This window comes from Psittacula echo, assembly GCF_963264785.1.
Source record: "Psittacula echo genome assembly, chromosome: 7".
Taxonomy (NCBI): domain Eukaryota; kingdom Metazoa; phylum Chordata; class Aves; order Psittaciformes; family Psittacidae; genus Psittacula; species Psittacula echo.
The window spans coordinates 31,745,319-31,817,407 of record NC_137740.1 but is presented as its reverse complement, the minus strand read 5'-3'; the positions used below and the strand labels follow the sequence as shown (position 1 = coordinate 31,817,407).

Here is a 72,089-nt window from a genome sequence, read left to right as displayed (position 1 = left end):
TCTGAGGTGGACATAATGAAGAGGATGGTGGAGAAAAGGACTTGTCTTCCTGGAGAAACATTTCAAGTTTACCTTCAAAGGAAAAGATCCCATTGTGTTTTCCATACTCCATCACAGCTCTGTTGGCAGCTTCCTCACCTGGCTGCAGACTCAGTGGTGTGTCACACAGCTGTAATGTGACATTAGAGGACAAAAAAGGGTGCACATAAAACCTGTTCCAAGTCATAAATGCTCCAGAATGCTACAGGCTGACAAAAACGCGGGCTGAAAATAATACAGGGTTTAATTTGTAGTGTTCTACAAACTATTACAAACGGGCAGTGGCAAATAGCTTCCAATTTTGCCTCTACTTCAAGTCATTTCTTATCTGTCTTTGCCAAGATGACCATCTATCACATCTCTTTGCATGTGCCAGAAAAAAACAGGCATGTTGCATCTGATTATGCTGCTTTATCTCTACCAGTGTTTTAGGATCCCTTCCTATTTTGGGTAAGCTAATCTGATAAGATTATTTCTGAGCAAGTTGCCACAGCAGAGGGACTAAACTGCCTAGCAGAGGCCAAATCCAGTGTAATCAAATATGCTGCTTTTGTATTTCAGGCACTGATTTCAAAGGGTGCAAGTGCACCATTTCTCTGATGTCAGAGGCAAAGCAAAATTCAAACGCAGAAAAGTTTTAGAGGAGACAGGTACCCCATATTGTGCAAAAGGAGTACGGGAGCAGGGAGGAAAGCAATACCAAACCTTCTCCTAGCAGGACCAAAGCTGGATCCAAATTTGATCATCTCGCCTCAAAACCTGGAGCAGTTTAAACAGAGCCTTTTTAAACTGTCAACCTTCACACCCCATAGCTGTGGGTGGCAGGACCTCACTTCCTCCTGAGCCCTGCAGGTCTGGCATGGGGGCTTGCAGACAAGCTCCTGCTCTCTGCCTGCCCCTGCACCAGCAGCCTCCAGCCACAGCCACACAGGCACCAAGAAAATGACTGATTTCCACAAATACAACACCTTTAATTTAGTATTAAGGTTCTCCACAATAGAGGGCTGGAGAGGGTAGATAAACACCCTTGGATCAAGGGATCTGGAGAGCGGCTGCAGAGCAGGGCGAGACTCAACCTTGCAGTGTGCACTCAGGAACATGCTCTCACACATGGCTAAATTGCTTCAGTCGAGTGATTTGTTGTGTCATGTTTCAGCAACAGAAGTGACAACACTGTGGGAAACAACCTTTGATATTCAAACTGGAACCACAAGCATCAGAGCACTGAGGCTCTACTTCTTCGACATCAAAGCTGCTATGTCAGGAAGAGCAATGCAGTTGTGTGCTGAAACATCACACCTCTGTATTCCAAAACCCGGCACGGGATTCCCTGGTGCAAACTCTTCCTAAGGCCAACGCAGCTGTGTGTGCTCTACCATCTCAAGGTCCAGGTTGGGCACCGGCAGAAGCAGAACACATTTTAGGAGACCAGTGTTTCTGCTTGCTAAGTATCTAATATCTCTTGTAATGATGAACAAATAATGAAGCTTCCAGTCTGATGGACAAAGAAGGTCAGAGATGAAAAATTTAATTGCAGTTGATAGAAAAAGGACATTTTTTTATTTAAATGATAAAATCCACATTTCATTTCAAGTCTACTTTAAATATTTTAAAATCTAGTGCTTTTTTAAATTAAGTGATATTTTTAAACTGGGAAACTATCTCAAAACAGAGTCTAAGAATTTAATTTTGAAAGTACTGAAACAGTATTTGGTGATCTTTAAAACAATATAGTTTCAGAAGACCTCCTCCTAAATGCAGCCAAAACTATGACTCTGATTTAGGCCATTTTGGGGAAAAGTTTGAGTACTTTGAAGCAGAAAAATTCTACTAAGGCTCGTTGAGCCCTACTGCTGGAGATGTCAAATGGAGTTGTAGCTTGCAAAGACCTGCACATCCACCTGATCTGAGGCAGTTTTCACAAGGTGGCAGATCTATTTTTTCATGGACCAAGTGGGTAATTTTGCAGTAAATGATCCTTGGTTGGTCAATTTACTTTTGACTACAACTATTTTTTTGTCATCCGGATGTATATCCTGAGAGAAAGATACCTCCCCCCATGCTCCTAGTTATAAATAACAAGAAAAAATGTGAAGGGGAATATCATCTTATTCATAATTCAGCCCTTTCCCCTGCACAGCCGGATCTGACAACCTGCAGCTCCAGTCCCAGCACACTCCAGGGCCATGCAAATACTTTGGTTGGGTTAGCCATGGAGGCAATTAGGCTAAACCACATAGTTAAGACCAGAGTTTGGGCATCCCGAAACATTCTTCTACTTTCAAATTATTCAGCTGCAGCAATGAAGGCTTGTATCACTGATGATTCCCGGATAATCATATTAATGATTATCCGGGAATAATTTCAGCAAGGATTTGGCTCAGCAGCACGGCCTTCCTCTCTGTGGCATGACAGTGGTCTGCTGGAGCAGGCACAGACTGAACTGCTCAATGCTTTTAGAGGACTCAGAGGGAGGTGGCATACCCTGCAATGAAACTGCCAGAAGGGGCATTGAGCTTAGCATACCAAATATTTGCAAGGAAGAGGGGTTGCTGGACTGGCAGAGAAGAGCACTCAGGAAGTGTTAGTGACAACTTCTGCAGCCTGTTGCACGTCCTTCTCCTCCCTACAATTCTTCACAAAAAAAACCCCAACTTATATGGAAGTGTCAATAGCAGAAGTATGTCATCTAGTCTCTCTACAGGGATTGGAAAATTGGTATAAATTATCCTTTCTAGTAATTACTTGATCCTACCTAATACACAGTAGATGATGTTGACCTCAATAGATTAAATCTAAGTTTCTTAGTCTACATCATGTCTTTACAGTGTTTCCTAGCTTCCATTGCGGAGCTACTTTCCAGCTCTGTTACATCTTGGCTCACTTCCACTCTGGCTCCACAGCATCTCCTCTATGAGTCCTGCCAGCTGCACAGAGCAAACCTAAGCCATTCCACGTCACTCAGTGAAGCAGATGTTTCCTTCATACTCCCCAAAAATGTTGCAAATGCTCCAGAAAGGACAAAGAAGTGTTCAAGATGTCCACCACCCTGGAAGTCCAGGGAGATTTACATTCTCCTGCATGTACAATTTCAGAGACGTCAGGGCTATCGGACATGCCAGCCCAAACTAATGCCCACAGAAGACAGTAAACTGCAGTGTAAAGGAGGTAGCACTGTGGATGATCCCAAGCAAGTTCTAAGGGATACCAGTACTATGACATATATAAATTGATTTTTCAGACTGAGCTTAATGGCTGCTTGTCTCAAATAGCAAAATTAACATCCCATTAGGCTTGCTAAATAATTCATGGCAATACATTTGATGGAGTAGCAAGTTCCTACACTGAATCATCAGTTTCACATTATTGCACTGACAGTAACTAAGATTATGTCTTAAATGAAGGCATCTTTCATTGTTTCCGCCATCCACACCCAGATTCTTCTAGAGCTTGAGGCCTCGCCTTTCCTATTGCCCCAAGCTACATTTAAGGGATAAAAGGAATTGTTGCTGTGAAGATTTTAGTCTAAAGCAATTTAACCATACATAGAAGCTTGAATTACTGTTGAATTTGTTTCCATCAATGAAACACAATTTGAGCTCTGCAAATCTTTTGCAATGAAACAATGCAGAACCACTTCTTAGTCATGCAAATGAAATGAGAGTTAGATAAAAAGCATTCTGGGGACCATGAACTTTTTGCCAAAACTCAAAGCAAAGATTTCTGTTGTCAATCAAAAGACACAAACTTCCAAATTGTCTTTTGTATGTATGCATTGAAGGGAGAAGGGCAAACCAGAGAGAGTAAACATTTCCTGCAGTCTTTGGGATACCCAGCATATCAAGTATTGTGGGAGGGATGCAAATAGTTTCCAAAGAACCTACTGAACAGATGCATGGCATTACTACTACTTGCTTTTTATTAGACATGTATTTATACACAGAACACCTATAAACAGTGGCTGGGGCACATGTTGGTTTGGAAACCAGGAGTCTGAAACTGTGCCTCCTACTGGCTCCATCATTCTGTTTATTTGTGCAATTGTGTTTTACATCCTCCCCTGCAGAGGAGGTATCATTAAAGCCACCTGGAAATGCAAAGTGCCTTTCACCACACAGCCAGCTGATAGTGAAGCCACTAACCCCAGTCTTGCAGGATAATTTATTCCTTGAACTTGGTTTTACATCATCTCTCAAACCCACTTTAAATTCTGCCTCCGCTCCCCAGGGATGAGAAATTCCGTACATATGTGGAACCCCCTCTCTGGCCTTCCCTGGAAATACTGGGTGCTATGGCCAGCACTGCTGACCTTCAAATCAGAGCACCCACAACATTGCAAAGTCAGACTTTCAAGTTTTTGAAAAAATTTCAACCACATACACAAAATATTATGCCCAAAAGGGACAAGTGAAGAGGGAGAGCCACTCAGTATTTCCCTGTTTTAACTGAAACATTTTGTAAACAAGGTTTAACAGGCTTTAGGTAAAATTTGAGCTCTCTACAGTCCTAATCTTAGAGATTACTAGACATTCTCATATTGCTAAGGGATCAAAGATGAATAGCCATTTTGGCCTGTGCTTCCACAGCAGCTTTTACAACATTAGATATAATGACCAGGTGCTCAGCTGGTATAAACTGCTCCAACTTTATTTTCTCCACTAGCAATAAGCCGCTTCACATCATCCAAGGACTTCTTGCAAGGTCAGCATTAGATAAAGCTGATACACAGACCTCACTAAATTATATACATTTACTGAATTTTTTGTTTCTGCTGACATCACAGCTGCTAACCAACACATTAAGATATTGTCTCTGCAGCAAACACAGGAAGACTTTGCAGCTCTGGACTCACAGTCTCAGCTTGTGGGTGTCTCTATGAGACAGACTATGATGCTCAAGAGATATGCAACTAGCTGGTGGTAGCTCAGCAAGCAGCAGAATGCCCCAAAGTGAATGAACTTGCCATCCTGTGGACAGAAAATACAGTGTGTGGTTTATCTCTTAGATTCGGTTTAGTCCAGAGCTACAACTGGTTGTGAAGGCCAGAGAGGAAGTCCAGTTTAAAACCTTTTGAAAGATGCAAACAAACTATACAGGTGCTCTAAGAACAAAGTATTAGTTCCATCCACACTTCTCTGGTAATGCAGCCAGATAAACTGCAGTGGTGATATGTCCTGCAGTGAAAGTAGACAGCATCCATCGTAAGAGTCTGAACAGCAGAGGTTGAGAGACACGTTGCAGGAGCCTCTCTTGCATTATAAAAAAGTTAGTGAATGTGAGAGATTGGTGAAAGACAGGAAAAGTCTGGAGAACACTTGAACACAATGCCAAAACCTATGAGCCACTGAAAAGGTTTACTGTTTTGTAAGCTAAATGGCTATTCATGCCATGAAGACGGTGACAGCACTAACAAGATTTATCAGCAACATCCACTCTGGACTCAATGAAAAACTGCCCCAGTAAAAACCTGCCAGCTCTGCTGATGTATATTATCTTTATTAGAAAAACCTCTCTGATAACCAAATTCAGTAGGAATTTCAGCAGTTAATTTTTTCATATAAACTTCTGCATATGAATGCAGCACAGACAGATGCAAATGGGAGCTTTGGAAATACAGCATTGTATGAAACCAGGGCTACATTTATCAGTGGGTGTAGCAAGGAGAGAGGTTTAAACAGGGGGTTTCCGCAAAGCACATTTATAATGAGACGGCATACTACTAAATAGCTTGTGCTACCACTGGAGTTTGTATTTAGGCTCCACTTAGTTCCAGTAAGGTCGATGCAGTAGGGAAAGGCTGATGCCATTGCCCTCAGGTGCAGTAATTAGTGTTCTTCATTGTGCATTTTCCTTGACCAAAGCCTACACATGTTCAAATTAGACACAAAACAAAAGCAAGAAACTTTACTCCTGCAGAGTTAGCAGAGCAGGATCCAACACCCCTCCTGCTGAGCTTTTCCACTGAATCTGCTGGGTTAGGCAGGCTTAGCTGTAACAGTGAGCTCTGTCTCCCTGCCAAGTCCTGGTGAGCAAGGTTGGGAAACTGCAGTAACTGTCACTTCTAATTTTCTTTCCAATGTGACAGCACAGAGGTATGAAAGTGGCAGTTTCCACTGGCTGCTCTCCCAGGGCAGAGTGGCCACAGGCAGCACCTTTTGGACATGCCCAGCACACAAGAGTTCATATTCATATGCCTCCATATTCCCAGCCCACAGCTTCCCCAAAATTTGGCTTAGTGATTGCTGCTTTGCACAAACACTGGGCGAAGTCCAACCTGGAGCAAAGCAGGGCTGGAAAGCTGAAAAGCAGCAAAGAGATGACTCTTGCTAGCAGGAGGGATTCCCCAGCTGCATCTGTTCCAGCCAGCAAAGCTGCTCCTCAGGTTCAGATGCACATGACACACAGAGTAAAGCATCAGAGATGGCCATGGGGGACAAGGTGAGCAGCAGACCACCTCTAGGCACTCTCCACACCGGGAGGCTGTCTCATCCCCAGGCTATCTTTGGACACAGGGCATTTGTAGGCCATGGTAAGAGATTTAGGGAATACCATTCCAAGCAGTAGGAGTGTAAGCCTAGACATGAAGCACTGTGCAGCAACTGAGCAGCCCACTTTGGCTTTACACAGGCTGGTAGGCAGCTGATTCTCCCTCAAGCAGGGAGGTCCAAGAGAGCTCACTTTGTGACATGCAAAAGTGTGAAATGGTGGCTTCAGGCAGGAGCAGATGGCAGAGTCCAGGCAGGGATAGCTTTGAACTCTCCCACAAATCCCCCAGCTCCTACGATCTGACCTAACACTGGCATCATTCATAATCTCAGCACAGTGACGCACCTCTCTTGTTCTTTAACTTTGGTCTAAGGAGCCACAGAGCTGTTAAGGGAGGACAGCGTGGTGCCAGCAGGAGTGGAAGCTGATGAAATCCACAAGATCTCTTAGCACTTTCCTACTAAATCATGGCCTTTCTCTAGTGATGTAGTACAATTTACATAGGTTTTTTTAAAGACAGAAGGGGCTTATTACATGGAACCAGTTCAACCCCCTGCAATATAGGTGCCAGCATATTCCGGCTGGGATTTAAGCTGCCTCCATTGGAGAGGGGTCAGAGCCATCCTGGCAGTTCGTGCGGTCCTGGCAGCTGGGCACTGCTTGTTGCGCGTGACAAGGTGCTTGGAGCCTGGACAGCCCCATCCAGGCAGGGGAAGGGAATGTACTGGCAGCATGTATAACCCAGAGAAGGTGTGCTTCCAACTCCAACATGGCCTTGGAGAGGTGGAGGGAGGGGATCTGGTCCCCACATAGAGCTCTGTGCCCTAACTGGATCACTAGACTTCCTGCCTTTAAAAAAGCCAGTAGGAAATTGTACTTAAGAGTGAATCTCTGTGATCAAACCCATTGGTTTCCACAGCTGCTCATTCAGCAGCCTAATAACAGCAAAAATTAAGAGTTCATGCACAAGTCCAGTGGTATCCTCTGGCACAGCAAGATGAAGCTTTTAGCAGCAAGGTCACACAGAAATTCCCAAGTTTACCATGCAACATCATCCCATCCCTACACAGCCTTACAGGGCTCTCAGAAAAGGAAACAGCATCTCTTGTGCAAATCTGTGTGCTGAAATGCATTAATAAAGTTCTCTGCTCTCTCTCTGTATTGAAAGGACACACTACACCATACCTTAAAAAGTCAGGGAGTGCAACAGCCTCTGACTTCTGACAGCAAATTACTCCTTTAATTCTCACAGAGACATTCAGGCTGGTGCTGAAGGCCTAAAGTCTACACCTAATCCTGCTGCTGACCTAGAGATCTCATTAAATGCAGAGGGCTGCACAATGTTTATAAACCATGAACCGTCAGCCTGGCTGTTTCCTGGTCCCTACTGAGGCACACAGGTAAAGATTTCCCACCCCCAGCCTGTCCTTTCCCCCTAGGCAGGGCTGAGGTATGCTTACAACGCTTGCACACCCAAAGCAGCAACAAAGTGTGCTGAAAAATAATCAGTGTTTCATCACCTTTAACCTGTGAAGAAATCAGCTTAACCTGGGGATGTTATTAAGGCAAGCCTTACAATATAGATAAGTAACAACTTGGTTTTAGTGTCATATTTTTACTACTGGATGGCCAGTTTTGCTAAATTGCATATCTAATCCTCGCGAGAGCCGCAGATCAGCAACACTGGGATTACATTGTTATTGCAATGGACAGGTGAGAAAAGGTACCTTGCAGACCCTGGAGTCCCTCCCATGCAAGGTGAGGCAGAGATTCTCAGAGGTACCAAGTGACACAGGGCATTTAACTAAAACTCTGCTGGAATAAGGGCTGACAAGCCTGTTGTTCTAACAAAAAGTTTATCATGGTCTCTGTGGAAATGAGGTGTTCTTCCCTGCACCAAATGGCAAACATGAAGAGACAAGGCAAGTAGGTTGACTGGAATCTCAATTACATGACACAGGGACAGACAACAAGGGTGCTACTTTCAAATTTGCTACAATACTTCAAAACACTTAAGAGGCAGTTTCAAACAAAAAACTTAAATGCAAATCTCACTTCTTGCCAGCTAGAAAAGAATGACGAATTTCCCACAATGGCGTCTGACAGATTAGGCACACTACTGTTAATGCTGTGTGAGAAGTAGACATTAATTAATGCTGAATTGTAAAGAAATTCAGTAGTATCACACACTGCTCTCCTGCCACTGCAGCAACGAACTCATTATGAATAAAAAAATTAAAAACATATATCAGAAGGCAAAGTTAATGATCTTCCACTTATTATTATATGAGAGCAACACATACCATTAGACTAGAATGAAAGAGGAGGAACACATATTGGCTTTTGTTACAGAATAAGATCACAGCCTAAAGCACATCTTTTACTAAGAATGTTTATCAAGTGATTTCAAAAGATACGTGCTGTGACCCTGATCCAGACACTTAATATCTGCCACCCAGTAGGTTTTATGTCTACAAAATGGTAACAGCAGCACTTACCTTCTGAAAATTGAAAGTCAAGTTTAGGTATGGAGACCACTTTGTTGCTCTGTCCTTGCATGGTGGATGATACAACAGTTCAGGACATTCTTGAGACTCCTCCAGCTATAGCAAGGAGACAATGAAATCACATGTCAGGATAGCATGGGTGGGTATTTAGGAGTAGCCCTGGTGGAGGAGGACCTGAGTATAGTGGCTGACAGGAGGAGCAGAAGCCCAGCAAGGGGTGGTTATAGCCAATCAAGAAGAAAATTGGGCTCAAAGGAAGAGGTGAGACAAGACCAGCTGAAATGGATGAAGTAGACCAAGCAGCATAGGGCTAGTCAACCAAAACTGCATTTGTGCTGCCAAGAGCAGGTTGAGGCTTTTTGCATTACCAAAGATTTAAAAAACACCCAAAGGTCTAGGATTGTGTAATCATCCTAAAACACAAGTGCCAAAGCCACAGCTGCAGTAAATCAGCGATGCTCCAAGGACACCTGAGAGTGGCTCAGCTCCATGAGCAGACCTGGCCCAGGGACACCAGCTTTTCTCTTCAACATTTCCTTGTTCCCAAGACATCTGTCACCTTGCAAATTAACCCAGCCTGACACTCATCGTGCTGCATCTGCAGCTGCAGTGAACCTTTCCTGCAAGTTCCCATCTCAGATATTTACTTCAGTAGTTCTTGCTTTCATCTCTTCACTATTTTTACTACTTCCATTAGTCTTTTTGGCTTGAACTGAACAGTTTCCCTTCACATTATTTCCATCATCGCTTTGCCTGTTTCTGATACGCGTGTCAGTGATTCTGAAATTCCACAAAGCTTAGCTATATCTATGTTGTCTGGCAAATAATAGCAGTGTGCCTCCCTGTTAAAAAAAAAAAGAAACAAACAAACACAAACAACAAGCAATGAGAAGTTTATTAATGTAGCATCAGATGAATTTCTGGTTCATATAATTATGCATTGAATTTAAAGAGAGATGTCATGCAGGCAATCTTTAGAGTCATAATAGACAATGTGGAAGAAAGAACAAAGGAAAAATAATTTTAATAAAACATTATGCCCTAAGCAAGAAATATGCTTCATGTATCATACATGAGTAAAGATAGTTATTTGATGTAAAACAGAATTCTGACCTTGATGAAAAGTGTTCATTACCTAACGCTGCAACAAGCAAATTAATGGATTTTGGAATGGTGCAAATAACAGTAATAATCATTTTGGTTCCTGGCATTTGCTTGCTGACAGCCAGATTTAACAGCAAGTGTTTTGTATTATTATTTATAAAAGGGATTGCAAATAGAATTCCACATAACCTTAAAGACATTACAGAAATGTATGTCTAGTGCAAGGGTATATTACTCATGAGTAATCAAGGTTTTGTAAGGGCTGATAAGCCAAGCAGTGAAAGCTCAGAAACAAAATGCTGGCTGCCAGAAGAGCATATGCTTTATGCAAGGACATGTATGTATGTGGTACTATCAAGTATGCATCGTTCTGGCATTTGAATCTGTACATAGGAAGGCTGTGATTATGGTTACTATGGAAATTACTCATGCAGCTTCATATGCATTTTGCATATGATAAACTGTTTTGTGACAATTATTCTGCTGATATTATGGGAATTGCAGCACTCCTGGGAAGTGTTGAATTGCCAGGTTTGGACATCACACTCTTTGCAGAAAGTCTCTCCTTTGCTAAGCAATAAGGGTTGTCTCTAATTAACTCTTCCAGTAGGTCCCAGTTCCATTCCTGGCGCTTCTGAGCTGGACTGGAGCTGCCCAGAGCCCCAGAGCCCTGCTTTCCAGTGTGGCACTACCTCAAAATACCAGCAGCAAATTTGCACTTCAACAGCTGATGAAAGTTCACCTTTTCCACCCCGTCAGCCAAACTGTCTGCAGAGCACCCAGGAAAGGCTGCAAGAATGATGTGTTATTTGGGGTGAAAATTTACTACAAGAGTGACTGCTGCTCCTAGAGGGGTTGGACAGATAGAGAAAAGCTGATGGTTTTGCAATGATAGAAAGCACCAAAGCACTCTGCCAGAGCTGAAGGATGAGCTGCCAAAAATTCAGAAAGGCAGCAGGAAACACCGTAAGGGTTTACCTAATGAGGTAAACAGGGTGGTTACCTCATTAAACCTGCACAAAACCTCAATTAGGCCTTCTGAGCAGCTTGCAATGGAGCAAGTATTTTGCATGGAGCTGGCAGGATTACCTTTGTTTTTCAACAAAGAGCACAAATAGGTTTCTAAAACACCTTGATGTATTTAAAATGGTAACATTATTAAGCAAGTAGGTACAATAAAAGAAACATCTCTGCGAACAGAAAAAACCCAGGCATACACACATTCAAAATGCTACTGGGATTTTAAACCCTAATAATTGCATTGTAATGTAAGCAACTGCATCATGAAAATTGCAGCCAAAGCATCACCACAGCCATACCTTTAGCTCTGGCTTCAGTGATTTCCCTCAGCGAAGTACCCTCTGATTGCAGTAGGCTTAAACATAACTCATGGCACAACAGTTTGCATATGCCAAAATGAGTTTAATGGGCAAACATGGCTTCTCTGTAGCTGTCTGTGCAAGACTAGCAGAGGGAGAAAGCCTTGTGCTGTGGAGCAGCTCTGGGCTCAAATGCTGCCGGCCAGGAGCATGTCCCACCATGGGAGGGGGACTCAAGAAGCTAGCCCCAAAAGGGAGGGCACCAAATGGCTTTTGGTCTCTAAAGTCATGATTTACTAAAAAAACACTAGAATAGGCAACTTTTCTAACAGAAAATTTCCCTCCTCTACGTAAAACAAATTAAAAGAGGGCTGAAAACAAACCTAACTACGCTGTTGCAGGCTGTCATTGCTTTCAGGCCTGTTCTGAATTTTGTAGCTTCAGAGGCTATATGTAAAACATATTTAATCTTCCCTGGGTCCAAAACATTTCTTCTCACCCATCAGCACCCAGGCTTAAGTCCAGCAGCTCACACAGGAGCTGCCCCACGCTCAACCTACTTGCCCCAGGGGCAGAGGCGGAAGCAGAGCACACACGCCACCTTCCTCCATGCCACCTCTTCACAAGCTAACGCATGCAGTAAATCACCAGCAAGCAATTGAAAAACACCACTGTATCATGGAGGGACTAGAGCTAACAACAAAATTGCCTGGAGGTACAGGAGCTGTTGAATTTGGTACGTGGCAACGAGCATCTCCCCAGAGCTGGAGCGGAAGCCACAAAGAGCCAGGCTCATGTGAGCAGTGGCCAAAACACTATAGGTGACCCCCCTGTAGCTGGCAGGTCCTCCAACAAGTTTGCTGATCATGCTTTCCATAGGATTTCAACTAAAAATATTCATGGTGGGTACCTGATACAGGCTGAGTTTCCAGGGGGGAAAGCTTCACAGCTTCCAAGCAGCAGTCTGAAGACATGTTTCATTCACCTTACAGGCTCTGAAGCATGTAATTGAAAAGCTTTAGTAACCCTTTACTTTGGAGGAAGAGCTGGAAATTTGGCAGAAGGGTTTTGCTGTCAGAAGTGTGCCTTTTGCTGTTTCTAGAGGGGGAAAAAAACAGCTGCTATCTAACCTATCAAGGTTTGCAAACACTCAGTAAAGGTCACCTCAAAGGCAGCTGCCAAATTCTGCAGCTGGGCTTGTTCCAGGATGTTCTTCTTCCCACTAGACCCCGGAAGGGGACAGTGCCCCTCACAAGCCCTCAGGTTTCAGGGGAGAAGGCAGCAGCTCCTTCTGTTAATATCCTTCTAACAGAATATCCCCAGATGTGTCTCTTAACCCCCAAGCCTCTTGCTGGGTGCTCTGGGCTGGGTACATCCCACCAGCACCAGAGAGAGTCTGGCCCTGATGCAAGGCTGTGCCGGAGCTGCCTGCTGCCCTCCCAGGGACCCCAGCATGACATGGGATCATCCACAGTCAGGATCTGAGTCTGTTTTTACCCACACCTGTACCCATCCCCCAGACCTTTCAGCAGCACTACAGTTGTAGTCATTATCACCCCCGAGAGTGTTGCAATTTTCTGTACATTCAGTTCCTCAATTACATTGATTATCACATTTAACATTCCTGGTGCGACAGGAACAGACTAAAAATAATAAGCTTCTATCTTCCTAATACAAATGAAGCCCATTTGTACTACTGAGAGTGTGGTGGGCTCATTGTTGCACAGTAAAGAAGCTTTCATCTCAAGAGATCCAATTCATAAAAAATACTTGCTAAGGCTGTGCACATTTCATTTTTTTTTTCCCCTTTCACTACCACTGACATTCCTCTAAGTTCAAATCTGATTCGGGATTAGACCAGCAATTAAAATAAAATGGAAGAGGCAAAAGCAAAAAAAAAAAGAAAAGAATCACCCCTTGCCACCCCAGGTTGTGGGCACCAGGAGCCATGCACCTTCCACTGCTATAAATAGCTGCAATCACCTTTGCTCCATTCCCAAAAGTAAAAAAACCACTGCAATAGAGATAGAAACAACAAAACACTGTACATAAATTATTTATTTTTTCTTTATATGAATTTGTAACCAAAGCCACCATAATACAGCCAAGGAGATGCTGTCTGCAGGCATGCACAGGGGAACCATTGAGGGCTGCAGGCACAAGGTGAGGGGTAAGGAAAAAACAGGTTTTGAATGCTCCAGGTCACAAGGGTGTGATTAAAACATATAACAAAAATTGAGGTCTGTCTCTCTAGCTGCTCTAGAGCTTCCGCAAGAGTAAACAGTCTTCAGGTTTGCCCACCTCCTCCACAGGGCAGGACAGGCTCCAAGGGAGCATACCCTGCTTCAGGAGAGTTGTGTGGTAGGACATGGCACCCAGGCTCTGCTTCAACACCCATTCGGGAGAGACACAGCTCCTGCCACCCCTGGGCAAACCAAACATGAACCTGCTTTTCTCAGCCTGCTGCTTTCAGCCACACCATGGTCACAGAATGGCACTGGGTATTAGAGACCCCAACATCAAACACCAGTTCCGTTGTACCTGACATCTCTCCATCCTTAGCTCCATCGAGGGAGCCTGGAAATGAAGACAGATGGGATGTACCCTATAGACATCCCTCCTTCTCAGGGGTTTTATCTGCTTCTCCACTTCCCTCTCACCAAGAGGCACAGGCAGAGAGATCTGACAGTGGCAAAGGTTTTGCTCTTTCTCTCAAGCTTCAGAAAGAAAACTAAGTCAGGAAAGAGCAGAAGAGAGGCCCTCCATGCCTGAAATGGTAGCACTCAACCACACAGCAAATCAGGGACACTGTGGGATCTCACCGGCCCTCCCATACCTCAGCACCCACAGTGGCAGCAGGAGAGCAGGATGTGGGAATGATGAGCACCTCTCCCCTTTTCCCCTGATTGAGGGGGTCAGGCCTTGCTTATCACAACTTTGATTACCAATAATCCCATCCTTTATCCAAAACAAGGTCATGGGTCACTTGCATCAAAAATGAGCTCGATTATCTTAACCCTCATTTATCAGAACAAGCTCATCATCAACCATATTACTTAGTAAATGGAGGTTTGTGCATTTTAGGTTTTGCTGACGGGGTAGCACATTTACACACAAGATTTTGCTGCTAAGATTTAAACACCCTGAAACCACAGGTGTTATTTGAATAGGGCTGGATCAGGGCTCCCCAGAGAGATGCTGGGTCTCTCCTGCTCAGATATTAGAGATGGGAACAAAAGTTTTACCCCAAATCGCAGACACCCATAGTACACAACCACCCTACTGCCAGAACTGCCTGCAGGAGCCTTCCTCTGGCTGCTGGGTGCTTCTTGGTGGTAAGCAAGTCTTAACAACAGCTCAAAAGCCTCCTGCAGGGATAAAAGATCTCATGGATCTGGAATTTTGTTGCTGTTTGTTGTATTAATTCAGAGGAATTAGTGTCATTGGACAGAGAGCACATAAGACTAATGAGAATATGGAGAAGAAGGAGACTTGCCTGGTGTCTTGGCTATGGACCTGCCCCAAACTTCCTCCTCCCTCTGCTGGCTTCTGCCAAGAGCCACCTGAAGGTTGTTGGCAGAGAAATTTAGGAATGATTTTTAATTCCTTATTTATCTGGTAAAAGGAATTGAAAGCAGCTCAGCTGCACTCAGTTAGAATTCAGTCTGCCCCCTTATCTACCCTGGTGGGCTCAGCATCATGGATGCCCACACACAGAAGCATCACTCTACTAGTGCAGGTGCTGTGTGCATGGGGAGACAGAGCTTTCTGGCTGTAGGTGCACAAGACACACAACATGAATGTACAACATGAGTATCTATCCTCATACTGTTGTCTTGTCCCTCCAACTCTGGGAAGCTCTCACTGCAGAGCTGGCCAGCCTTGGGCATTCATGGGTCAAACTCTTCACTTACGCTTTTTGAACACAGTTACCAGCTATTTCAAACATGAAGTGTTCTCAGCCTTACCTTGGATCAACTTTTCCAGCAATACTGGTTCCAGGAAAAATACAAACCAATCAACCCACACACAAACCCACAACCAGATCTTCAGTGAACACCTTCCCTCTGACTCGAGAGGCTGCTGGAGAACACACAGCATTTTGCTGCATGCCGAGGAGGGGTCAGACATCAGGGCCTCATTACCAGAGCAAGAAAGCATCAAGCAACCAGGCACACCTACTGCAAACAGTGCCCTCTCTCTTAATCTTTGTAATTGGCAATCAGTCCCATACAAGACCAGAAATCTGGATTATTAAACTCAAACTGCTGAGCCTCTTGTTAGATGTCAGCAGCATCTTTGCCTGTGGAATTATTTACCCTGCAGACAGGGTTATCAACCCTAGAGCAGCAAAAAGGATTTCTAGGAGAGACAGTGCAGCTGGTGTACATTTCCCTTCCACGGGGTGATACCATGCTGTTTCACAGAGAGGCTGCTTCCCACACACATCAGAAAATATCCAGTATAGCTGCATCCACACAAGGCATATGTTCCTGTATAAGGTATCTATATGGTGTTGCTCTTCTTCCTGCTTTCACTGTATTTTATCTTTAAATTGGGAGAGCTTTTTTTGTAGCAAATCAGAGAGGAACAGCTAGTTACCAAGGAGATTCTCTGATGAATCAGACACTGACTGGTGTAAGACCTAGACAGGCTATAGCTTCTTAATTTGTGAGACCTTACGCTTTAGACAGGGGAAAAAAGATCCTATCATAACCAACTCTGGACCACACCAGCAAAAGCAGCTTTTAATTTTGCCATAGGAGCAGACAGCAAGCGCACAGCGTAGGAAATCAGTGAGCAGTTGGAGATGAATGGGAGCGTCTCTCTGGCACGCTCTTGACTCAGAAAAGCAAATACCATCCAAGGACAAAGTGGTCGGATGGAGGTGACTGAGGGAAAGCCTGGGAAGCCCCTGATTTCACACCAGCATGTGCAAGGATACAAAGGGATGAGAGAGTACAGGAGAAAGAGCTGCACGCCTACTTCCCCACAGCCCTGGCATCTTGGAAAGTAAAGGTTGCACAGCCAGGTGAATTGCTGTACATGTGCCAGCCGTGGGCTCAGCAGAATACTGTGACTGTTCCAAACCTGAGCCTGCTTTCCTGAATGACTCCTGCAGCTTTCTTCTGAGGAGCAGGCGAGAAGGATGAATTTTGCCAAATGACAGCAAAGGCATGGACTTCACACCAAGCATCATGCCCTCACAAGGATGGCCATCATGTCCCGGAGAAGCCCAGGCAGCCAGGGATGCATGGGCAGAGCAGAAGGGAAGAGGAGTTTTTATAAAGGTGGGGATAACAAGGAGCTTCATGAAATAAAGTTGGGAGAGAGAAAGCCCAGCTTTTTCGGGCTGACTTTTTTCAGAGGGTCTTCACACCCACTTCCTTCTGGCAGCTCATTTCTGAGTAACTACTGAATGCTGGTGCTTCGCCTCTATTTAAAACAGAGTAATTAAAACTGCCTGGGAACTGCAAGAGCAGTGAGAAATATTTGGAGACATCGAGAGACAAGATATATGGAAACCTGCTGCTTGTAGATAGGCCATTTTCCCAAAGGTGGAAGCCACAGAAGTATGTAGATGAGAGGGGAAATCTCTCTATCAGATCCCATTGAAATCTCCATTTTGGGCACTGCTGCTCCACTGCTCAGGTAAACCTGATCCTTTCTGGGGGAAGCTGCAGGATGCACCAAGGCGCTCGGGACAGGGATGGTGTTGAGAAGTATCAGGGAGTAAAGATTAAAGGGTGCATTAGAGCAAATTCAGGCTTTACTGCTAAGTGCACCCTGGAAAAGGACTTCCTAGAGTCATTACACCTGACAAGTGGCTGGCATGAGCCAGGCTTTAACCAAGGATTCGAGTGAAGGACAGTTTATAAGCAAACAGTTTCAAGGGCTGTTTTGAGACATAAATTACACTTGCTCATCTAAGGAATGAATAGCTGTTGGTAGCATTTGTTGGCCTGAGCTAACAACTTACAGTAATGTTTTAGTGATGTATATTGTGATGTTATTATTGGGGGAATGTGAGGGGGTCAGGGGAGTGGGAAGGAGGGGAAACAATTTCTGAAGTTACCCTGCTGGCCTCACATAAAAAGCAAAATACTCCAGAGTACCGCAACAGAGAACGAAAACAGCATGTAGGCTAGGGAAGGGGCACAGGAAACACTTCCTGACAGCAAGCTGCTTGAGGCGCCACAAAAAGAAGTTGACAGGAAATTCCTAGCCACAGCTCACAACCAGATGATAACATAACTCTGTGTTCCCCTCCAGCTTCACACACAGCAGCTTGTACAGCATTTACTTGCTGCACTTCCCAGCTGTGCTGGGCAAGTTAAAGGTGTAGCAGCAGCAAATTTTAATTTAACAGGCTGCCAGCTTTCATGCACTTAATGGGCTATTGGGTCTTATTTGACTTCATATTTATGATCTTTATTCACTTCAGGGTGAAGCTGGAGTCACTTACATGTTTGCATTTACAATGGAGAACGGCTGAGGAAGCAGTAACTGCACACAAACTTCCCACAGGCAGAGCACAAACTTCCATGCACTCTCCAGCTTACAAGCATCATGCCACAGCACAGCAGTACTGTTATTCCAGCCTTGGGCTGATTTGGTGTATTCATATTCCCCAGAAAGCATTCAGTTTGTTTTTCCAAATGTGTACAAGCAGCAGCTGTTAGAACATAAACCATATCTTTACACAGAGGCTTTAATGCAAGAACAGCAAACAGGCAGGTTAGGGATTTACAAATAGAAGAGCGGAGGTAGTGACCATTTAAATAATTAGTATAAAAACCTGCAGCTGAACAGAAAGAGTGTCCAGACAGGAACTTATGTCTTCATTTCCACTGTTTTGCAGTAACTGTTAGCCTGGAAAGCCTAGGAAAGTCATCACTCATGACTTTCGCTATGCAGCAAAGCTGGTCTGAACACAGGGACTAATGGTAGCACGGCCACTATATGGTGTGGTCCCTGGGGTGGGAGAGTGCCTGCATTCTGCCTTTGCTTGTGAATTTTGACTGCAGTAAATGAGTAGGAGGTTGACAATGGTCTGAACACTGTCTCTGTAGTTAGGTTTGTTGCCACAAGCGTTTGCCTGTGTAAATACCCAGAATAAGGTCAAGGAAAGAGGGAATCAAGAGGAATATGAACTGTCAAGTAAAGGGTGGCCTCCATCAAGCCATTGTGCTTGACAGAACATCTGGTCCTTCAGCACTAAGCTGGTGTTGGAATGGGGAGAGATTGTGTTACAGATACAGCTAAAATATAAACTGATGTAGTTTGCTCTGAACCTCTGCATGTGTATGTTCTTACATGGTGTTTCTGAGAAATCAGTTATTCTCAGCACATATAGCTTCTGTTGCTGAGCAAAGAGTCCAGGCACTGGGGAAACTTACAAAATAGCCATACAGATCAGCTCTTGGTCATAATCCATTCAGTTCCATTTGAAATCCTGTCTTTCCCCAGGAAGGCTTTGTTACTTGGCTAGAAATCCCCTTATTCACCAGCTGCCCCTTGGCAGGGCAGACTGGTTTTGCCTCACAGGGATACTCTGTGCTCACTTTAGCCATTGACTTTTCCCCACCCAAGAGAAGTGCTTAGTGAATCCCACAGGGCATATTCCGTGTGTCCCCAACAGGGTGCCCCAGCACCAGGATTCCTGAGGCTGCAGTGGGTTGAGCAAGTCAGGTTTGGGAGCAGGACTCTGAACCAGCCCAACCCCTCACACACCCTGAAAGGCAAAGCTGAGCGTCAGCAGAGCAGGGAGGCACCCAGTCCTCCCTGACAACCTTCTCCGAGTGACCCAGATTGCATCAATGGGCTCTGAAGGGAGCCCACAGCCAATGCTTTTCAGATGGGAGAATAGGATTTTCAACATGGGGCCCAAAAGAGACGAAGGGCACAGCAATGGAAAAGGAAAGCAGAAGGCCTCAACACACTTCCCACCTGCAACACTGGTAAATGTCTCTTATTTTAATTCCTACCCTTTTGCTTTTAAAGAGGCTGGAGAAGTGATCCCCTGTCTGTGCTACTTTGAATGCCAATTGCAGGGTATTGGGGAAAGCCCAATGCGGAGGACTGAACCTTGCCTTCCAGGCTACTCTTCCAAAGCCCAGAGGCAGCCAAGCAGACGGGAGTAGAGCATATGTCCAGAATGACCCAATATTTCTCCCATTTATATTCAAGGGTCATTTAGTAGATAAGTGTACCAATAACTAGGTGCTGCATGTTGTGCCAGCAGAGGAGCAGTGGTAGTAAAGGAGTCTCTTGGGTTTTGCATGCTTGTTCAGAGGCTGCAAACACAGAAATATTGATGCTTGTAATATCCTTCCAGAGGAAGGGCTGGAGGAGGCAGCAAACTCAAATCAGTGAAAGGGTCTGCATGAGCCTCCGGACAAAATTATGCATGTCCCTCACATGCTGAAGTTCCAGCTCCCATGAGAGTCTCCCTTTGGGATGCTGCAGCTTTGCAGTGCCTCTTGGGCTGAGTAATGCCTTTTGGGTCATATTAGCTTCTTTAAATGCATCAAGCATTTTCCTCTATGTAGATGGGAGAATAGGATTGCAAACCACAAGCACCATTATTCCGGGCATATAAACCACTTAGAGCAACATCACCTCTTAACGGAAGAAAGGCATCTCAACAGTAGCTACGCTATGAACCATTACTGCCAGGCAGCTTGATCCTAGATTTTAACAGGCATTTAACTAGAGGTCTGCAGCAGAGATATTACAGTGCAACTGCAGAAATGCACTTTTACAGGAATAGTTTTAGTGCCAGTGGAACTCAGTGGCAAAAGTCCCTCTAGCTCCCATGTAGCAGGGACTCGCTTCTATGTACCCACATACAGCTAAATGCTGTTGGGTGGAATATTTGGTTGTTAAAGTACGAGGCAACGCAATTGCAATAAGTGTTTCACCGGAAAAGCAGCAAGGTGGAAAGTGGGGACTTAGAAAATGACTTAATTATCGTTTAGATAAAGATTCTCCAGTAGATCTGAAAATCTGTGCTCCTGATGCAGCCCCTTGTAACCCTTGTGCTTCAGACACACATCAACATTCTTTGCTGAGCTAGGTCCAGATTAAGTTGGCTTTACTTAGCACCACACTTGCCCTTCAGCCCAGGTGCATACTTGTCACTTAGTGCTCAGAAATACCAATTCCCAGCTGCACTGCCAGGGTGTGCAGGAGGCACAATGGGCCACATTTCTGTGCAATGTCAGTTTAACTCTCAATTTACTCTCAGCAGAGACATGCCCATTTCTAAAACAGGTCAGCTGCACCCCCTCAGTTGGTAAGCTGCTCTTGCTAACTGGTATGTGTCCAGCAGCAGTCTGATGCTCTTGCTAATATCAATGGAGATTTTAAATTGCCTTTAATTAGAGCTTTGGAAGATCTCACTGTTTCTCAGCAATTAGCTTCTGTACTGGGTTTATTTGAATTGAACAGTAGCCCTCTACACTAGAGATGTGACAAGCTTGAAAAACTGTTCATTTTTACTTTTGTTTCTCTGCTTCTGATTCTTAACTCCATTGTCAATGTGTAAAGGCTGATGTGGAGACAAAATATGTCTGAGAAAAGAATGAAAAATCTCAGAAATAGCTTAAGCCCATCTATGTCCTATCCACATGCTCACAGTTGGGTTTATTCTGCTTATAAACAGTCTTTCTCTGTTAATATGCAGTTAATTATCTCTGAATGAAGCTGCATGGTTTTGAGAAGCACTGACAGTTTCAGGGATGGGGAAAAGCAGCAGGAAGCATCCTACTGCTGCTGGCAGACCTGCTGGGTCCCAGCACTGCAAGCTGCCTCCCAGCAATTAGTAGGTCAGCATTAGGAAGCAAAGATTGCTCCTGAATGGGATTTGCTGTCAGCAGAAGATCTTAAGGCAGAAGAAAGAGACCTGTCCCCAGCCCTTCTGTTCCCACTCAGCACATGTCCATCCTTCAGTTTGTCCACCCCCCCACCCCCCCCCCCAGCTCTGTCATGCTTAGATTCCCACACATGTGGTCATCTACCTCTCCAGCTGTCCTCAGCCTAAGACATCTGACACTGCAAACAGCCTTATCCTTACTGCATCTCCAAGCCTCCAGACAAGTTATTAAAACCATTTAATACCACTTCAAAATGGTACTGAAGTTACACTAAAAATACTTGCAATTCATAAAATCATGGAATGGCTGGGGTTGGAAAGGACCTTAAGACCATCTAAGGTCTTGACATGGGCAGGGGCACCTCACATCAGACCATGTCATCCAAGACTCTGTCCAACCCGGCCATGAACACTACCAGGGATGGAGCATTTGCCACTTCTTTGAGCAACCCACTCCAGTGCCTCACCACCCTCACAGTAAAGAACTTCCTCCCTATATGTAACCTAAACTTCCCCTGTTTAAGTTTAAACCCATTATCTCTTGTCCTATCACTACAGTTCCTGATGAAGAGTCCCTCTCTGGCATCTCTGTAGGGCCTCTTCAGATACTGGAAGGCTGCTATGAGGTCTCCACGCAGCCTTCTCTTCTCCAGGCTGAACAGCCCCAACTTTCTCAGCCTGCCTCCATACAGGAAGTGCTTCACTCCCCTGATCATCCTCATGGCCCTTCTCTGGACTTGTTCCAACAGTTCCATGTCCTTTTTATGTTGAGGACACCAGAACTGCACACAATACTCCAAGTGACGTCTCACAAGAGCAGAGGAGAGGGGCAGGATCCTTTGACCTGCTGGTCACGCTCCTCTTGATGCAGCCCAGGATACAGTTGGCTTTCTGGGCTGCGAGCGCACACTGAAGCCGGCTCATGTTAAGTTTTCCATGGGCCAACACCGCCAAGTCCTTCTCTGCAGGGCTGCTCTGAATCTCTCCTCTGCCCAACCTGTAGCTGTGCCTGGGATTGTTCTGACTCAGGTGTAGGACCTTGCACTTCCAAAGGTTTCCATCACTGCACAGTCTTAAAGCCACATAAGACTGTATCTTTAACTGGAACCTCTGCTCCCAGTTACAGTTCTGCCTTGTCTACAGGAGGCAAAAGCAGGGAAGAATGGTGCTTGTTTGCCTCCAAACAGATGTTAATGGAAAAAGCAGAAAAACAGAACCTGGAAATTTTGGTTGAAAAAGGTCCCTTATTGTGTCAATCTTCTACAGCAATTATAAAATTGTGACTTCTTTCAAGGTGTTTTTGCTTCAGTACTTTCTTTAAAGTACACATCCACTCCTGATCTCATGGGCTCAAACTGTACTCTTAGCATTTTTGGAATTGCAGCCTCCTGATCCAGAAAAATAAGCAACAGCACCAACAAAGTAAGAGCACAGGTGCTGCTGAAATGACAATCACTCCTCAGGATCTGAGCCTGCAGTTACATAGCCCAAGACAGAAATCCACCTCCTGCACCATGCAGCAAAAGTGCCAGTTTCCCTCCATTTGGGGATTAAATAGATGGCCACATAGCAGTTAGCTGACCTGTGTCCCTATCAAATGCTGTAAGTGCTCAAGCAGCAACACAGCTTCACTTTAATTGCATAAGCACACAGCTTGTCCGAACTCCACTCAGGCCCACACTCAAGGATTTAAAGTAGTCTTTAGAGTAGTCACTGCCTCATGTGCATTAATCTCCTTTTCATACACATAAGGTTTTTGAAAACTTCAGCTCCCATCCTTACTCCCCCAGTACAAATCATACACTCATTTTGATTCAACAGCATAAAAAGACCAGCAACTAATATCAGAGGGGTCAAAGAAAGCAAGCCAAAAGGTTTAGGCAAAAAAGTTCTATCAGAATCCTACATAAAGGTTCAGGTGAGTTTAATACATCCCCTTTTTATCCTTACAACCCCACTCTCAACCTGCAAGCAGCAAGTTTCACCAGTGCACCAGAAAGGCACAGCTGTTTTGGAGCACTGCAGGAGGAATCCTCATGTCACACAGCAAGCACCCTCTCCAGATTGGCCATTTTTCTAGGCACCCAAATTACCTACAAGTACCCAACCACAGCCATAAGTCAATCACACCATCTGCAGCTTCCACAGGAAAACCCATGCAAGACAAATGCACAATTTTCACCATGGCTAATAGGCTGAAATTCTAGTTCATGCCAGGAAATACAGTAGTCAATAACAGATTCAGCCTAAAAATAACTAGAAGGCCTGACCTGTGCAATTGGCTAAGGATAGAAGACTCATTTGTTTCTCAGCTATTTATTCTCTCTCTAAAACTAGCAAAATTCGCTCCCTTAGAGTTATATTCAATAAGTCATTGCTATATTCTAGCCCAAACTCCTAGAGTGATATGTCATTAGATTTGCTGTCTGGTACTACAGACAGCTGCTCCCATCCAATAACACTGATTAGAGCATATATATTTGTCCAACTGGAAGAGTCTGAGCATCAGGCTGAGAGCATTGAGGTGCTCAGGTCGAGCAATTAACATCCTTAAAGACCCTCTAGACAGTCCTGGATATACAGTGTATGCTGTAAGGAAAGGCTGTTTATTTGGGGGGAGATAGTAAGCAGAGAGAAGGGAAGACAAGTCCCTCATCCCTGATCAAAAGTATTAAAGACTGGGGCTCCCTGTTGTAAGACCACAGCCAGATTATTGCTTCTTCAAGAAACTGGCTGAAATCCAGAGCTCAAAAATGTTGTCAATGGTATGTTCTTAGGTGTCCTGAAGAAGAAGATATTACAGCAATATGGGCTACCATCCATTATTGCTGTCAGCTTTATATGACGAATGTCAGTATAACACAGCCAGGGCCGTATGCTTCTGATGACAGCAGCCTTCTAAAAGCCTGTCAGGAAACCTCATGCTGAGTCCCAGGTGAGGACAGGATTACCATCAAGAACTATCAGGTACCACAACCCTCAAAGCTCAAATCTCTATTCTTTCACACCTTCTCCAAATTTGCCTTTTCCTCCTTCACCTTCCTCTACTGAAACCTGTGGCTATGCCATGTTCACCCTATGACTCAATAAAGAGGTTTGCATCCCCTCCCACCAAGCAGATTACCACCAGGCACTTGTCCCCTTTGCAACGTTGCAACAAAAGGCTCTATTTCTCATCTTATTTTCCCAGTTTGAAAGGGCTTGGTGCCCACATCCCACATTCCACAGTGACACAACACTGGATATCACTGTAAAAACTGTCCTCCTGGCTGCACGCCCAGGTTTCCCCTAAGTTGCACCCCCAGCATTGCCTCTTGGTGGCCACAGGAGCACTCAGACTCTGTCTCACGCTACTAACCCACTCTCCCATCTGGTACAGGAAGCACCATCAGCTTCCCTCAGGCTAGGTTTTATTATTAAGAGTGGAATTTTCCAAATATTGACACATTTCAGCCTAAATAATATTCTATTATTGCCTATAAAGCTGGCTTTGTTTCACCTTCTACAGCCTTAAAAATATCTCACACATAACACCAGCAGAACCAGGCTATGCTTAGCACGGTCCATCAGCTAAACTAAAACACCAAGATCCTCATCTGCTTACATCAAACAGTGATAGGCATAAATCAATATACACATTTCTGCACAGTTCTCTCATAAACACATGTCTATACAGGGAGGAAAGCACATACATTCAGCCTAATTAAATTATAATGTAGATTACAGTAAACACAAAAATTGGCACCTTGATGCAGTACAATAAACATAATTTACCCAGAAAGCTGAATACAAGGAGAAAAGATACTTTAAGACACAATGCACAGGTAAAAAGGAACTACTGCAGGCTACTGGATACTATACCTTGGATGGACTTTTGCCACTTGCTTACAAACATCATGCCCTATTTCAAACAGCTCCCAATTTTTTGGTCCAATGACTCAAAAAAAGCTGCTTTCCTCAAAATGTCTCATCTAGAAATACCAACAAAACAACCACCAAAACTCTTCCTGAGTGAACTCTTCTGTAGCCTCTTAATCTACCCTTGATCATGAGCACCTGGAACCTGGTGAGCACCTAGCCTGATTGCTCTAAATTGTCATAGTTTCATTAACTTTAACAGATCCCTGACAACAATTTGTATCAGCTGAGGACCTAGGAGCTACTTCCTTTATTTGTTTGAGCCCAACCCATGTTTGGAGATAATATAGTAGGAAAAAAAAAAAACAACATACAAAGCTTTATTTCCTATTAAGCTTGAAACCAGGGCAGTGGTAGAAGTTAACTTGCTTGCAAGCAAAAAATTTTACTTTGTGATACATTGATTGTACCTCTGAAATTCAGACAAGAGGTTTCACATCCACTTATTTAGCAAAAACTTCAAGGGACAATGAGCAGGAGGCAGAAGATGTCTTGGATGTTTTCATGTTGCTAAGGAAACTGCCTCTGTGATGGCCATTGCTCACTACAGCTGGGTCATTTGGGCTTTGCTTCTCATAGTAAAAGATGAGTCATGGCTGGAGAGTAAACTGCACAAACTTGCCAAAGACTGCTTTTATTGCCTACTTCCACTCAATTAACAGTTATATCTAACTCTTCAAATAGATACAAAAAAAAAAAATACAACTGCTATTTTTTCCACACCCTGGTGTGTTAGGGTGAACATTAGGATATGTCATGCCAAAATGTGTTGATGACACAACACTGGATATCACTGTAAAACTTGGGAGAGTTGTAGTACCCCTTCCAGCTGCAGCTGCTGCGTTAAGTGCTCTTAAGTTTGGGGTATTTGACCTCAGGATTTTCAGTTTTGTTTCAAATTTTCTATTAGTCCAAAGCTTGAAAGCTGCGATGAGTTAATATCCAAACCAACCTCTACACATGAAGCTGCAGTACTCTGATGTTAACTCTAAGTGGGATGAGATTCCATCTGGTGAACCTTGGCTCAGACGACTGATAGTTCTGTCTGTTGTTGCCAGCTGTGAAACAGCAGGGTGCCTGAGATGAGCATCCGCAGCATCCACTTCCACAGGCCAGGATGTTGTTCTTTGTTTCTGGGACTAGATAAAAATTCATCAGCCTTTTGGGAAGGAAAAGGGTGTAAGGTTTCATGGCACAACCATGCCACGAGCCTCTAGGTGACCATTCTGCCTGACATGACAGGAGTATGGTGGGAAAGCTGCTTTTGTGGGATTTTTGTTATTTTCTTGGACTGATTTGCAAAAGAAGGGCTAATCTTATGTGATATCAGCCACATATTTTCAGATGAGAGCATATAGAAATGGTTCATTTTAGATCCATCCAATAACCTGAACACATAATCCTTTTTTCAAAGATTCAAAGCCAGTTCCTCAAAGCCCTTCCCAAAACATAACACACAAGTATCAAGTGAACATTTGAATTTATATCCACTGACTATCTTTCTAATTATTTGTGAAAAGAGGTGACTGATTTCTGAACTAAGACTTACTGAAGATGCAACAGCTTGGCATTTGAGCATCAGTGACTTTGTTTCGGTGATTTTTCCCATGCACTCCCTTAAGTAGAAGCTAGCTCCCATCACATAGCTCCAGGGCCAGCGCTGTATCTTGAAGGGCCAACAGGCAGCGTATAGTGATGTTGGAAAAAGGCAGCAAAACATTCACATGTTTTGACATGCAGGTCTATGTGGCCCACAGGGGAAACCTATTGGAGCAAGACTTTCTGCATATCGCATTATCAATACTGCAGCATCATGCAGCATGTAAAGGGTTGCCTCCATGGCAGCCAGACAACTGGACCCAAAAACCAACCTGAAATCATTTGCAGGCTTGTGCCTCCATTTCCCATAATACAACTGGCTCTAAATTGAATTTTGTTTCCAGACTTCCTTAAAAAACGCTTCACCTGGCTTTGACCTCAAATCCTTCTGCTCTGACTGGGCTGAGAGAAGATTGTTCTTTAGGACTCCATCACTTGTTAATTCTCTTAAAGAGATTACTCAAATCTCCTAAACAAACATCAGACTAGATTTTGGATTCAGCATAGGTGCTAAAATGACCTTGTTGATAAAATCAGCATGATCTAACCTCACAAGTCGGAGAGGGATGCCTTGGATGTAATTTTGACTCATTTTGACTATCATGGTAAGTTATCTGACTGCTCTGCATCTCTGTTCCCCTATCTCTAATATTCATGCAGTGCTCCTTGAGAACCAATACAGAAAATGTCAGATCTTCCAGATCTTTGTGGGAAACATGATATACCGACAAAGTCACTGGGGCTATACACAACCTGCTGTTTTCTTTTACTAATGCTTATTGCTTTTTCCTTTTCTCATATTTGAGCTCTCTGGTTCGTTTCAGTGTCAGCACGAGGCTGGTTTGCACAGCATTCCAACTCCTGTGTTAATCAAAGTGCTATTGTTCGGAAGTGGATTTAGCTTGGTGCATTCAGCAGGGTGCTCTGGTACAGGTGTTAGGGCATGATATCATACCCCAGGGTCCTCTGTGGACTCATCTCCTTTGCCTGCTGCCTTTGGGTGATTTCCCCTCTGTGCAGCTATTACCCAGATTTATTTATGTTCTGCGTCTATCCATGCAGTTTTCTTTCTGTCTCGCTTGGGTTTCAGAAATAATTAACCCTGCAATGACAGATGTGGATTTTGGCTGTGTAACAGACAATTTCTTAAGAACCAGGAGTAGTGCAGCGAGTAAAGTATTTTTGTCATTGTGCTGTGGCAAGGAATGAAGCATAGAAATTTTATCTGTGATGAGCATTTCCCAAAACATGGATCATTAAGTCAAAACTGTATCACTTTTAGCCTATATCTCTTCTGTTGTTGTTCTGTTACTGTTGTTTAACCCCAGCAGATTTTGTTGCAAAATCTCTAGCGTCTGTAATGGAAACAATTCCAAATCCAGTAAGAATTCACAGAATATGAAAAAAAAAAATCCTTGGAGAGCAAAGCCCATCGTGACTGAAGCACTTCCATGTACTTTCAAATCTCTTTGCCCAATTTTCAGCTGAATTTACTCATTTGCTAATTCTAATTTTCCAGTACTCAGCTTACAATATCTAACCAAATATCACTCATGTGGAAACACATTAAAAATCTGCAACAAGCTGGAACTTATGGCTTCAAAAGTCTTGTCAGCTTTGCTCCTCAACTGTCAACATGTAATGGTGGGTATGCCTTCCTCTCCCCAAAAACATATTAGTCGCATTCACTGTTCTCTTCCTGAGCACTGTGCCTCATTTCACTCTCACTGTTGTCCATTATGGCAAAATTATCCTATTTCCACTACAAGTATATCTTGATGAGAAATACAACCTTTTCTGAAAGATTTCTTCATATGCTATTCTTTAGTTTTCTTTTGTTATTAATAATTTAGTATATTTTTATAAAGAATGTTGGCACTTTGATGTGCTACACTTAGACATTTCAAGGAATTGTACTATGACTACGTATGGGAATAGTACACAGTAGTCAGAGCTGAGAAACTGCGTTATACACTCTTGACTTCTGACAAAAGGAAGAGAGATCTGCTTTTGTTCTGATTGCAAGGGCTGCCATTTGAGGTGGCAGATCAGAAGACTACATTCCATTACACCACCTTTGGTTCTCATGTCCCAGATGAGGCAGGGCTGGATCTTGCTTCTGCACGGGGAATGCCATGCAGGGGGGGCACAGCGGATCCCACCCTCTCTTATCCCAGTTGGGTTCCCAGGGATAAAATCTTCTGTAAGGACCCCAGGCTGAGTCTGAAAGTGCATCTCCGGATGAGGCAGCTGAAAGTCGCTTTGTACTCGGAAGTGCTGGCTCCCTTCCCTCCACAGCTGTCTCTTTCACTCCCTTCAGGGGCTTCTATTTCTGTGAGCTAATTTAAGGAGAAAAGCCTCTTTAATCTGGTATTTTACAGACCCAGAGTATGGATTTTTTTTTTTATTTTAAATAAAATATGAATATTAAGCTCTTTAGGCAAGGACTTTGTCTTCCAATGTCTCTTAAAAGGACTTAGCACGTTGCTGATATTAGAGGTGTAAATACTACAATAACATAATACAGTTTGGAGCTCAGAGACTTGTTTCATTAGGAATAGGCTCACAAAGTGTATCTCTGTGCTGTGAAGGAAAAGGCTAAGGTATGACGAGGGCTTCCCACGAAGTTATTTCTGAGCCTTGCCCTGGAAAAGCTTGGGATTAAGAACCTATTTTGATTTAGGTTTCCTTGCCATTCACAGGGCTTTTCTTGTTTTGATTCTGAATGCAAAGATGTGAAAAGTACTTAATAAAGAAAAATTCTTCTAGAAAAGAATATACTGAAAAAGTAATTTAACTAATAGTAATGGTCTTGTACCACTGAGCAAATCTAATACCAGCTTTACAAATTTAGTAAGATCTCTGCAAAAGCAAAGAAGCTCAATCTGAAGTGCATGCTTGAGGCTGAGGCCAATGTCCGTTCAGTACCATAGAAATACTTCGTCAGCTTCAATACAAGGCGGATCAGGCATCCACTGCACTTGGATTGTCAGTGGCTGTTACTGTATTTGCCGAATATTCCACTCAAACTTGACACTGCCATTAAAGTAACATCCAATCTTCACAACAGTACAAATTCTCAGTATAGAAACATAGAATTCTATACGGGTTTAGATTGAAAAGACCTTTAAGATCTTCGAGTCCAACCACTAACCTAGCACTGCCAAGTGCACCACTAAACCGTGTGTGCTGCATATAGATGTCTTCTAAATCCTCCAGGGACAGTGACTTCACCACTTCCCTGAGCAGCCTGATAATGCTTGACAACCCTTTTGCTGAAAAGTTTTTTCCTAATATCCAATCTAAATCTCCCCTGGTGCAACTTGAGACCATTTCCTCTTGTGTTATCTCCTGTTACTTAGAAGAAGGGACAACACAAAGCAGTCAAACAGGACCTGCCTTTCATAAACCCATACTGACTGGGCCTGATCACATGGTTGTACTGTACATGCCGCATGATAGCACTCAAGATGATCTGCTCCATAACCTTTCCCAGCACCCAAGATCAGACTGACAGGTCTATAGCTCTCCGGATCCTCCTTCCAGCCACTCTTGTAGCCAGGCATCACATCTGCTAACTTCCAGTCAACTGTGACCTTCCTGCGGAGCCAGGACTGCTGATAAATGAAAGTGGCTCAGTGAGCACTTCCACTGGTTCCCTTGGTACTCCTGGGTGGATCCTGTGCAGCCCCATAGACTTGTGTGTGTCTAAGTGGTGTAGCAGGTTGTTGACAATTTCCCCTTGGATTAGGGGGCTTCATCGCACCCCTCATCTGTATCTCCCAGCTCAGGGGTCTGGGTAGCTGAAGGAAAACTGGTTTTACTGTGAAAGACTGAGGCAAGGGTGTCAGTAAGTAACTCAGCCTTTATGTCATCCATTGTTACTATGTTTCCCCTGCATCCAATGAAGGATGGAGATTCTCCTGTTGTTTTCTTCTGTTTCCTTTTGTTGCTAATGTATAGAAATGTATAGAAACACTTTTTATTTTCTTTTAGGCTATTAGCCAGATTAAAGTCTAGTTGAGCTTACAGAATATTTCATTTTCCTCTTCATCCTGGTTGAGTGGTTAGCAACAGACTCCCACCATGATATCTGCCTTGGCTTCCAGCTCCTCCTGTTTGTTGCCCGTGCTGTGCGCACTGGTGTAGATGCACCTCAGTTGGGCATCTCACCACCGTTTTTGTGTGAGAAGCCCTAATTTCTATGTGACCATTCTCAGACATTCCATCATTTCTAACATGTATCTGACATAACCCTTCTGCTTTTGAATGCAAAGAGCAAGAGGCACTGCTGTGTTTATGCCAGAGCCACTTCCTCCATTAAACAAGAACCAAGTTGGTCTAGAAAAATCACAAGTGGGTGGGAGGCAAATATCAGACCTTCTTAAATGCAGTGTAATCAATAGGCAAACTCCACACAAAAATCCTAGGCTAATCGAGGATCTCTAAAGTCAACAAGAGACAGGTTGCCCATCTTGCAATGATTACACCATTGTGTTGCCATCCATTGTATTTCTCATTTCACTAATGACCAGTTCATTGTCCTTTAACTACTTCTTTACTACCCATGTCAGCTGGAAATGATCACCTTCCTTACCCTTACATCCTAAAGGCTCCACGCCATAGTCCATGTGGAATTCAACAGGCTTCAATGTACATGGAAAAGGTTGGCCAATGCAACTGCTGAGCATCCAGCTATCTCAGTCTATCATTTTTTGCAGGTCCCATCAGTGTTTCCCAGTTCAGTGTTCTATTAACTTTTCCACCCCTTATTTCTTAAAAAAAGACCAGAAGTAATCTTAATCCCCCTTATCTTGCTACACTATTATCTTGCTGCATTTCTGGTGGCTTCACACACAGATTCTGTGGAACTATGTTTTTTCATTTAGCTCAAAATTGGCTTAGAGGAAGATAGTGCAAAAAGGTCTTTCCTTGAGCAAGTTAGAAATAGAAATGAAAGTCTTAGTTTGTGACTGATTTTAATTCAGATCATATTAGAGGAGTGCTTGTTTTACTGTAGTTTAAGAGAAGGGAGCATCTCTCATTTGAGATGGGAGATAGATTCTTATTAGATCCTCCCTTTACATTAGTCCATTAGGGGAGCCCAGGATGATCCACACACCCTTATGTTCTGGAACCAGCTATTAGCTCACCCCTGTTAACTCTGGAAAGAGCATCATTACTGATCATGATGTCAGTAGTATCCTTTCCCCGATGAACTAAGAGTCTCTCTAATGGAAAAAGAAGGTGTTAAGACTGGCATCTTCTTAAATACAACTGCCCAGGAAGGAAGCATACTGAATCCACTTTAGTGTAGGATTGAAGTAATTTTATGGATCATACATTTGAAATAGCTTGTATATTAATAACTTCAGTACAGAAGCTTTCAAGTTGGAAGCAAGCCTCTCAGTCTATTGCTTCAGAAAGCACAGTCCAAAAGCTATTGATATATTTATACAGGTAAGCACCCAACAGAGTTATCAGAATCAATGCAAACACTCAGAAAAAAATTCAATATAAATAATAATAAATAAGTAAAGACCCAGGAAATAGAAAAGTACAATTTAAAACTAGTGGAAATGTTGAACCAAAGAATAGCTTTTTATAAGCATTTCTACAAAAGCAATTCTGAGAAAGGGAAAAGAGAGTGCAAAAAGTAAGTGGATAATTTCAGAGGTGGCAGACAACAGACAAGCAACATCCAGCTCAAGGGAGATGAGCAATGGCTAGAAAGTGATGGAAGCAACACTGAATATTTTTCAGTTTTGATTTTATATATGAATTTAAAAGTACGTTTTACAAAACAAGGCCTGAGCACTGTTATTGAACTCAACCCAGAAGAAAGTAAAGGAGCATGAGCACATGTATTCCCATACATGTGTTTTCCATGGCTGGGCGGTCTAATTTTGCACCCATGTTGTTTTCTGAGGTCAAGAAAAGTTTTGACATGAACCCTGTTTCTCTCATTTGCCGAGCCACTTTTCATCTGTCTTGGTTGCCTCCGAAGCTGCTATGAGATGGGATGGGCCTGGGTCAGGCACCACCACCAGCCTTTCAAAGTACATACCAGCCAGTTCATCAGTTCAGGATTTAGGCTGGCGCCCATATGGTAGGCTTTGGGTTATGCTAATCCTACACTATAGTGTGGACAGCCTATCTTGAAAATATTTAAATTCTTCTTCAAGGCCTGATGACATCCAGGAGCCCAAACTGCTCAGTGCCGGGTGCAACAGTAAGTAAAGGCCAGCTCCAGCCCTGGGCAACTCACAACATGCTCTAGTTTCATTTCAGGAGTGTCACAGCCAAAAATATAAAGACAGGTTCAGATCAAGTGCCGTCTCACCCACTCCAGTGCATTACATCTTACCCTGTAAAGTAAATCCCAGTTGTGAGCAGCCATGCTTTGCTTGGCTTTAAATGAGGAATGGCAACAACCCAGTATTCTGAGGAGAAAAGGTCACAAGACAGTGCGATTTCATCTCATCCACTTTAGTGTACATGAAAATATAAAGAACTTGCAAAAAATGATAATAATTATCAGCTGGGAAAAAAAAAATGATTTAGCCTGGAAGGCTGAGTCCTTCAGGAGAAGTTAATTAAGTTTTGCCTGAATGATTTAAGCTTTTCCTAAAATAAGGAAATAGGCTCTATTGCTGTCCCAATGCAGCAAAATGGACGTATATCTTGTGCACTGCCTCTGTGAACATCTGATGTGAATCAGCATTGTTTGCACTTCAGTTACCACATCCCAGAAATGAAACACCTCCTCTCCCTGCAGGCAGCCTCAGCACACCTGGAACACAAATGAGCAGGACTTTGGCACCAACCTGAACCTCATTGCTTCTTGGTGCAGCCATATAGACATGGACAAAACCGAGCATCTACTGTGACTGCAGAGGTTACAGGACAGTTGTTTGACTGGCATAAGTTAACATGTCACTGCCAAAATCAGTGGAGAGGCCCTGATGGACACAGTAAATGCAGATAAAACAGATCCAAGTGGTGGTGGGAAAGAAGAGAGAGTAGGAAGAGACAGAAGGCACCAGGCAAATAAGAGAGGGAGATCAGGAAGTGGCCTCAGGTTATGAAGCACAATATTTAAAAAAACACAGGGAAAAAAGTACTTTGGCAGACAACGTCATTAAATTGTGGTACGTTTTGGCAGAAGATCCAGTGAAGGTTACAATTGGAGATGGCTTGAGATAGAGGTTAGGCAGTTCTGAAACCTGCCAACTGCAGGATACCAGGAGGGTGCATGAGGTCCCACAGGCTAGTCACAGCACCCCTTGCAGCTTGCTGCAGGTCCTCACACCTGAACGAAGAATCCATGAGTGGGAACCTGGCCCTGAATGGGGTGAACCTGGGCTTTCACCTGGCATCACTGCTCCTTACATACCTTCCAAGAGGGAGAAGCAGAGGGCAGGTCACAGGCTGATTTAATTCAGCTCCACTGAAACCAAGCTAGACCTCAGGATAAAGCTAAAAGACTGCTGAACTTGGTTCTGGAGAGGGTAATGCTGCTGAGTTTCATACGTGGTCCGAAGGACACTGAGGGGAAGAAAAAGAGTTAGAGGGTTAAAGGTTTAAAAAGCATTTTGATAAAACAAGATATTGTTAATAAGTCAAGCAGAAGCCAAAATGTAGACAGATCTGCTCTTATTTAACCTTCAGAGTGAGATCAGGTCTCAGCCTTTCTATTCTTGGTAACAGCTGATGAACACAGTGTAACAAGGCATTAATAAACATCTGCCCATCTCTTAGATTAACATGGAGAAGAATTAATGGAGGTCTTAGCATGTTCGTATTTTCTAATTATGGCAGATGACTTTATTTATAGAAATAATAGGGAAAATGGAAATTGTCACTGACACCATGTCAATATACGTAAAGAAATCCAATCATTTAGTTGGATTACATTTGGCTAAGGAGTCATACGAATAAAAAGCCCTTCTTAAAAGTCCCTGAAGTATCCATAATAATAAAACGACGCCCAAACTGAAGCCTGTGCTGTATTTTGATTGTTGCTGACCACGGCTAAACCAGCTCATGCATCAGCTCTGCTTCATGCAGTGCCCTCCACTCTACCACTGGTGATAAAGTATCATCAGTGCTTCTGTGGGAACAATATCATACTATATCACTGAGATAAATAAAGCACAATTTAAACCTTCATATGTTTAAACCTCCTAAGAGAAGGGGAAAAGCCTATAAAACTGCTGCTAAAGGAAACATGGCTGTTTGAATCATTTGCAGCTTGTTAGGTAAACCCTGAAGCCAGCTTTTATTGGGAGGTGCTGGCATTGGTGTTAGAGAGCTGCTGGGGTTTAAGGAGGCTCTGGACTATGGCTGTTTCTCAGGGTTTTAAAATACATTTCATAATGTTCAGTTCAGTTAGGCAGTTTGGATCTTTTCTCCCAGAAATAAGAAAAATGAAATAAAGCTACAATTATGGTGACAGATGGTCTGTTACACACAGAGCATTGCTAGTAATTTTGCTCCTTGCACATTGAAGAAGGAGATTTGGAGCGATGCTGGAAAGCCAAGAAAGTCCTCTGGTTCTCTCTTGTTTTTCCAGAATGCATTTGCTAATCCATTCTGATCTTCCAAAGCTATCAGTCTGAATTAATGAAAACAGAGCAAGGAAATGTTACTATTTCTATTAATTATAGAGGCAGGTTTGTGCAATAAACAGAATTCATATCCCCATGGTGCTGCCTAAGTACCTATAGTTCACCTGCTTCTCTCACAACTGCAGCATCTTCTTCACATTGTTTTACAAATTAGCAAACCTGAAATCACACCATGTACAGTGTGATGAAATTTAGTTTAACCGTAGGGGATCTGATCTGCTGAAATCCACAGGTGGTATTCCAGTGCTGCTTTTCACCGTGACTGAGTTACAGCTCCCAAATTAAGTACTCCTAGATCAGCAACGTGTTTTCCATAGAAGTGAAAATACAGTTTCTCAGGAAATACTGTCAGTGGCTTGCTGCCATTGCTGGTACTCTTCCAAGTACTGACAAACTAACAGTTGGGAAGATATTCTTTCAGAGATAAGCAGAAAGGGGGGACAGGGCACAGCTGCAGCCGACCTGGCTTTCCAGGTCCGTCAACTGGCTTGTATTTACTACAGAGTACAGTGGAGTAACATCCCACACATGGATGTCTTTTCTCAGTAGCCCATGTTCAATACATGCATACCCCATGGGAATTTCTTTTGTGGGTCAAAACCTTCAGAAACAGAACTGGTGGTGCTGTCTCCTGGTCAGTCCTTCCTCTTCTACCACCTTAACACCAATATTGGCGTCTTGTGGAAAGATTAACAGCAGCAATGGGTTGGATGAGCATCTTCTGTCACCCTATGGTCACCTTCATACCAGACCAAGCCTGGGACTAGAAAGCCACAGAAGGAGCTGACTAATGAAAGCACTGTTGTTCTAACAGCGCTGAAGGAAGTGAGAGCTTTCAAGGTGGTGGTAGAAAAGTGAAATTCCTGAAGGCATAAAGAGGAGCTGGAAAAGTGCGGAGTGGTAGTCATTCTTGCTCCACTTCAGCTCTTCACCTTCCGTATTACATAAAATTTGCTTTTCTCTGCACCTGAGAAAGAGGAAGCAAATTGCTGATTCCAGGCTGGCAAATGCATTTGATAGCAGAGCTCCTGCAAGGAGCGCAGAGTTTTGAACCAGCAAACTGGTCTAACTGGGGAGCACTCTGACAACAGCTGTAAGGTACCAACAGCAGACCACTTTTGATGGCAACATATTCTGATAGCAAATGAACAAAAAAGGAAAAAGCCGGCACTTCTCTGGGCTATAGTGCAAAATGTTGATTTCTTTTATCTACTACTCACAGTGCTGTTGGTGTTACATTTTAAGCATTTGACTCAGACATTTGAGTAGAAAAGTAATAATGCTTGACTTTGATTGAATATTGGACATGAATTTCCATTGTGATGAAAGGTTAAAATAAATACAAACAGCATGAAGAAATAAAAAAGCTAGTATTGCACAAAATGTTCCACATCAATTTTTAAATCAGATACTGAAAAATCTCTCTTTTGGCTTGCATGAAGGTCAAAATTCAGTTTTCGGTCATTCCCTCAGCAGGGATTATATTTAGATACTGAACCTCCTACCAGTTTAAGAAGAATATTTCCTCAATTACATCCAACATTAGTCCAGCTGTTAGGATTTCCCAAGGGACCATAGCAAATTGAAGAAATGCCTTTGCTCTGCTGCTGACAGGTTCTGTGGCATTGACCCACCACTTCACATGCTTCTGCTCTCAGCTCCTGACCCCACTGATGTAAATAAGAAGAGAAGCAAGTACTTGGTCTCTTCTGAAGTACATATCAAAGAGCATGGAAATGATAGACTTCATTAAGCTGCTACACCAGCTTTACAAGAAGAAATAAAAAAAGCTGAGCTAGGGAAATCATGACAGCATTTCCAGTGTAAGGAAGAGGAGCAGATGAGGGTGAAAGTTAAAGTTTATACCCTATGAAATAAAGATGCAGTCCATATTGCAGCAGCCTCTGATTATATTTTTCTGCAACTGAATTACTACTATCAGACTAATATGGCAGGAAAGCCCTCTGAACACACCAGGAAGAAGACTGGTTTTTATTTACTAACTACACCGTATTACAGCGTTACAACAGGGACAGCTCAAGTCATCTGCAGGTTGTTGCAACATTGTTGTAAGGAATGTTTGCTTACATTGATCTAAATAAATTTACAATTAAAATACCAGCTTTTAGTAGCAAGATAGGATTTTGAGAATATCTACACATGAGAAACATTTTTGGTTAAATTTACCTGAGCAGCCTCCCCAGTCACAAGCTTTGCTATAAAGCATCTTTATAATGAGATACACACCCACTGTATTCTGTGGGAGGTGGAAATGGTCTTCAAGGTTTCAAGGTTAATGTGAAAACATAGCTTTTCTGCATTTTGATTCAAATGTAATTTACGTGATTCCTGGGGCTTAGGGATTCTTAGGAGAAACAGAGGCAGGAAGAGCTTTCATTAAAGCATCAGGAGGGTGAAAATTAACAGGCATTATTAATTAGGTTAAACTGCCCTAAAAATTAGAGAATACAGTCATAAGCTACAAGTTCTGATATTCAAAATCTATTTCCTTGCTTTATTAATGGCAGTATCAAATGCTTAGTAAAAGTCTCTTGTTGGGAAGAAAGTGGGTGGACAATCGCATGGCCAAATGATGGACCCCTTATAGAAAAAGACCAGAGAAGATGGTGCAGGCTGAATATATGGTAATTACTTGAACAAATCCCATCTGCCTGGCACTCGAGGGTCTTGCTTTCTTGGCAAGAGTGTGTCTTCAATGCACTTTTTAGCAGCCAGAATCTGGTTTTAATCTCCCTTGCAACTTTCAGAGCGTTAGGACTATGGATTTTGTCTTGATCCTGATAGTTCCTGTCATTCAGCAACTGCTGGGTGGCAGCTGGCCGGCATCAGCAGCACAGCCCTGCTGCTCAAAGCAAAACTGGCAGAGTATAAGGATGATCAACCCCAGTGAGTCGCCATGGGGCTCTCCAGCTTGGCAGTGTCCCGAAGACAGAGATGAGATGTTTGGATGAATGTCACTACTTAATGGTGAGGAATTTTGTGCCTACAGCAGATAAACTGTTTCCCACTTCATGAAGTTGTTCGTATTGCAAATGGTGGTTCCCAACACACCAACTAGGTACCCTCGAGTGTGAAAGGGGATGGTGCACAAAGCTGCTGGAAAAAAGTGAGAGCTTTTTTCCTGATGAAGGGTCCAACACATATGCACATGTCCTGAACACATGGCATGTCCTGAACACCACCACTGTGTAAGGAGTTGTGAGAGATGGGTAGGAAGCCAGTCACACTAAGATACCCATGCACAGCTGTCGTGGAATGGATTCAGTCGAAGATCAATGTGATCAGACAAAAGCCATTTATTATAGAAAACTAACTCTTTATATACTATTTCTTAAAGTTGTTTACACTAACTTGGTCCATTGTGACTATGATATATATCTTTGAGGCCCTTAACAACTAACATAATTGGTTAAGCACAGGTGTGAGAACCTGACCTTCAAAGTTTTCAAACAGTCCTCAATTTAGCAACTCAGTAAATTCCAGCTCCTTCTTATCTTGCTGGGATTCTCACTCCCAGTGCCTCGCTCCCATCCTCCTTCACCTTTTGTTGTTCCTTGGTTCATGTCGAACTCCACGTAGGCACTTGCTGATCTGGGTACATGGCCGTTCTTTGCCAGAAAGTCATCCACACACAGCCTTGCAATTCCCCTCAGCAGTGGGGCAGAGGAGTGGGAAGCAGGAGAGGAAATAGTGGCATCTAGGGGCCTGAGTTAGGAACTTTCCTGAATCTGCAACCTGCCCTGGTCATCAAAAGTTGGACTGCTGGGCAACAACATGGTCAGGTGAACCCATTTGTGTAGGAGAAGCTGTTCAGAGCCAGATCTCACACTGACTTTGCTAGAAAGGCAGTTCTTGCTAAAGTATGTTGCATTGAACGTCTGCACCAAGAAGGGTACCTTCCAGGAGCTACTACAGAATAACTTTCCACAACTGGCCCCACAACCAAAAATCTGTTTCTGAATATTGACAACTGGCCCAGTAACCAAAAATCTATTCCTGCACCCTGACAATTTCAGTATGTTGCCAGTGCACAGTTTTGCTGTCACCAATTCCTTAAGGCAGTTTTGCTCAGCACAGTTGAAAAGGAAAACATTCACTAGACCCTGGGGGAAAGAAGTGTGGAAGTCCTGTTATCACTGACAGAGGTTTTGTCTCTAATTCCCCATCTGCTCTTCTGAATGTTAAACTGCAGTATTGGCACATAAGCTTAAATGAGAAATAGGGATTCCAAATAGAAAGCAACAAAACATTTGTCAGATAGGCTGGTGGTGTCTGCAAAAATGTGGTGTGGGCGCTCATGTTTCAGAAAAGGGAAATTATAGGACAAAATAATGTTGTTATGTGATGTTGATTGAGAGGAAATGCTAGCACAGAATAGGATGAAGTAGTGGGTCAAAAGCAGACTTATTTATTTCTTTGATCTTTAATCCATATGGCATCCTTCACAGTTCCTACTTCCTATTCTTATTGTTATTTGTGTTTAGCAGCCAAATAAAAAAGCACATAAGGCAAGAAATCCGAGAAGAGAGTAATAATGTGATGCATAGTGTTAACTCGTTGGTTTTGGATATATCCATTTATATTGGTTAAATAAAAGCTTAGCTCAAGTACTAAGCCAAGTAATCATGATTAGGGAGAGAAAAAGACATTCACCTCTTTGGAAACTCAATACTCTTCAACAGTAATAGCATTGCAGTTAACATTTTTCGAAGCTGGATGATTGCTGTAATTAATATAGATTGTTGCCATACGAGGAGTGGAAGCATCTGTGTCTGCTCCTACCCTCATTTTCATTTCTAGACCAACTATGAGACAAAAATACATTGGGGTTTTTTCTCATAGGCATGGCCCCTTCACTGTTCAGAATGCTCCACTGGCCTCAGAGGACTGCCAAGGTTTTGTTATCTTTGTCGGTTCAAAACTGTGTAGAGGGAATATGTACACCGCTCTCTCCTAGAAAGACTGCTTTTGTTCTTTTTCACTATCTTTTTTCCTGACCCTCAAAAATTGGTTTTATGCTAAAAAAGTGTATTACAAGAACACATCTATACAGAGAGCCTCAAGTTCTCAGGTTATTGGTTTTCTAAGGAGGTTATATCTGTATTTGTACCATCCAGTGTATCACGCACTGAACTCATCCACAATGCATGTGATTTAGTGCTTACACTGATTTGTGATGTAATAGGCTGGTGCAGCACTGTACTAAGCCCAGCTCATCATTCTCATCTCAGTAGTCATTTGACTCACTCACTCTGCCAATTTTCCAATCCACTTCATACCACTACTTCTGTAGATTTCACTACTACCTTTCTGCAATATGCAGCCATTCCTACTCTCTCTTGTGTGTGTGTATATCCGTATTTTCTTTTATATTATGTTCCCTGTCTTTCTAATACCCTGCCTTAATGTAACACACTTAATTTCTAACTTTCTCCCAGTCTTGACTATCAGGCTGGTTCTGATCTGTGTCCTAACTATGAATGTATCCATTAGAAATGCTTCCTTTAGCTCTTTAAGCTAAAAATTGTCCTCTGGGACATTCACCTTCCCTGTAGGAATTAGAATTTTGCACTTTTCTGTTTAGTCAGGCAGTATGTTTCTGTTCCTAATATTCTGTGCCTTGGAAGTCCTTACCAGTAGGCAAAGCAAACAAGGAGTTCCAGAGAGCACCTGCATGAGTTCAACAGCCCATGGACATACAGCCATATTGCGTACAACTTAGACTCAAAAGCTAACAGGTGTCTGACTTTACAGAAATAAAATTTAAAAAATAAGGACACTTGAAATCTTCAGTTGTGTGAAAACTACATGAAATGTATGCAGGAGAAAAAGTCTCCAGTAGGCATGAAATCCTGTTTTGTGAATTTGACACATCAGTTCATCATATTTAACAAAGAGGGCTACTGGTCATGAAGTCTGTGTCCTGAAAGGATAAGGAGCCACCACAGAGTGTTTATGCTGCAGAATGTACCCTTTTGATATAAGACAAAAAGGAAAGAGGCTCATGAGATCTAAGCTGGGTGTTTGCTTTTACTACAGAGGTGCTTACTTCACAGCTCCATACCTCACTATCAGTAGTATGGAGGTATTATATCTGTCTTTCCCCATCAAGACCTTTTCTTAGTTTCAAGGGATACAAGTAATTTCTACCTATTGTCTGTTATTACCAGGTTTCCAAGCTGAAGAGGTCATCCCTTTGCATTCAGAGGTTCTCCAGCAGGTCCAAAGGACCAGTCATGAAGGGAAGTATGACAGCCAGGCAGATGGAGAACCAAGCTCACACTCTTCTCATTTCTCCAACCTGTCAATCTCAGAAATTTAGACCTCAGCTAACTGTTCTTTGCATATACCAGCATATTTAATACATCACTGACTGACAGCCAGGGAAACTCAACCAGCACAAAGTTAAATCACTTGCTTGAATTTCCAGGTCACACTGGCAGGGCTGATGAAGAACTCCTGATCTTCTTCCTTGGCTACTGTTTTGGATCCGATCTTTTACTAACTTACCTGCACAAACCCAGTGCAAAAGTGGTTGCCTGAAATGGCAATTTCCAAAATTTGGGCAATACCCAAATCCAACCTGCTTACTGGGAGAGCAGTGAGGGCTGGTGGACTTGAGCACCAATCTGGATCAAGGATGAAGCCAGTAAAAAGCTGGTGCAAATCACCTGCTTGCTCTGTGCCTCTGTGTCTCCCCTGTACTTTTGCAGTATTGACAGATATCTCTGCATAATGGTCTTTAGTAACATGTGACATGTGAAACCTCTGCAGCAGTCTAGCACCCATGCTGACTGCCCACCCATCAGCAGTGCATGCATTTGGCCAGCTGCAGTCTGTTAGATCTTAGTAAAAATTAACAAAGAGACTAAATGAAGACTGCTGTATTTTCCACAGAAAATAAAGCCAAACAATAGCTAAAGCTGAGGAGGGGAGGGAGGAAAGGGGAGCTGAGAAAGCAGACCAAAGGCAACCAAGAGTTGTATGTATTTTTTAATCCCATCTCTTTTAGTGTCTGTGATGAACACTGTAACTAAAGGAATCTAACTGAATTAGAATTTCAATATGTCCTGAGCTGATTGGAGCTGTTTCCATTCATGAGCAGCAGGTCCCAGCTGTAATTGCCTGCTTGCTTATCCACCCAGCTCTTTACAGCTAATCCAAATGCAGACTCAAAAATAAATAGTGCCAGTGCATTCACTTCCCGCTGGGTAGTAGTTTGAGCTCGCCTCTGCTTTTGCTTTGTTCCGGCTGGTGCTCTCGATGGCACAGGGACTGACTCAAAGGAGATAAAAGATGATTGACCTGCTCAAGGAATTAGGTGGCAGAAAAAACACTCCTGCCATATCTGCCCTGCTTGCTTGTGCTTTTCCTCTGGGTACTGCTTTGTGTCTGTTTATCTTTCTCTGCCCTCGCCTCTCTCCCCAGCCGCACCATTCGTGTGATGTGTTTCTCCTTCGTGGCTTCCTTAAGGGCTGCTAGTGCCCACCTGTCCCCAGCAATGCCTCACCCTTGTTCTCCCTCAACTCCCACTTGGAAACACACCATCAGGGTTTTAGCACTACTTTCCTGAAAAGAAACACTCTCTTCAGGGATATTTAAAAGCTGTGTACTTCTCAGATCAGGTCTTCTCTGGAAGGGTGTAAAGCTGAGGCAGAGCTGCACAAAACTGGAGCTAGAGCGGATGTCCCCATGAATGGGACATGGCACTTCCTCAAAGCAAGGCTCTGCCTTTTCTCTCTGATATGGAAATCTCTCCTCCCTCCACACTGGGTGGAAGGTGGCTGTCCATCGTCTTTAGGCTATTTTCTTCATTACATCCACCTCAGACTTTGGATAAGTCTCAGCAGCCCCTGTGTCTCTGTTCACCATCTGTAAATTGGTAGTGCCAGCATCCTGTTGTATCACAGTTTGGGGATGTAAATCCCAGGTTCTGAGGTAATGGTGGAGGGACATGAGTCAAGTCAGAAGCCACTTCAGTTCAGCATAGTCAGAAGTGTCCAGCTCAACTGTGCAACTGATTAGTCTCAAAAATTTCCTTTCTAGTACCCAAAAGAGCCTCATCTGAGATCTGGCCAAGTAGATACCCACAAAATCTCAGGTGGGAAAGAGGTTATTCTCCCTTTGATGACGAGATACTGCCTCCAGCGTGGAATGAGAGTTGGAAACACCTCCCAGCCCTGGGAGTGGAGGAGCAACGCAACAGTAAGCCTCCAACTCCTTTTTCTCGGCCTTTCTCCGTTTCCCACTAGATTTGTCATGGCATGACAGCAAAACACAGAGCATCTTCACTGCCAGCCAGCCTGGTCCAGGGCCGTATAGCTCTTCTGGTGTGGTGCAGCACCCAAAGTGATATATCCTTCTGCAATTACAGAGAATTGTGCTAAAATGTAAAGGATTGCAACAAGTGATATAGTGCAGCACTTTGCCTGCCTTCATTCTCCTTCCCAGGACCCTTCCTCATCAGTGTAATACTACCTGGTCTTTGGCAGAGCAGATCTCCCCATACAACTCTCATGACTCAACTGGGGGCATGTTGCAGCGGTATGACCCAGCGCTTGCCACTGCTGCGCCCTCTCCCAAAGCCAGTCCATTTCACAGGCAGATTGTGCCCTTCTCGGAAGGCAGAGAGCAGCTGAGATGATGAATATAGTGCTTGTCCAACGTGTCACTTGCTAAGTAAATTCAAATTCAGCACAGAAAGCTAAAAATGTTTGCAGAGTCCTGATAGGCAAAGGGGGCAATTATCCTCATCTGTTCCTCACAAATGCTGATTCCCAGTGACTGCAATGTGCCAAGAGAGGCATTGCCTCGCGCTTGAATTGTAAACTCATCAGCACCAAAACATGAGGATTGTAATAAGGGCTGGCTCTTCATTAGATGCTCTGCTACCTGGAGATGGCCTGAAAGTATCTTCTGTCAGGTACAGTGATGGAACTAGCACGTCCCTTGTACTGCATCCCAGATGAAGAAGCTGAGTTCATAGTGTCAGAGTGCTCCAAGGTGGCCAGAAGAAGAAAAGTTTTGACTCTCTCGCTTGTGATGACAGATAGTAGCTCCCTCCTTTTTAGCTGATCTGGGGACACAGGAATTTCTTCAGAGAGTTAATGTTTCAGTGAACTAATCAGGATAATTAAGTCTAACGCAATGTGGCCAAGGCGAGTGAAACAAGTCATCATGGGGATAGTAATGTATAGGAAGAGGCACTGAGGGGAAAGAAAGTTTTTTGAAAATGCAGAAAAACAGCACTCAAGAAAAAGCATCAGGAGATGGAAACCTGGAAGATTTAGAGGTTACTTTGGAATACTTATTTTTGAAGTGTGAATATATTGTGATTTGTTACATAGCAAAGAGGTGTAGATATCTCAGCCTGTCTGAATCTCTCTTACTCCTGTATATACTGGGAGAGGGAAGTAACAATTGTAAATTTTGAAATTTTGCCTTTGAAAACAAACACAAATGCTGCTGTATTCCACACAGAGCTAAGCTGCATTCCCATATAATGGCTTCAGTTGTCACTGGCAGCCCTGTTCTCCTCCTCCTTTGGACATGGAGTGTCCTAGACATGCCTGTGCCATGGGAGCCCAGCAAGACTGCCTGTACATCTCCCTCATTCAACTAGAAAACTAGGTGGAGAGCTCAGCTCTGAGCTCTGGGAAGATTTAGGAGAAGGGCTAGAAACAGACGTGAATTCATTAATGAAGCATCATTAGCCTCAGTCTTCCTAAACTCTTGTCAGTACATTAACACCAGCTGCCCACTGTCTATTTTCCCCTTGCCATAATGAGGAACCCCAAATTCAAGGTCATCTGTTAGTTGGATTAGTCAGTTAGTACAGCCAGAGCTCCTGAGATGCTCCAATGAGAACAGTTATTTATGTCGCTGTCTCCTGCAACATGTCCATTAGCTTGCGGAACAGCAAAGTCTGGTCACGAGGCAGAAATGCACCATTTGATACTGCTGTTGCTGTTTCACAGTTTAGTTGTTGCTGCAGCATTAAATGATCCCTAAGTGGTAACTGTCTTCTACTAATACAGATGCATTTCTTTTATGAGTTATCTTTTTGCTGTTTTTCTTGGTCCATGCTTCCTGTTCTTCTCTTATGGCCACCCACAAGTGGGATTGGTGCCAGCAGGTACTGTGCTCAGATGGAGACCTGCAGAGAAAACAGGTATTTTGACTACACAGAAAACACTGCCCTCTGAATTGTGCTGGAACAGGGGAATTGCCAGATAGATATTCACCTGGTTTCTTGTTTCAGTGCTAGCTTGCGAGACCTCCCTTGGTATATGTGTACTGAGGCTTTTGTATCACACTGTAGCCACAGTGGGTCTCACCCAGATATCCCAGGTTTCTCCTCACACTCTCCCTGACGTAGCTCTGTTTCCATCCACCCCTACATGTTGCCATGGACCATTCTTTTGAGCCAGATATTTCAGGAACTGTTTTTTGTCCCAGGTCCAGCTCTTACATTCTTTCAATACCAGGACTAGAAAACTCCCCTGGATCATCTCCTGAATCAAACAGGAGCATCTTAATACAGTAGTTATCTCCACTACTCTGCCTGCAGAAATATTCCATGCACCCAAAAGACAGACTACTCAGCAGTCAGGCTACGCTTCAACAGGTCATTTTATTTATTCTTTCATTCTTCATGACACAATACTTCTCCCTGTTTTCTGGCTCAGCAAAGTCATAGGAAAACATACTATCATCAGACATAAGTGTGGGTAAGACTATTGGGGCATAACTGTTTATATTCAGTAAATTCACTTTAAAGTTAACCACTGTCCCCTTGCAGGTTGTATTTGATGCCTGGTTTCAGCCTCTTCCTTTTCCCATAGGTGGGAATTTTTCCCAAAAATGTCTCAATGGCCATGAGAAAGACCAAATATCTCCTATCACTCAACAGCAGCTGTCCTGTCTGTCCAGGAACTTGGTACTGACCACTGCATTGTGGCATAGGGAGAGGTTAGCATGGGCTAGCAGATAAACTTCAGGGCTCACAGGGAACTGCCACAGGGTTCAGATGAATCCTGTAGCTGAGGAATACTGTGATGAGACATCCAGAGCACTTGACAGCATGGACAATGTAGAATGTGTGTGTATTCAGACAAAGCTTAAGAGGTCAGTGATTATATCTTTAGGTAATTGTTTAGCTTTTGTTGGCTTTTAATGACTCAAGTTGCCTTTTATGAGGCAAAATTAATGCAAGCGTTTCCCTTTTTACAATGACCACATTGCCCAGGAAAAGAAATGCCATAAGGGGAGCAAAGCTCATTAGTTTGATGCCATAAATGATTCTCCTAGGTCTCAAAAACCCTATGATTAACATAAGCATAGATAGAGACAACTACAAATAAATACACATATAAAACCCAACTCTCCATCTAAAAACATGGTCTGCAATATCTCCCTTTGGCTGTTCACAGATGTGGTAACCTAGAAGTCAGGGATTTTTAATACCAGTCATGACATGAACCAAAGCCTGAGGAAGGAAAGCAGCCAGCCCAGAGTGAAAGTGAGGTCAGCAAAGCACATAATATACCTCCCAGGGTACCAACTAAGGGATTTTAAGATTCACCCTCAAACTCTAAGCAAATGTCACCCCATCACATTTTCTTCACACTGCAGTCTTCTCTCAAGTGGTTGCTGTGGGTGGACATGTTGACACTCTTGTGGACAGAGCAAGGTAATTCTAATCTTACAGGAACTATCTGAAGTCCTCATTTTGTAATTGCTGGAAAAGTGGAAGCCTTGTCAGGTTTTCTAGTGAGTTACTTAAAATTCACCAGAAGATAATGTTCAAGAGGAGGATGAGAATGGGGGAAGACAGGAGGAGTGTGTCAGCCCCGGGCAGACCCACTGTATCAATGTCATGGGCCCCTAAAGCTGCTTCTCAGCCAGTATAGAACAGTGAAGTTCTATAGGCGTAGGATAGTTCTATATTAGAACTATCTATAGTTCTATATCTATATCTATATATATAGATATATATATAGATATATATAGATAGATAGATAGATAGATATAGTTCTATATCTATATATATCTATATAGATAGTTCTATAGGCGTATTCTCCTAGGCATAGGCGTACATAGGAGAGTGTACGATTTTCACTTGACGTTTCTCTCTTAAACCTTGTGCATTTATTCAGAGTAGATGCAAATGCAAAGAATGAGGCATGTTTTGTAAAAACCAAAGGCAGGTCTCCTTGCCTGTCCCTGTGGAAACCACACCAAGAGACAAGTGTCGATGCCACACTGGGTAAATAATGAAGGAGACAGGATTGTTCAGGCAAAGACAAACAGGAAGCCCAGAGTTCAACACAGCATGCTGACTCTAGCAAAAGTCACATCAAGTACAGCAGTTTTCTGGTAACCTGCCCTATGGGAATAACCCCCACAAACTTCTGAGAGTCAAAAAGCAGCTTGAAGCACCTCTTCTAAACTGATTTAACAGGTATTGTCATGACTTTAGGTGCTCCGTCTGTTCCAGCAATGGCACAATCCACTTTCACTTTAAATGCTAGGCTGACATCCTGCATTAGTGTGTTCCATAGGCTGATTAATTGTTGCATGATAAAAATTAGTTGCCAGCAGCTGACTCAGAGAGGCAACAGGCAAAACAAAGTGGCTCTACTTGTTTTCTCAGAAATGAGAGAGGGGACAGGGAAGGAATGGGCTTCAAAACCCTACTTTGGGATTAAGCTGGGAGAGAAGAAAGGTATGGAAGTTTGCTAACTGACCTGGTGGGGCAATACCTAGTCATGTAGGTTGCAACTGTTCTAGATTACAAGTCCTCCAATGGCCTTCGAAGTAGGGTCTTGGGGAATTTGTATTGTTACTGTTCCACCAAAGGCTCTTACCTCACAGTTAACCCCCACCTAAAGGAACCACTGATTTTAGTAATTTATATCTGACCTCGGGAGTGGCAGCGTTAATGTCATCAGTATTACAATTTTACACAGAATTAGATGTGCGATTATGTGTTACATAGTGACAGTCAGCTTGGATTGCGCCACTAATAAAGCAGACAGCATTAATGCTGTCACATATGGACTGCTTCAGGGCACTGGCACCGGTCTGAAATCACTCTAACTTTGGTGGGAATAGAAATACCCCTTTTCCTACTCCAGCATCCCCTCATGGGACAGACTCTTCTCACCCACCTACTGCCCCAGCAGTGCTCCTGCAATTCGCTCTGGAGCTTGCAAATCCACCTCCCCGCCAAGGCAGTCCTGTCCAGGTGCCCCTGTATACTTAAACAGCAGCAGAAGCAGCTGATCACCTCTAATGTGTGCCCAAGTTTTGCTCAATTAAGAACAGACTCATAGCATTCGCCACCGTCTCTTGATGGCTCTGGGACCACGCAGGCTGTGGCAGCACAGCCAGCCAGGCTTTCCTGTCATGCAGCTCATATGTGACGTCCTAAAGGGTGCAGTGGCAAATATGTAATATTATTTTCCAGCATTAAAGGACTCAGCCTAGGACAGGTCACAGTCCAGTATCAGATGTGGCCTCTAGGCCCTTGAGCAGTTGTTCTGAGCCGTCCTGCATTGCTCTGTGCAGAAAAACCAGCTCTTTCAGTGCAGGCTTGGTGGTCCTGTTGTGCTGTCCGGGGTAGTGAGTACAATCTCACATACCAGACAAAGGATTAGACCCAAGATCCTGCAACACAAATTTCTGGCCATTATCACTATAAGACACTTCTCAGCGGCTATATTTAGACCCTGGTAGATGCTATTTCACTTTCTAAGCTATAGTTATTTCAAGAAGGAAGTGCTTCATCTTGTTTATTCCCCAATACTTAACTAGAGCAGTGGTAAGGAAAGAGTCTTTTTTGGTTCTCAGAGCTGCAGTGTTGACTACAAAGTGAGGGAAAGGGCTGAGGGAGATTCCCCTCTTTCTTTCTGTCTTCTTTTGGACCTCTTGTCCAGTTTTCTGTGAATGAAAGCACAGAAGTTTTGTGAAATACTACCTAGAGCAAGGTCCCAACCTGCAAGTCCCAGTCCCTGGCCAGCATCTCTGAGCATGGCAGCAGGATCCCAGCAAGGAACAGGTGACAGGGTGACCAGCTTGGCCAGTTTGCCCAGCCAGCTGCCCAGCTGGGGTATGAGTTTTACCTGGGTCTGCTTCAGGGTGGGGCTCTGGGCTGACTCTAGATGGAAAGCCCAGTCCCTTGGCACCCATCAGCCTGTTTGCCTACAGATGGATTTTAGTTCCCATCCATGTCAGTCTTCCCCCCCACCCCAGCCACCTCTACAGGATTTAAATATCCTCCCAGGATCACCACTATTCAAATATTTAAATTAGCCCTTTGCATGATTATGTAGACAGTGACATTACAGACTTTTCAGATAAGGAGCACTGGGGAATTCATGTGCCTTCCCTGCTGACAGCATCAACAGTTAAGTTTAGTTTTCAGTGAGATGAAGAATGGCACCCAGAGTATGAAAAACCTCAGCACTAAAGTATTCGGTATCTGGAATATTTCTTTCTTTTTTTTTTTTTTTTTTTTTTTTCTTATCCTTTTCCCTGAATGCAGTAAAAGCACAAAGTGTTGTGCCATGAAATAATACAAAATACAGCCCTCACCAGGAAGGGTTCAGTTCTCAGAGACTGAGATTTTAGCTGAGCCTTGCTAAACTCAGCAGCAGATTAGGAGAAGCTACGAGGGGAGCTGTAGCCTCACTAGAAGAACCTAAGAGGAATTAGCAGCCCTCATACACTGCTGTGCATCAAAGAAGCCCCTGGGCAGAAATCTAACTGATCTGGCTAAATGGCCCCAGAACAGTAATTTCTCTGTGGGAAAAGACATCTTTGTCACATCGGTTACATTTCCACAGAAGGTTGCATTTACATCTCATACTTGTGCCTCATTCAGACACCTTCCTGGAGAGCCTCACCTTACTGAGAGCTGCAGTACAACCAATTAATAGCAATGAACATGTATGTGCTTAAACAATAGCCACGTTTTCCCCGAAAAATACTGCCATAAGAACACTGGATGCAGCTATTAACTTTTTTTAAACTACCGAATATTTCTGGTCCATGGTGGAAATCCTTTGCAGTGTGGAGCATAGCTTAGCCTGATTAGCCAGCATCCCATTTCCCCAGTGGGGCTAATGAGATTTGTCCTTTATCCACATACACTGGTCTGTCATCCCCATTATTTTACATCTCACCTTGAGTTAAGAAAAGGTACATCTTCAGGGTTCACTGGGCACAGCCACAGTGAATTTGGCACACTGGATGTAGTATGGTCTGCCACGTTGGATGGGCAGTGACAAAAATTGTCCGTCTTCCCCCAGGTCCTTCCATCGTCCCACTGCAGCAAGCAAAGCCAACACTGGGCAATCCTCTAAAATGTTTATTTGGACCAGTGGCCGGAGCTCTACATCTTACAGACATGATGAGAAAAGGTAAACAGCATCTGTGCTGATTGTCTCTTACAGGTTTGAATCTTTAGGAATGTGGCCTGTAGCTTCTCTTCAGTGGTGGCTCTAGAGAAGGAGGAAGGATGCAAAGGGTGTCCTCTCTTTGCCTCTCACCCTCCCAGCTACTGCTCCACTGACAAGAGGACCAGCCAGTGAGAGTCAGGGTTAACATGCCAAGCCAAAACAGAGTGGAGGGACAATGCCAGAGCCATGGCCAAAGTCTTCCTTCTTCAGCAGTACACTGTGACCATCTTTGAGGTCAATACAGACACACTGCACATTTAAAAGCATACTAATCACTAGCCACAGGTTTGCAGCCCCGACTCCAATCTCTGTGAAGCCTTTATGCCTTTTGCAAGTGTCCTGCTTCCAGCACACACCATTGCCTTCTCTTCCTCCACACACACACTGCACTGTGTCCCCCTGCCAGATCATTGCCCTACGTAACTTTTACACATCTGAATGATGCACCCACTTGTCAGAGATGCTTTCTTTTTGTATGCATGCGTGTGTGAGGATAAGTATGTATGCAATACATCGCACAATAGCTGGGGGATGAGAAGTAGCCTAAGAATGAGCTGGTAGCCACCAGCCCACTTACATGGTGTAGCTGGAGGGAATAGGCTGAAGGAGACAGAGGACTAAAGGAATTACTAGATCTCCCAGGGGAGCAGGGAATGGAGGAAAGGGAAAGAGAGGTTTTAAGTCTGCAGATAAAGGCAGCACTCAGTTGGGAATGAAAGAAATTAAATATCACTGATGAAATAACACTTGTCAGCAATGCTCAAACTCATCCTTCAAAAATCTCTCTGCTTTGTAGTGAGATTTGCTGGACAGCTTGTCTAGTCACAACTGGACACATTTCCCTTTCTTTTGTTTCCTTTCCCCCTTCCCTCCTTTGCCTCCTCTCCTTCAGTTCCTCTTGCAGTCACTATCAAACATAATCACAAAATATAAAATTTCAGTGAAACAGAAACAGACCTCTATGTATCTACAGTGTCAATCAGTAAAACACACTCTTCAGATATTCTGATGAGACATTACTGCTGGCACCTGCATGGGAAAATGCTGTCATGATTTCAGGCAGCAGAGCTGCCCTCAGGATGCCAAATTTCTTTGGAGAATTGGCCCATTTGCTGAACTTTTCTGCAAAAGCAGCAGAGGTGCTCAGCTCCTTTGAGAATCCAATTGCAAACCTATTTTGAAGCCACAAAAGCCAGCTTGGCAGGAGGTTTCCATGAACTTCCTTTTGGAGCTGGTTGTCTGACTGCCTCCCATACTTCTGCAAGTTTCCTCTTTAATTGAATTTTCTGATATCAGTAAACACCTCAACATGAGGTAATTTGAGTGACATCTGTATAACAACTGTTACATCAGAGAAGTGAATGTCAGTTCAAAGTCACTCTAAATAATTCAGGCAAGCAGATATCCCCATCGGACAAGCCCAATTACTGTGCAGTTGCTGGAGGAGGCAGCATCTCCCTCAGTGTCACACCATGGTCCATTTGCAAGGGAAAGAATTTGAGGGTAGGTAATTTGTGTTTATTTAAAGAAAAAAAATAGGTAATTTCAGGTGCCTGGAAACTCAACCTCTTTGCAGAGCTTCTAGATCCATCCATTTTGGAGCAAAATAAGAACTGTTGTACTGGGTCTGAAGATTACTTTAGCCTCTCCTGCTCTATGTGGCTGTGCCCAGTTGCAAACTCTTTGCATACAGGACCATTCATAATACATGCCTATAAATTAATCACATCCCCAGAGCTACAGAGCTGTCCTGTGTCAGCAGAGGCCAGAGCAAGTTAGTTTGCCTCATTCTTCCAGTAAGCAAGTGCTGAAAGATCGTGTACCTCATGATGGCAAATAAAGGTCTTGGCTTCAACAAATATGGGCAACTCTACAGAAGATGTGGAACTTATTTATTAAGGCTGGTAGGCTCAGATCGGCACAGTAACTCTCCTTGGCTGTCTCACATTGAGGTTAACATAACCTGGGGTGTCTAATTTCATTACATAGGTCCTCCCTAAGCCTTCCTCTGGAGATCACATTGCAGAGGGATCCCCACGCTGCTGCTGTGCAGAGAGGTATGGAGAGGGAGATCTCTACTGTGTGCCCAGCAGGCACAGTCATGTCCATATTTCCTTTCTGGCAGCTGATCCCGGGTACAGCAGTCAGCCCGTATCCTCTGAGCAGTTCGGCAAAAGCAACATGCAGATTTAGCAGGGGAGAATTTCAGTTTGGAAACGATCAAGGGAGCAAAGACCTATTGTCCTTGGAGGCTTGATTTCTATTAAATGCCTTTGCACAGGGTGGAAAGACCCCATGTTCTGACAGCTGGGACTTCTTGAAAAACAAGTAGCCTCCCTCAGTGTCATATTTGGAAAGTTATCACAGGCAATTGCAAGTATTAGATGGAGTCATCTAGATGTGTAGTGTCTGGGATGCAGTGATCTGTACTTAAGCACACCGCAGCAGTCAGCTAATTGTGCCTGTGAAGCCCTGGGATCCAAAATCAGCCAGCTAAGCATGGCACTCTTCCAGCTCACCAAGCAGAAAGAGGTCCCTAGGCTGTGTCAAAAGTTCACACATACACGAAATCCCCCCCAAGGAGCAACACTCACACACGTGTGTGGGCCCCCACAGCCGCTCCAGATAAGGAGATTCCGAGGCTGCTCTGTTAGTGGCAAAATATTTTGCACAATGTATCATGTCCCCCAAAACCCGGGCTCTGAGTGGCAAAAATGTGAAGTCTGGTAATAGGAGAAGTTCCAGTATCATAAGGAGAAAATTGACACCTCTCTAGCACAGGCATGAGCTGGGAGGAAGAGGAGGGTTGGTTACTCAGCGTGTCTCCCAGGCTGCGTCAGGACTGATGCATCACACGCTGGCATGTGCCACAACACCGCGTGTCTCAGTGTGTGTTGCCACATTGAATCCTGGCAGGGATTTAGGAGAAAGGCCTCAGGGGCACCAAGCTACCACTTTTCTTGATGTTCAGGGATTTGAATAACAAATATTTGCAGAAGAGCAACCGAATGACATGCTCCAAGCATGGTGGTCACCACAAACTATCCCTTTTGCCAGGCTCCTGCCAGTTAGATCATTTCTACACCACACCCTTCAGCCCATCCTTTTTTTACCTCTCACTGCATGTTTCTTGGCTCAAGGCCACATGGGAAATACTTGTAACCATTCTCAATTAGCTATCTGGTTTTAAATTGTCCATTTGTATCCCTTTTATGTCCTAGCTGCTCTGATGACATTAGTGAGAGATTGTACTGCCTCTGCTTTATGTCTACATGCTGACATAAGTTATGCTGTGTGATCGGTTAATGTGCTAGAACTGCATGACAATCTCTGCCTTCCTGCCTGCTTCCATTTGGGAGCAATGCAAATCCTAAGAGCAGCTCTCAGAGTTAAATACAGTTTGATAAATAATAATAGAAAAGTAGCATCAGTCTATTACTCTACATTACTTCTTTGAAGGCAATTGCATCTGCCACTTCACAATATATCTTTTCTGACCAACATCAGAGAAAAATTTGACAGGCTGAATTACCATTTCATTTCCAACTAGGAAAACACTAACAAGATTTAAAGGATGGTTTTGAAGAGAAAGCATGGGCATCTAAAGATGTAAATTACAGTTGGATGAAGAAACCTTAAGGGGTCTTCGTTACAGGAAACTACTGACAGCAGTACCATCTAAGCAAGATTTTTGCTACAAAACTCCACACCATATGTGCTTTTCCTGAATATGACTCATCACCTAAATACATATCAAATTCCAGTTTCAGGGATTTTATGATTAAACCTATTTTCTTGTTTCTACTTTGTTTATGTATGGCTTTACATCTGTCTTAACTCTATTTTTTTGTCCCTATTAGTGAATGTAAGCTATATGTTTGGTCTGACATCTTGCTTTTTTCCAAGGCTGAGTAAAACTTGATGGTTTCAGCATAAGTGAGTGATGGGTTTGCTAGAGCCCAAAGTGATGTTGATGTTGCTCACCTGCCATTTTGCAGACAGTAGAAGAGGAACTTCCTCCATGTGTACTACTATGCCCATGTTATGATGGTGCGAGGGCTCAGAGGTGTGCGGTTCACATGCTTCGGGTGCTGCCTGGATGATTCAAAAGAACTGTAACAGAAAACACAGGAGATTTTGACCAGCCTCAGGTCTGTAAGTACATTTTAAACTCACAAAGTTTGAGTGTGTTTGAAATGTACTCAAATATTTCCTTCTTCACCATTGTGTCCTCATGACTCATTGAATCATCAAAGGCTCGGAGATGAAAGAAGGACTTATGGTTAGAAAATGCAAAGGACTCTCTGCTGAAGGGGGAATGGTTTGTTGTATCTTCTTTTTTTTGTTTGTTTTTTTAAATCCCAGAACAAATAGCTCTAGTGAATAATTTTCTGTGAGGGTTTTCACTGTAATGAGTAACTGGGCTTCCAAAAGGCTATTTTACAAATAAAGTAAATAAACTCTCAATCAAAAACCCCACAGAAATCTATTGCAAAATCCCCGTAGTGTTTCATGAGCTTTGAGTCACACTGAGGGCAGAAAAGTCACCTAAACCACTAGCCTGTAGGGAATGAAAATGGAATGTGGTCCTTTCAGATAATTTTAGTGATGATTTTCTTCAGGCTGATTTCTACGTATGGGAACATAAGACCTGAACTGAAGAAAGGACACCTCATATACCTAAACATCATCTAGCAGCCTCAGATGGCAATTGACAGGTCAAATTCAACTATCATATAATTCAACTGAGCCAATGAAGCTGTACCAAAGAAGGATTTACTGAGCTGGCACAAGTGTCTAATCTTTATATTTGCTATAAGAGTTTTTTACCTTTTCAGAAATGGCTGTAATTTATTTTGGAGATGAATAAGTTTCCACCAGGTCAGAGTGAATCCGATGAAAAAGGACACCTGAGGACGCTTAAGCCTTTCTCTCCCACGAGATGGGTATGGAGGTGGAACTACCCACCCCATAAAAACTTGTTTGATTAGATATGAACTTCACATAAGAATGTATTATTTTCAATCTCAGAAATATTTACCAAAAAATCAGGGATCACGATCTACTGGACAAAAGGAAAACAGTTACAGCCCTCAAAGCTGGAGAAGACCGGGCCATACTCCTCGGGCTGGCCATGATGGTGTGCTCTGTCATGATGTACTTTCTCTTGGGAATCACCCTGCTGCGGTCCTACATGCAAAGGTAATTTCATGATGGTTACCCTGATCTCACTTCACATGCCTTATTCTTTTGACTCTTTAAATTAAAGTTGGGTTGGTTTTTTTCCTTTGGTCAGCATAGGCCTGATTCTGCACTTCCTTACCCCAGTATAAATTAGGTATACTTACAGCAAAAGCATGTTGGGTAATACCAGTGTAAGTGAGGGAAGAATTAGATCCCTGTTTGAAAAAACCTTGATCCATAGGCTTTAAACTTGCCACAGTTTAACACTAGTATAATGTCCATATCAGGCAGTCGGCAGTCAGCTGAACCCTGTAAGCCTCTCAGGGGCTGTTGCTGCAAAGCCCGATTCAGGAGAAAACAGCAGAAATATTTAGTGGCCTCAAGAAATGACAGATTTCCAAATAAAGAATGGAGAATTAATTTGGGAAAGAAATCAAGCTGCTCTGTATGTATGCATGCATGTAGCTTTCCATGTAGGCTATTACTTTCATTTTAACAAGTGAAATCTTCCTGAAATACAGCATTTTGCCGAAAGTGAAAGATCATCTTTCATCATTACTGCACTGCACTTAATTTTTCTGAGGCCGTCTCTGGCTTCCTTCTCTGCCATGAAGCAGAAAATTTGACCTGTGATTCATTAGCATTTGAAATCAGTTCACAAGCACCAGCCCTATTAAAACTCCAGCCCAGACTGTAACAGGACTGTCAGCAATGTTTTTTCCACCCTGATGACTGGATGTGTAACTGGGGATCAAAACATTAGTCTCTCATGCCCAAACCACCCTGAGGCAGTAGCCAGTACCTGGCATCTTTTGGCTTACCCACCATAGGCTTCTTCTTTAGGCATGTACAATAGGTGCATACCAGTTAACTGGTATGAACGTCCTCAATTATATCAGTGCATCTGCAGGGAAATATTCCTTCTTCACCTTGCAATGATAAGGAAAATGTAGCTATGCCTGAGGGTGAAGAGTACTTATCTGCAGTATCTTATTTATATGATAAAGGTATTTGGCCCTTTTTAAATCCAAGTAAAGTTGAAAACAGAGATCAAGACCTGTTAAGTATCCAAGAGCATTTGCTTTTCCACATTGCTCTCCCCTACTTTTCAGCAATATCAGGGTCAATTGCAGAGGCTGTTAAGGTCAAAATTGCTCATGTGGAAAGATATGCTTTATATTGCAAACTATATGAAAAATTGCCAAAAGCACCTATGAAGTATCAAATATTCCATCTTCACAAGTTTATTGCAGGTAGATGTTACTTTATTATCCCCATGCATGAGTGAAACAGCAGTCAGAAAGGTGAAAGTGAGAAGAAGACAACCTAGGAGTCTTTGCTATCACTTCTCTTCACATAGTCAGATCTCCTTAGGGATTATTCTTCTTTACAGACAGCAATACTGCTTCAACAAAATACTGCTGTGAAGGAAAAAAAAAAAGCAAATAACCTCTTCATTTTATTTCCTTCCACAAATTGTAGCATAATTTAAATGTAAAACTGAAAATACAAGGAGAATATCTGCCAAAATAACTTATCAGGAGAATTTGTCAGAAATCTTTGATATTGCATATCATGTAAAGCCTTTTGTAGGTTTGTCAAGGGACAAGCAGACCCTCAGCCCATTCATGATGAGGAGCAGGACAGCCATGCTGGGTGTGAGCTGAGGTGTTGAGTGAGGCTGAAACCTTTCCCCAGCCCATGAAAGGTTCTTTTCACAGAACCCTCAATGTGCCCTTCCCATGGCTCTCATCCCCAAGGAAAATTCAGCCATAGATATTTAAATGCATGCAAGAAACCCAGGTGAACATTGCCAGTGCACACTGAGGCTCTCTCATTCAGTTTTAGCCTCTGGTAAATTTGAGATAGAACAATTTCAACAGCTGACTTAACTTACGGAAAACCAAGCAAGGTGCCACTAGAAAAAGTCTTTCAACAAGGCGAGCTGCATGCAGAACTACTTGTGTGTTACTGTGTCTTCATGCATATCAGTATGTGTACCCTGGTAATTCAAAATTGTCCTCCCAACCTCCACTTTAAACTGAATGGGGTTTGTTGTTTAACTGTTATGTCTTGGTCCAGGGTGTCCTGTCATGCAGCACTGAGTGCATTTTACTCTTCACCAGGGCAGGCTGCTCAGTTTTCTTCTCTGGTGTCTCTGCTGGTTCCATTTGGTTTCAAATATACCTTCTCCAGACTAAAAGTTCCACTGCCCTTTTCATTTATACATAGACATAAGTGAGTCAGGTATTTTTGTTCCCAAAGCACAAACTTCAGGTACAGAATAATGCAGTCTGTGATGTGAGTTGTGAGAAAGTCCAGCCTTCACTCAAGGCCCTGCAAATACGTACTGTTTCCTACAAGATGCCCCTTGGTATATCGCTGATGGAAAGCCTGACCTGCATTTTGTGCTTATTGCCCATTCTTGCCATGCTCTAACGTGTCTTTATTTCCTACTTAGTGTCTGGACAGAAGAGGCTCAGTGTTCACTTCTCAATGCGTCCATCACAGAAACCTTCAACTGCTCATTTAGCTGTGGTCCAGACTGCTGGAAAATTTCGCAGTACCCGTGCCTCCAGGTGTACGTCAATCTCACCTCTTCTGGCCAGAAGCTTCTGCTCTACCACACTGAGGAAACAATGAAAATTAATTCTGAGGTAGGAGGACAGAATAAAATTTCTTCCTAAATGAGGTCAGTACTGGGACCAGTATTATTTAATATATTCATCAATGATTTAGATGAGGGAATTGAGTGTACTGTCAGCAAGTTTGCTGATGACACTAAGCTGGGAGGACTGGCTGACACGCCAGAAGGCTGTGCTGCCATCCAGCGAGACCTGGACAGGCTGGAGAGTTGGGCAGGGAGAAACTTGATGAAATATAACAAGGGAAAGTGTAGAGTCCTGCATCTGGGCAGGAACAACCCCAGGTTCCAGTATAGGTTGGGGAACGACCTGTTAGAGAGCAGTGTAGGGGAGAGGGACCTGGGGGTCCTAGTGGATGGCAGGATGACCATGAGCCAACACTGTGCCCTTGTGGCCAAGAAGGCCAATGGCATCCTGGGGTGTATTAAAAGGGGGGTGGTCAGTAGGTCGAGAGAGGTCCTCCTTCCCCTCTACTCTGCCCTGGTGAGACCGCATCTGGAATATTGTGTCCAGTTCTGGGCCCCTCAGTTCAAGAAGGACAGGGACCTGCTGGAGAGAGTCCAGCACAGGGCAACTAAGATGATTAAGGGAGTGGAGCATCTCCCTTATGAGGAAAGGCTGAGGGAGCTGGGTCTCTATAGTTTGGAGAAGAGGAGACTGAGGGGTGACCTTATTAGTGTATATAAATATATAAAGGGGGAGTGTCATGAGGATGGAGCCAGGCTCTTCTCAGTGGCAAACAATGATAAGACAAGGGGTAATGGGTGCAAACTGGAACACAAGAGGTTCCACTTAAACTTGAGAAGAAACTTCTTCTCAGTGAGGGTGACGGAACACTGGAACAGGCTGCCCAGGGAGGTTGTGGAGTCTCCTTCTCTGGAGACATTCAAAACCCGCCTGGACACATTCCTATGTAACCTTATCTAGGTGTTCCTGCTCCGGCAGGGGGATTGGACTAGATGATCTTTTGAGGTCCCTTCCAATCTCTAACATACTGTGATACTGTGATACTGTGAGTTTCCAGAGGGTTGCTCACCTTGTTTTACTCATTCCTCGCTTTAAACCAGTATCAGGCTTCCAGCTCCTGCATCACGGGTAAATACAGAGCAGAGAAAGCAGAAATCAGTGCACAGACTGAGCTCACATCTCTGGAGGGGGCAGATTTCCACCTCCATCCCAAGCAGGAGGATGAGCTCTTCCCTCACGGGGCAATATCTCCTGGGGGCTGGAGCCTTCTTCATCCTTTGCAAGTGTTTTACAGGTGCAAGCTAGCACTGAGCACTTGTCACATTGATATTCTTGTGGAGCTGTGGACAAGTCACTTACCACCCAGGTATGACTGCATGATAGCGAACAAACCTAGTGATGTGCACGGAACATCCACAGTGGTGAGAATAGAAATGGCCTTATTACTACTGGGCCAGGCAAGGCAACAGGGAGAGAAAAGAGTCCTGTGTCTAGCAGCAGATGTGTCTCTGTCTCCATATCTGGTGACAAATTCTGCACCCTGAGCATCTCCTCTTAGGTCAGCTGTGCCACTGGGGTCAAGGCAGAGCATTTAGCCCTGTAGATGGTGCAAAGACGCTGAAAATGGGCTGAGCAGACTCTGTCAAGATAAAAGCAGCAGCATAAAAAGAAAAGGCTGGCTTTGAGGCATGTATAGGCTAGGGAGTCAGCCCATATTTCTCACACAACTTCCCTGATTCCAGACGCTAAACAAACAAACAAAAAGTATTTTTAACAAATCTGAAGAAGAATTCTTCTGTCTCCTTCAGCAAATGCAAAATCCATTATAACTCCATCCAGGTGGGATGGAGACAGCTCCTGTCTGGAGGCTATAATAACCACAGCGGATGCACAGAATGCATCTCCCTGCCAGCCCACAGCCACAGCTGTGCAGCTGATGCAGTGCTGTGTATCAAACGAGGCAAGCAATCACCTCTTTGTTAGGGAGTGGAGGTGGCTAGGGAGGGTGTTTGCTCCCTCCATGCAGCACAGCAGGATCGGACTAAGAAATGTCCCTCTCTCCACCTCCCTATCTTCATATCTACAGCGCCTGGGTACCTAAAACTGCAAACTGCAGTGAGCCAGGACACAGCTAAGTCATTTGACTTACAAGTGCCAGATTTGCATTAACTACTTAGTTATCCAAGGTCACTGAACCTCCAAATACGGGTGGCTGGCAAAGCACAGCCTGTAACAGCAGAGCCCGAGTTCAAGCTACTGACAATGTAACCTATTGTGTTTCTATTTATGGCAGCATTTCAGTAGACCAAATTACTTCTGCATATTAAGATGAAGTGCTATTAAAATCAGTCAAAGCATGGCGTGGTTGCACTGGGCCAGTTATTCTGATAGATAATTAGCTCCTGTGGCTGAGAGAAAAAGCTCTATGGATCTGAAGTGTGAAATGGGGAACAGTGCCCCCATCTTCCCCTCCAGCTCAACATCAGTGCAGAAAGGAGGAACTCGCGATTTGGGGAGCCTGTGGCAGTATAGACCCCACATTCTGCTGGGGCAGAAGCAAAATCCAGCGACACTTATGCCACAATTTGAATAAAACAGATCAAATCAGTCTCTGTGCTCCACTGGATTTAAATAAATCTCCACATTCTTTTATTGATGACTTTTGCTTGCTGAAATGGAATTTGAAATTCTCCCACATGCTACCTCCTCTTAATTTAATGTAGGCATAGTTAATGCTTCTCCAGCCCAAGGTTGTTTTACAAGTTAAACTCTGCTCTCAGGAGGATTCCTAGGTTTCCTGACATGATGCTGGCTATGTGACCTGAATCCAAATGCAGCTTTGAATGGAAGTTTGCAGTGCCTATAAAATACCTTGCTTCTTGTGCCTAGTTGGGATCAGCAGAGACTCCAAGCTCAGACCAGCACAACTCATCTCAGCTCCTGGCGGGGTGCTCCCTCTCCCCCAGCTGGAGAGCGGCTTCATGCAGCAGGAAGAGCAGCCTTGAGCACTCCAGCTGGATGCTAGCTGTCTCTTCCCATCCACCTACTCAGCCCTGTGTTTCCTATCTTTATTCTTGCCAAATAAACAAAATAATAGCTGTCCCTGTCTCACTGAGCCCTGACATTACTGGGGACACTGCAGAACACAGTGCTTACCCTCCACCACCAGTGACCTTCAGAAGGTCAGCATCTCCCCACTAACCTCTGCCTCACTGAGCACCACCACATGTGCAGAGTGGCATCTGGAGCCCGTCATTCCCCTATTCCCACCAGGTAGCACGGATGAAGCAAAATGTGCTTTGACATTAAATAATGATTAAACTAGGAGACTTGCTGTCTAAGCTAATAAGGTATAGCAAGGAGTAAGTGCAATTTATCTACAGCGTGCTGCTGCCCATCTCTGGTGGGAATCACTGCTAAGTAAGTGGATACCAGTTGAACTGCTCAAGTGTTCCCCAGGAAAGCACATGGGATTCTTAATGGCTTTTTGTTGCTCTCGCCATGCATACTTTATCTCCAGCCTTCAGGAGAAGCCAAACTCCTTGTCAATGCTACAGCTATTGCAACTTAAATACTTTCACAGATACACTTTCCTTCCTCAGCTGTCAGAGGCTGTAAAAGCTTCTGCAAGAGGTAAATAGAATGGTGTTCCCTCATGCTCAGATCACAGAGCCAGGCTGTCACCCTGAGGAACGGCTGAGATAGTTAAAACAATGCTAGAGGCCCCATTTAAATCCTATGCTATATCATTTTTATTCTGTGTTATTTGAGCTACTGCTGATTTATACACATGCTCCGTGAGGTAACAAGCAGGATTTAATCACCAGGATCACTGTTATGCCAGCTTTAACTGCCTGAGATTCAAAAATGATGGGGGATGTCATGATCTTCTACTGAAAGTTCAGGTGTTTATAACCCAGGAGTAATTTGCCTGTTGCAGGGAAGCTACAATATTCAGTTGCAATTCCCAGCACAACCATTTCTGGGCTGGGACCAGAGAATTCAGTCTGCAGGAATCAGTATCAGACCAGCACAGACACAAAACTCCTCCTTCAGCCCCCGGTTGAAACTTGTTACATTTTTCAGAAGAGACGTAAGTTGATACCACAATTCTCACAAAGATTGCCACAGCATATATTGTCAAAGTTCCCAGGCTCAGCATGGACACAAACTCCAGTGGCTGACATGTGATGAGAGTCATGTATTTCACTGCCCAGTCAGTCATTGACTTAAATGAAACTGCCCCCAGCTTGTCTGGAGATGCTGTGTGATCTCTGTCCTTGGAGATACTTGTAACTCGACTGGACAAGTCCCTGAGCAACTCTGCACTCTGCAGGGCATTGGACTGGACATGTCAGTTCATACAGGTTGCCTATCCAACCCTTTAAACAAGGAAAGTAGAGCTGGAAACATAATAACAAGGTCTCTCCCTAACTGTCTAGTACATCCTTCTTGTGATCAGGTTGCAAGTAACACAAGAACTGCTTTTCTCACTCTGTATCACAGAATCCTCACTTGAGGCAGAGGACCAGACATTATTTACTTTCAGATTTGCAGATTTCCAAGTGTTTGACAATGCAGACATTGTGATAAAACAGCAGATTTAGTAGTCTAGGTTCACAGGTACAGTGTAACAACTGCAGATATAAAATTCCCTGCCAGACACTGAAGAAAACAAAGACATCCCATTATCCACACCTGCCTACATGTTTGCCAATTACCTGTGCAACACAGCAGTCACCAACATGACAGTCAGCCCTGTGTTATCCCTGGGATCTCAGTGGGGAAGCCAAAGCATGGAAGTAGGTCAGAAGCACTCTACAACTATAACCTAATGCACACAGAAAGTCCTTGTGCAGAGGAGCTCCTTGAAGCTGAGACCAAGATGCCTCCCAGAGCTCAGAAGAACTGGAACAAGTCAGATAGGGCATGGAGTAAATCGCACCCGTGTCTTGAAGACCATAGCCTGGAGAGAGACATGGTTTCAGCACAAAAAGCCTGGCAAAGCGAGTCAACCTCCCCCTGCACAACTGTACTTCTGGGAGCTTCACTCTCTCAGACCCTCATGTCATGGGCAGCCCAACCAGCTCAATATGGCTGGTGGCTCTGTGCCATCAAGCATAGAAGGCAACAGCTGAAGTTCTGCTTGAACATCAGGTTTCCTTTGAAAATGCTTGGGACTATATTCAGACTTACAAGAAGTCAGACCTCCCCCTGCTGCACTCCTGGGACATTTCTACAGTCCTTGAATCCAACAATCTGTCATCATTTGCCTGCTGTTTTCTGTCAAGAGAGAAGGGCTGGACTTTGGAAGGAGTTGCCAAGTCCTCATTTAATCCGTTCCCTCAGAATATTTCATGGGACTTCAAGAAACAAAAGTGTGTAGCACCAAGTTTGCAAGAGGGGAAAAAAAAAAAAAAGGCAGGAGAAAAGATGTCTGAGCTGGAAATACTGCTGTTAGACAGTGACAGCACAGAATTTAGTAAAAGAATGAGGTACTCTTTACTGAGAAATTTCCCCCACTTACTAGATTATGATCTATTAAAGAGTCATAGGCACTGGAAGAGGGCTGTGGTTTTAGGCATTTAAGACAAAGATGGGCAGAGTGCAAGAGAATATCCTGGAGCAGGCCCGCACAAGAAAGAAGATGAATGAGATACTACACTGATATTTTCCATCTCTAATTTCTGGAGCTCCATTAAATACTCATAATGGCAATGCCACCATGCTCTACCCTTATAGCTCCACTCTGCTAACACCAGACAATCTTTCTACTGTGCTTCAAATCATATTCTGTGCTAATAAACTTGCCAATGAATCAATCAAATCCTGTTACAAGGTTAATCCTTTTATCATTATTAGGACTAGAGATATGTCACAGTACATTACAAAAAAAGTCACAGTGTAGTCATGAAAAAGAGCAGTGGGGCTTTTATGAAGTATGACCACTAAGCCACTAATAATCAAAAGCCATGGGTCACATTATTTTAATAAAAACATTTTTTTCCTTTGCAAAGTTCACTTTAATTATTTGGAGCTACTTTAGGTGCTCACCCAGGGCAAGCAGTGCAGGCAGGGAGCATGGTGGGACCCATAATCACCCTGTAACTGCAAGGGAGCAGTGACCTGCTGGGTCTCCCCATGCACATTCAAGTAGTTAAAGCAGCAGATTTCCACCCCTCCTGGAGCAGTTAATCAAAACCCTGTACAGGTGTAGAAAACCTTCAGGTGTGGAGGGGCATGTCTAGACATGAGGAGGGAGTGAGGTGACCTATGCTGCTCCTATCAATCCTTCTCCAAACCGGCAGCAGCAACAGCAAATTCAGGTCTTTCTGCTTTAGGTCAAAATGCAGATGTGGCCTCAATCATTGCATGTCTGCCCATCACCTCACCAGCCCACACTAGCTTTTTATAGGAAATGGTAAGCACAGGCACAGGCTACTGTCCTAAGCATCCCATGAAGTATTTGTTAATCATGGACTCCATAAGCTGATTTTTATATTAATTTGCTTTAAATATTCTTTGAGAATTTTAGTTTATATTAGATAAAGCTACCCTCAAACCTTTTTTTCTCAGTGACTGAGACTGAAATTCAAGCAGCATCTTCAGAGAAAAGGAATTGTTGGATTTAGACTGGGGTCCAGAGCAAAAACAATATTAAGACCCATCCTGGTACTCAGGCTGATCTTCAATTAGAAGTTGAATGAAAGTCTTCTGGGTTGTCAGGAGGAAAACTGCACTTTCTCCTAAAATCTCTTTTTGTTCCTAATTGAGGAATTACCCCCATGTTAAGATCTGTATAAAGGTCTCTCATGAGCCTTCTCTGCAGGTGATGTGATCTCCTGTGCCCACTATGATCACTTTGATCCAATCTGAATGAGATATAAACTACCAGATTTTTATTTACAGAGAGTCAATTACCCATCTAACTGCAAGCATATGCATGCCACTTTAGATGAAGAGGTACTTCATCAGTTCCATTTTAGCATGTGTAAATTAGCAATAATAATATATTCACCTAACTCACGAGGCCACTGTGCGGATTAAAGTATTAATGTTTGTACAGTATTTGGATGTTCTCCAATGGGAAATTCTGTAGATGTGCAAAACATTGTTTTGTCTGTGATAAATTTATTATTAGGCTTAATAGTATTCCACTCTTATTAGGACTATTATGAAAAGCATAATCATCTTGAGATTTTCCTGTCACCTGAAAACAGACATTGTATCTGATTTGGAAATACATTTTTCTTCCTCCAATTTCTTCTCAGTGTTCATACATACCCAAATGTGGCAAGAATTATGAGGAATCCATGTCACTGGTGAACATTGTGATGGAAAACTTCAGAAAGTACCAACGCTTCTCCTGCTTCTACGACCCTGAAGGCGTGCAGAAGAATGTGATATTAACCAAACTGTACAGCTACAATGTGCTGTTCCACTCCCTCTTCTGGCCCACATGCATGATGATTGGTGGGGTCGTCATTGTCGCGATGGTAAAGCTGACTCAATACCTTTCCCTCCTCTGTGAGAGAATCCAAAGGATCAACAGATAAAAATGAAAACTTCTCTGAGATTTAAGTACAATGAAAATACTGTTTTCTCATTCTTCACCAAAGAACCTTAAGTTTGTAACGTGCAAGTCTGGTATAAGTTCCTTACTATATTCTTATAAGTAGAGCAATAATGCAAAAGCTGTTCTATATGCAAACATGTTATTATTATGCAGACAACTGAAAAAATACTGTTTTGTGTTGACTGTCTATATGATCTTGTTCTATGCTGAGACTAGTATTTCTTTCTTTTCTATGGCCAAAATAGGGCTCAGTGTGACCATTTGCCAAGCTTAGTCAATTGGTGTTTTCAATGTAAAAGGATTCTGGAAAAAATTCACTGCTGGACAAAGGGCAGCCAGCCACTTGTGCATCACTGAGGTCTCACATCTGTCTGAGCCCATTCAATTAATTTATGGCTTTGCTTTTTTATTATTGGCTGCAGGGGGAAAGGGGAAGCATTGATAGTGAGGGTTTTCATGGTAAGGCAGCACAAAAGGGACATATTTTTGAAGCCAGAATAAGCATATGTCATTTTCAGCCTCAGTAGGACTTGGTGATGGTTTGTGTTTGCTCCCCTAGTTCAGAAGTAATTTGTACCCTGTAGTGTTTAAGGTCTTTTGGAAACACTTCAGAGTTTTATTTCATTGACTGCTATGATTTTCTCCTGTCTTACTCACATTACCTTTGTCACTCACAGAAGCTGAAAAAAAACCAACAAAATCATCTTGTTCCATTTTCTAGTCTGAGCTCTACTGATGGAGGTGGGACCAGAACTCCTATGTAAAGGTTTATTACTCATTTGTCTTGTATTTGCTACCATATCACTGTAAAGAAAAAGAAAAAAAAACACGATCGGCTATTTTTTCATTTTTTACTTCCAACTATTTTAGATTTTTTTACTTGATATATATACAGATATATATATATAAAGAAAAAGCTATATTGTATCTAGTTGTGTATTGGAACTTGATTATTGGGGGGGGGGGTTTGGTTTTTTTTACCCACTAGAAAACAAACAGTACAACTCATTTATAATCTTCATCCTTGGATAATATCATAACATGGAGGAGCAGCACTGCAGGATCTTATCCAATATTCACAATGTTATTTCCGTCAAAGGTGTCTGTTGCTGTGACATCAGAATTGACAAAAATCTCATCCAGTTCTATGGTTTTATTAACTAAACTGTTAGATAATCATCATAATGCATCTGGAAATCTCTCCTGACCTTAACTCAGTTTGCAGTGCTGGCTAACATGAATTATGATTTAAAGGCTCAGGTGGAATAGTTTATTGGAAAAACTGAGATTCTGACTAAAATGTTGTCCTGGCTGTCAAATGTTTACCACAGGGATCTTGCCAGTATAAATTCATATGTACTATAGTCACGATTTCTGCATAACTTTTTATTCCCCTGTAGAAAACATTCCTTCTTATGTTTTAAAGATAACTCTCTCAGTTTCTCGCTTCACACCCAGCCTGAAGGACAAACCCAAGGCAGCTCTTGTTAGCACCTTGTGACTCAGTATTCAGTCTCTCAAAGAAAACATTTACAGACCTATTCAAACCAAGAAACATTTTCCCTGTCAAAAAGACTGCAAAGCAAGTACTCTACCTGGTTCCTCTATAGGTACCTTTCCACAATGTAGCATTAAAATTTTCAAGATGTTACAAAACTTTACAAGTCATGCAAATGTAACGTGAGCTGCAAAAAAAAGAAAAGAGTTCTCAGCAGTGAAAATGAACCTGCAATCCTGTAATCAGTAGTATAATTTTCCATAGGTAAATAAATTCCTGGAGGGTGGGGGTATAATGAGTGCTCCGAAAGTATGTAATAAAAATATTAAATTAAATTGTCCAGATTTCAATATGCCTTCAGGTCTGGCCTGTTTCATCAGACTTTTTTCTTTTTTATAGTGTCTATTACCAAGAAACAAGGAATGTCAATACAACAGAGAATTCATCCCTTGTCTAGCTCTCTGCATCAGCTCAGTTACTAATGCCAAAGGAAGGACCATGCTGCCAATCACAATTCACACATCAGAAATGGTGGATGACATCACCTGCCAAGAGCTGTGATGGCTTTTTCACACCATTACTTACACTGACATTGGCTGTTTACTTGACCTGTGATAAAGTAGCTCTTTGGTTGTGTGCGTGTGTGACATTTCCAGCACCTGTGTTTGTGTGTTTAGGTTCTGGTGACAGGAAAGCTGATTATTCCTGACATTTACACATCAAGCACTGCTTTCAACAGGTTATGCCGTAAACATTTCTCCAGCACTTCTGTGGATGAAACATCTTGATGCTGTTGCAGTCTATAATCATTTTGTTGACATTAACAGCAAGACCTGTAGGGTAGCAAAACAACTTGAGTAACTGGATGGAGAGAGACAAAACAATAATTTAAAGGGAATTACCCATCTGATCACTGGCACAGTTAACCCCCTACTGAAGTGTTAGCATTGAAAATGTGATTTTTGAGAACTCCTGCTGTCCCAAAGAGAGGCTGTATTTCAGTAGGGATGTTAGCTTGCGCTATTTCTTATCATTTTAATACCATGTTTATCCCCTGCAAAAGGAACTGTAGGCAGCTCAAAAGTTTCTACACATGGTAGTGATCCAGCAAATCTACTCTGTTTGAGACTGGTCCCAACTCTTCCCAGCACAAACATTTCACATCTCAATGTCCTAGCTGGGCTTTCAGGACAGCTGGGAACAACCAGTGCTGCAAAACCATGGAACAGAATGGTGTGGTATGAGAATGGTAATGCAGCATTCAACATTTCTTATGAGCCTGAGAGGCACCCTTGCAGGATTTAAAACATGTATAATTATTCCAGGTGCTCAATTCATGTAGTCTTTTAATAGTTGTTATTTTCTTAATTAGATTATTTATGTCAGGTCTTATTTCTATCCTGGAACATCTAAATCTGAAGTGTGAACATCCCTGCAGCAGCAATCTGAAACTTGGCACCTTGCAGCTATGACAATGGAGAGCTTATTTTGGTTTAGCTTTTCCAATTGAGAAGACATCACTCTATCTCACAAAAGGTACCCAGAGTGCAGCTCCAGTGTGAGCTTGGCGTGACTCAGGAAACACAAGAGCCTTCACATCTCAAGACACAAATGCAGTGATTTCAAACCTGAGACATAAAAAGGGAATGAAGTCCCAAGGCAAGGCTGGGGATGCTGCTGGCTTTGCCTCCTCCTCATCTCCATCCCAATCATCAGCCACAGAAGAGCTCAATGAAGAAGCTGCTGAGAAAGAACTGACTGGTGAAAGCCTAGCCCACAGATTCCTGCACTTTTTTGACTATAAAGCCGTGGCCTCACAGCAATACAACTGTTCTAATATAACCTCTAAAGGGAATAGCAATTTCAAGGTAAAAAAACCTTAAAAATTGATCAGCTAATTTCCCTTCTCATACAGTCATGGTCTTATTAAAATAGCTGCAACCATTCGAGTAGACTGAGCCAACACCTTTGCAGTAACAATTTTTTCATAGACTCTGTGTCTGAGCACAGTTGCATCATCTCTCCATCAGCCACTGTGCTGTTCATCTAACAAAGATCTGAGTTAAAAAACAACTTTCTGCTCCACTGAATGTCTGTCAATTCCCAGCACTAGATTTTGCAGAAAGAAACCATGCACAGCTTGCGGCATACCCAAACATCTCACAACTGGATACAAAGTTTGCAGACTGTTTTTGTTGCACAGGAATGAGTGAAAAGCAGGAAGGGTAAACACCAATTATTTTGTTTCAGTGTTTTGGAAACAAAATGTTTCCATTTTTCAGTTTGAATTGATGTTGCCTTTTAAAATCCAGGGTGGGGGTAGGGGTTTAGCACGAAAGATTGAAATTCTGTCATCTCAGAACATTCCTGATCATTACTATGGGCAAAGAAAAGCATAGCGCCTTGCCTCAGAGTGTAACAGCTACTAAATTAGGAGACACCAGGAAGAAAAGGAGCCCTTGTGTGAGGTAGCAGCCACCCCAGACATGAGCTTCTCTCCTGAACGCAAACATCCCCATACAAGATACTGCTGCGCAGTCAGGCCATATGATTCAATTGTTTTAGCTGCTGCAAATTAGGAAGGACCCTGCAGGCAGAGCCCATGGCCAGTACATCTGGGCAGTTGGACTTGGCATGCCGTTTTAGCCCCAGGACATGGCCGGAACAGTGCTTGGCCCATTATGAGTTGGCTTTCACAAGCTATGTTCTCTCTTGTGTTTTGAGGGTTGGGTGCCAGTCTCTGGCAGCAAAGCTGCGCTGCCTCTCACCACATGCCAGTTCTCCAGCAAGCTGCTTTTTGGTGCTGATCTGCAGCTGCTGAACGTAAAACAAACCTCATTTCACACAATGGATTTTATCATTCAGAAATGATCTAGGGGAAAAAAGAACAAAAAAATAAAATTGGAAATGCTGCCAGGTGAATTCACACCAGGCTTTTTTAAATGAATCAAATATCTCTGAACACCGGAAAATGTGTTAACATTAGCAGAACCCTCCATACAAGCTTGTCTACTTTTTATAGAGGTCTATTTTCATACAGGGAGCTGGTGAGTATATATTTTTAACTGAACTACATTTATTCAAGTTGAGAATTTAGCCCAGTGATTTTATTGTAACAGAAGGCAAGAGATGTTCATTCTAAAATGCTCTGTAAAGTCTGTATGTCCATCAATACAAAGTGTAGCCATTTCCAGGCAGAAAAGCAGCAAATGCCTCATAAAAGAGATCACAGAATCATAGAATAGTTAGGGTTGGAAAGGACCTGAAGATCATCTAGTTCCAACCCCCCTGCCATGGGCAGGGACACCTCACACTAAACCATGTCACCCAAGGCCTCATCCAACCTGGCCTTGAACACCACCAGGGATGGAGCATTCACAACCTCCCTGGGCAACCCATTCCAGTGCCTCACCACCCTCACAGTAAAGAATTTCTTCCTCATACCCAATCTAAACTTCCCCTGTTTAAGTTTTAACCCATTACTCCTTGTCCTGTCACTACAGTCCCTGATGAATAGTCCCTCCCCAGCATCCTTGTAGGCCCCCTTCAGATACTGGAAGGCTGCTATGAGGTCTCCACGCAGCCTTCTCTTCTCCAGGCTGAACAGACCCAACTTTCTCAGCCTGTCTCCATACAGGAGGTGCTTCACTCCCCTGATCATCCTCATGGCCCTCCTCTGGACTTGTTCCAACAGTTCCATGTCCTTTTTATGTTGAGGACACCAGAACTGCACACAATACTCCAAGTGACGTCTCACAAGAGCAGAGGAGAGGGGCAGGATCCTTTGACCTGCTGGTCACGCTCCTTTTGATGCAGCCCAGGATGCGGTTGGCTTTCTGGGCTGTGAGCGCACACTGAAGCTGGCTCATGTTCATTTTCTCATTGACCAACACCTCCAAGTCCTTCTCTGCAGGGCTGCTCTGAATCTCTTCTCTGCCCAACCTGTAGCCGTGCCTGGGATTGCTCTGACCCAGGTGTAGGACCTTGCACTTGTCATGGTTAAACTTCATCAGGTTGGCATCAGCCCACCTCACAAGCGTGTCGAGGTGCCTCCGGATGGCACCCCTTCCCTCCGGCGTATCAACAGAACCACACAGCTTGGTGTCATTCAGCAAACTTGCTGAGGGCGCACTCAATCCCACTGTCCATGTCACCGACAAAGATGTTGAACAAGACCGATCGCAACACCGATCCCTGAGGGACACCACTCGTTACCGGTCTCCAGCCGGACATCGAGCCATTGACCACAACTCTT

General features: G+C 43.4%; 1 protein-coding gene across 1 annotated transcript; it reads left to right on the top strand.

The window, feature by feature from the left end:
- Positions 1-50,854: 50,854 nt before the first annotated feature.
- Positions 50,855-66,316, top strand: KCNMB2 (potassium calcium-activated channel subfamily M regulatory beta subunit 2; the record flags this gene model as incomplete). The annotated part of the gene is made up of 4 exons (XM_080623685.1): positions 50,855-50,925; positions 55,996-56,166; positions 58,610-58,805; positions 66,032-66,316. The coding sequence occupies exons 1-4, from the start codon at positions 50,870-50,872 to the stop codon at positions 66,314-66,316; spliced, it is 708 nt and encodes a 235-aa protein (XP_080479811.1). The 5' UTR covers positions 50,855-50,869.
- Positions 66,317-72,089: the final 5,773 nt, after the last annotated feature.